Raw genomic sequence first — 72,089 nt, forward strand, 5'->3', positions numbered from 1 at the left:
TAAAGACAATCAAATTCTTGGGTTATATCATCTCCCCAACTGGCATAGAAATGGACCCTGACAAGGTAAAAGCTGTATTGGAATGGCCAACACCTACTAGTTTGAAATCTCTTCAAAGGTTCTTAGGCTTTTCCAACTTTTACAGAAGATTCATACAGGGATATTCTTCTACCGCTCAACCTCTAACTAAGTTAACAGGAAAAAACAGATTCAGCTGGACAAACGAAGCAAAAGAAGCTTTCAAAAAACTGAAAGAATGTTTCACATCAGCTCCAATCTTACAGCTTCCAGATCCAGATGCGGATTACACTTTAGAAGTTGATGCCTCAAATGTTGGAGTTGGGGCTATTCTATCTCAACAACGCGTTGGATCACAAGTTCGCCACCCAGTTGCCTTCTATTCGCGTCTCTTGACACCCGCAGAAAGAAATTACTCCGTAGGAGATCTTGAGCTTTTGGCAATAAAAGTCGCTTTGGAACACTGGAGACATATCTTGGAAGGTACACTCAAACCTTTCTTGGTCCTGACCGACCATAAAAATCTACAATACCTGAAGAAAAATAAGACGCTATCATCATGACAAGTCCGCTGGTCGCTCTTCCTGGATCGCTTCAATTTTCTCATACACTATAGACCAGGTTCCAAAAATACCCAAGCTGATTCTCTTTCCAGAACTTTCCAAAGTATCCCCGAAAAGGAAGGGGCACAAAACATCATTCCCTCTCACAAATTTCTAGCCTCTATTACATCATTCCATTCCGACCTACTAACTGCTCGGCGTATGGATTCCAACATCCCCCAGATGTGTACCAAAGAAACCAAGTCTGGTTTATTTCACTTTGACAATTTGATATATGTACCGCCATCCCTGAGAAAACAATTACTCCATCATTACCACGATAATCCTCTATCAGGACATCCAGGAATTACCAAAACCCTTGAATTGTTGAATAGAGAGTATTGGTGGCCAAGGATGAAACAAGACATATGTGACCATATCAACAATTGTCAAATCTATTCCTGAAACAAGCGAATACCACACAAACCCTTCGGATTGTTGTCTCCCTTACCCATTCCTGACACACCTTGGCATATGATATCAATGGACTTCATTGTAGATCTACCACCATCAAAGAATCACACTTGTATCTTAGTGGTTGTCGATCATCTCACCCGTATGGGACATTTCATCCCCTTAAAGAAGATCCCTACTGCTACAACCACAGCTAACTACTTCATCTCGCATATTGTAAAATTACACAGACTACCTCTTTCAATAGTAACAGATAGGGGAACACAGTTCACTTCTAGATTCTGGAGGGAATTGTGTCGTCTTATGAAGATTTCACCAAGGTTCACAACAGCTTTTCACCCACAGTCTAATGGTTTAACAGAACGTCTAAACCAAACTTTGGAACAGTACCTAAGGTGCTACATTTCACATATCCAAGATGACTGGTCTGACTGGCTCCCGATGGCAGAGTTCGCCTACAATAATTCAATCAACACTTCCACTAAAATGTCACCGTTTTACGCCTCCTATGGCTATCATCCGAGAACAATACCCACCACTACAACCACCTCTTCCTCACCATACGCCGTAGCATACTTTACTGAGTTACAAAATACTTTACCTTTATTGAAAAAACATTTGGAGAATGCAAAAAGCAAACAAAAACTTTACTTTGATAAAAAGCATTTACCTCCCCCTCCGTATGCACCTGGTGATCGAGTTTGGTTGTCTACAAAGAACCTGAAGCTAAAGGTCCCCTGCAAAAAATTGGCAAACCAATTTATTGGACCTTTCAGGATAAAGAAAATCCTCAACCCCAATGCAGTGGTGCTCCATTTACCCAGAAATTTAAGGATCCATCCATCTTTCCATGTGTCTCTCTTGAAACCTTACTCTGGACATTCCAATACACAGCCTGAGGATGTTGTCTCTGAGGATACTATATGTGAAGATCAGTCTGAGTTTGAGGTTGAGAAGATCCTCGATTCCCGCAATCGTTGGAGATGGGTGGAATATCTGGTTCGTTGGACTGGCTATGGTCCCGAGGAGGATTCTTGGATTCCCCTGCGAGACGTTCACGCTCCTGATCTACTGCGTGACTTCCATCTTCGTTGCCCAACCAAACCTGGCTCGGTGAACCCAGGAGGGTCACCTTGAGAGGGGGGATCTGTCATAATTCCACCTTAACTTCCATCTGTCCACCTTTATTGTTGCCCTATATAAGGCTATCAGCAACACCTGGTTGTTGCTTGATTATTGAAGTTGTGATCTGGTTTGTATCCTTGAACTCTCAGCTCATCCTATTTTCAAGCCTCTACCTACTCAGCCTTATATACCTTTTGTATATTTACCCTGCACAACTAATCTGAATTCTCAGCTTACTCTCACTCAGCATACTTATCAACTGTTCTGAGTTCTCTTTTGGCCGTAGCTGGAATCCTGACGTCATCCATCACCGCCTCACATCTGAGTCACAACCACCTAACAGACGCTGCTCAGAGCTTACGCGGCACACGCTTCCCTGCAAACATCCAGTAGCGTCTCTGTCATAGAGCCAGACGCCGCTTCGGTTAAACACCCCACGCTTCTCCACTGTTCAGTAACCGCAAGTATCTTTTTGTATGCACTCTCAAATTTAACTATTTCCTCAAGTAAATGCTATAAGTTACCTGTGCATATTGACTCCAAACCTGAATCACATTTGCCGTATTTAACAGAACTTCCTTGTTTCTCATTTGACCTCAGTCTTATCTATAATTATCTCTAGAGAGTTTATGTGTCTATATCACAAATCATTACCTTCATTAACCCTATAGTATCAAGTTATAACTTGTGGGGTAACCTTATTCTAATAGCTACTAATATAAATCTGCTAATACCTTATGCATCACTCATCTAAAGCTATATGAGCTGAATATAAGGAATCAGCTACAAGCCTAATATTTTAAACTGTCAGGAATTTAGTTCATGATAATATTATTAAACTTCCTGAATATTAATTATTAACATGGTACTAGAAATTAAAATCCTTTTAAGTCCCCTCATAGAAATATGACTTTAGAGTACATCTCTTGAAACATTATCAGTAGGAAATATATATATATATATATATATATATATATATATATATATATATATATATATATATACAGGTGGCCCTCGGTTTACAACGGTTCAATTTACACTGTTTCAGAATAAAAAACCTTTTTCTCCAGTCATATGACTGCTATTGAAAAGCATTGAGAAGCAGTGCATTGACTAAAATAGCCAGTAGGTGGAGCTGTCCGCTTGTATTGCAGCAAAGCCAAGCAAGCTGAAATTAATCAGTTTAACCAGACCTGAGCTATCGAGCAGATTTCAAAGGAACAAGATCTTCCTGTCTATAAATCAGTCCAGATTGGAATGCATAGAAAGAACTGTTTGCAGAAAAATGTGTTGTGTGATTATTTTATAAGGTTTATAATGCTGTTTAGCAAATTTTTTGTTCATTTAACTTAGTTTAATTATATATTCTGTGTTGTGTGATTATTTTATTAGGTTTATAATGCTGTTTAGCATTTAAAGTCTTCATTTCAAAGCTTTAAAAATAATGTATTAGGTGTTACTTATGACAATTTTGAGAGGGGCCTGGAACCTATCTCCCTCACTTCCCACTGACTTACATTATAAACTGGGTTTCAATTTACAATGGTTTCGATTTACAACCATTCCTTCTGGAACCTAACCCCGGCGTAAACTGAGGGCTACCTGTATATATATATATATATATATATATTATAGGATTTAATATTGTGCCCAGGTCTAATATTTAATGTGTAATAATGCATACTAAATCAATATACTCATGCTTAGTCTTAAAATATATGTGCTCAGTTAAGCCAAATAGTCACATATACATTGACCAAATAGTTTATTAAGGCTAGGAATTATGAGTGTATTAAATAGACATTTTATACAAATATATATATCCCGGGGCGGAGCCAACTACTGAAATGGCCAGACTTATTTCTATATAGCTCCTAGCCTCATTATCTAATTTTTGGGGATTAATCGACATACATCTGCTCAAAAACCTGATTAAAAGACCCAGGATATTTCACATTCTCACAAATCCTAGGGCAGATGGAGTGCCCATCTCGGAGACAAGCTAACAGCCTATATATTACCATGTGGTAAGGGCCATCATCACACTCCTTAGAGGCCTTCCTCTATCTAACTCATAACAGCTACAGGACTGCCGCTTATACTCCCCCGGGGATACCGGGTCAAGTGGACAACTTGCACTGATAAATAATCATACCACATTCTTCTTTTCATTTTATTTTATTTGTTCCTCCATATATACGATAGAAGGATGGATATGGTAGAGAGATGGGAGGAGTCTGTGCTCCAATCGCTCCACCGCCATTTCTCAGAACTTAGACACTGTCTCTCTATGGTCTTGTTGTATGCTCAGGGGAGTGACCGAACGGAACCATACACAGGGACATGGCATAGCGGAGGCAGTGATCGGAGCGCAAAGGAATGCCAACCTCACTTCCATACAGAGATTTCCTTATCTCCCTCATCCCACTTAAGTTTCGATGAAGAGCAACAATTATCGCCCAGCTGCTGCCAGCACCGGCATACTTAGTGATCAACTGCCATCGTCAGGTATAGCGACCATCCTAAATTAAGGGATCTACACCTAAGCTGAGGGCAAACTCAGCGATCCTGGCGGCAAAAGTAATCATACCAAAGCCATACAGATTGGGAGTTGTCCTGCTATCACCAAGAGTCTACTAGGCCGCTGTCACTTTTGCAGAGCTGAATTCCGGCTCCTTCCAACTACTATCAAGTTACTGTTATCAAAAGCCGGCAGATGACACTGCTCCACCATGGAAATCGGTGAGACACAATTTTACCATGGTTCTGACAGAGACCGACGAGGAAAGATTGTGCAGTCGGCAGAAGAGAGGTGCTGGCTAGATTCTCTAATCTCCTTTTCTATCGTTAAGATGGAAAAACGAGGACAGATTATAGCAATGATGTTCCCATGCTCTATATTAAATATCCCACATATTCCTATGATTTAACCTGTTTAATAACCTGTAATGTAGTGGCTATATGCTGAAGTTTAAGCTAACTAGCATAGATAACTCCCTAGGCTTTTGGGAACTCAAGTTTAATTGCTCTTAAAAGAACGATATGCCTCTTCAATATGCATAGGAAAACTGCACTGTATCTTGAATTGTTTTTTCTTTTTTTCATTTAAATTCCTATAGCACCAATGTCTCCTTAAAGTTTTATTTCAGCCTGATAGACCGGTCTCCTTCTATACAGGAGACTATCATCAGGTTCTAATTGTATTAAGTTCAGCCCGATTCTTATACCATGCAGGACAATCAGTGCTAATACTATAAGAATACTTATCTACTTTTAGCCTATAACGTGGCAGAACTGTTGTAACGTTACTAACTCCCCAACTATCTTCACACCTTATAAGTTTATATACTGTTCTCATAACTGGTGATACCTTTAGTCTTTTAGTTATTGTTGTGTCTCCCCACATGTATACTCTACATTTATTACTCCTCTTAGATAAGAGATGTGCATATACAGGTCTATGTTGTGATCCCTCATTCTGCTTAGTTATATGGATGTTTCCACTGCACCGACCACCTAAGTTGAGGTCACTAAATTGAAACTCAGTAAGATTATTACTCCTAGTGTTGGCTAGTGAGGAACTATTTTACAGGTCATTCTAGACTGCAGATCCTTCATTAGTATGTAACTGCTGTTAGTACTATCTATATTTATTTCCAGCCCTTCTTGCAATCTAATATTTATAATATAACCTATGGGCAATACATTGCAGCAACTTAGAGGCCTCAGATTAGCTTTTATTTAGTATATAATATGTATATTCAGTGACTTCTATTGGGGGGCTAGAATGCAGCCCAAGTTTCCTTTAAACTTCATCTAGCAACTACTTATTTATACCCTTGGGATACCCTTTACTCCTGCAAATAACATTCCCCTTCCTGTCCCTTATGTCTCACTTAGTGTACAGGGTATAAGTTTACTAATAAATGGAAACTAACATTTAGTATCCCACAGACTTACACCCTAATGAGACCTATATGGATTGATTATAGGACCCTCACTACTGTTTGTAATATATGTTTGTGATATGCTCATTGCTCTATACTGTTACCTAAGCCGAGATACTGGGGTATATGCTAACTTGTTTTAGACTACATCCCCTTATACATTAGAGTAGCAGGGTGCACATTGTCTGGGGCTATAAACATGCTCGCTTTGCACATTCTTTATTAGGCTCATACTTCCCTTAGAACGGCCATGTTCCACGTGTGATAGGGCCTAAACAATATTATTTATTAGGTGAATGTGTGCATCCCCAGACAGGGCTATTTTGCAGTTCTACATGCTCACACAAGGTATAAAATGTACTTAACCCTATTGGGCAACTAACATCCTTTACAGGTAACGCTTCCATTACACCTTAAGGGTTATCCTATTTCTATTCACTGTACCGTGTAGGCGTACTGTCTGCGGCCGAGACAGTTTGCTTCAACCATGTCAGTAATTATAACCAAGCAATATACTATAAAGGCACTTACCTGCAGTTAACATATTTACGCTAAAGATCCCAGCAAACAGATCCAAACTGTCGAGACCATTGTGGGAACCTCTACTATTGACCTGTACCAGGGCTTATGACCATTGTCTTTTTATATAAGTAACTGTATTACTGATGGTGTGTATAGTTATGATGCTACTTAGATAATCTCCTAAACAATTTTGGTCACTAATTTAAAACCTAAAATCCCATGACACTTTTGTCTTTTCTGTAGCTATCTTTAAAGGCTCCGCCCCTCCATTCTTCCCCTCTATACTGAGCGGATTTTGCCCGCTGCACTTCCCCTCCCCCATATACCTTGGCCCAAGAGTTGTCTAGATAAAAGCCAACTCCCCACATCACGCCATCACGAAATTAAAGAGCATCCCTTATGTTAATGTGGGGAACATTAGCCACATAATATAATAAAAACAGAAGTTCCATTCTAGTTAGTCCAAACCCACTTTTCACACCATACTAAGGCATAACATGTGTCTTCATCACTGCTTGTTTGTCTCATATTGTAAATGCCTATGATAGCACTGTTTTATTTTTGCTGATGCAATTATTCTTTACGGACAAAATTTGTATGTTTCATTTTCTCACAACTTTAATAAAAATTGTTAAAAATAAATAAATATATATATATCCCTTTAATTGAGAAACAGTCGGCTAGATTATGAGTTGTGCGTTAGGAGGGGTGCGTTAGTTACGTGTACTTTATTTCCTTTGCGCACTTTTCTTAACATCGGTATTACGAGTCTCACGAGTACCGCGTTTATTTAAGAAGCGTAATCACGGCAGTGTTAAACATTCTCCCATAGAGATCAATAATAAATGAAAGAAGCACGCATTTTTCAGCTAACACTCGATCTTGCGAGAAATACACACTGCTCTGTCATATTACGTATACCACATAATGCACAACAAAAAAACACATCAAATGTACAAACAACAATCACGCAACATAGCACATACGCATTACACATTCACAATTGGAAAAGAAAAAGAATAAACATGATTTACACTAAACGAGGAATACATAAATACCTTACGATCTTGCAACACGGAACAAAACAACATGAAAAAAGATTTGCACACTCATACACAAACAAAACATTAGCATTCAAGATTATGGAACATTAGTACAAAGAAACATTTACACCATTTCACAAATACGACACCATCACAAATATGTATTTACATTTACAGATAATATTTTTGGACAATGTTATGCAAAACGATCCCTATGACATCATCACATTACACACATTCCACAAATACTAACTCAATATGAGCATGTGCAAATTCACACAACTAATACACATTGCACACATACTAATTACTAACAAAGCACACCTGAACATACTTTGCAAAGCACACCTTGCAAACCGGTACATCATTAAACATTTACATAGGGTATATAAGCACGCTACAAGCATGGCTTCTTTGACTGTGTTGCTGGAGGATTTTGTGAGATTAGAGAGATGAGTTACTGGTATTGTGAGATTTAGTGTTAGTGAGTGAGTTAGTTAGTGGTAGTGTGAGATAGTGAGTTAGTTAGTGGTAGTGTGAGAGAGTGAATTAGTTAGTGGTAGTGTGAGAGAGTGAGTTAGTGGTAGTGTGAGATAGTGAGTTAGTTAGTGGTAGTGTGAGATAGTGAGTTAGTTAGTTAGTGGTAGTGTGAGATAGTGAGTTAGTGGTAGTGTGTAGGGTTGCCAGGTGTCAGCCACAAAAATACCGGACAGATAAACGTATATAAACATATTCTTTCTCTCTCTCTCTTTTTTTCTCTCTCTCTCTGTCTCTCTCTCTGTCTCTCTCTGTCTCTCTCTCTCTCTCTCTCTCTATATATATATATATATATATATATATATATATATATATATATATATATTTAGCACAATAAAAAATCATGTTAATCACTCTTTAATACACAGAGGGGTGCACATCTGCTATATACATCCACTGAACGTTACATTATCCATTCCTGACCTGCTGTTGAGCCTTTCAGACTAGCCGTTAAAATAAAAAAAATAAAAAAAACCCTTTCAAACTGTTGCCACTAGTTCTATTCCTGCTTATATCTCCCTGAAGCAGTTTAATTAAATTTAATCTGGTCATTTCACAACCTCCAGAGACCACAAACTTGAACTCCCTGCTGACTTGGTGAATCCTAGCAGTGAATTAATTAACTAATACCTACACCACCATTATTATACTGATGAAGTTTGCTGCTTGTTTCTGTTTGCACTTTTTACTAATAACAGAGGCTACATATTCTCCCAGATCAGAACCATATACTGTTGTAAGTTGTTAGAAGCTCTGTCCTGCTGTCCCTCCTGGCATGTCATCTACTTAATGTATGTCCCTGCTTTAAAAAAACTGAATCTGGTCAAAATCTAAACCCACCCAGAAACACAGCAGCACTACCCAGCCATTTCTATAGACTGCCACAACCCCAACACAAACTGCCTAGCCATGCAGGCAGAATATATAAATCTAACCCTGGGCTACCTAACACTGAATGCACCATCTCTGCCTACAATCCAACCAGTCATGCTATCACACTATACTATATTGTGTACTCCCAGAATTACTTTCCAGAATAGCCTCTCCATTCCCAGATAGTCTCCAATACTGAGTACAGAAAGTTGCAAGACTAGCAGTATACATACAGAGACAAACAAGCCTGACCCCATCATCAGCACAAGTAAAAACAAATTTATTGCTAGTAAGCAAATTAATACACACTGTAAAATTTCCAAAACGGCAAACAAGTTGTTTCTATTTGATAGCAATGAAACACTTACTGTCTGAGATACAGCTCTATGAAGCACTCTGTCAACACTCACTGCTATAAAACTACAACTCCCTTAATGCACTTCTTTCATCTCCCATTTCCTAGGAGTTTCTGTAGCTAAATCGAGGTAGCAGCGCCCCCGTAAGATGTGTGGTAGTGTTAAGTACTGCACCGCACTGTGATAAAAAAAAAACGGAAACAAACATTGAAATGCTGTCCGGGTTCCTTCTATAAACTTTACCGGACAGAATTCTAGAATACCGGACTGTCCGGTCTAATACCGGACACCTGGCAACCCTAGTAGTGTGAGATAGTGAGTTAGTGGTAGTGTGAGATAGTGAGAGAGCGGTAGTGAGCAAGAGTTTGTTTGGGTGAGTGTGCAAGTGTTTTTTCTGAATACTTAACACATTTACACGCAAACACATTCAATACATACATACACTTATCAATAACACTACATACACTCCATACCCCATCCCCTCTCATACTACACTCCATACCCCATTCCCTGTAATCCAATACCCCATTCCCTGTAAGCCCATACCCCATTCCCTGTAATCCCATACCCCATTCCCTTTCATCCCGTACCCCATTCCCTGTAAGCCCATACCCCATTCCCTTTAAGCCCATACCCCATTCCCTGTAAGCCCATACCCATCCCATAGTTAGATTTTGTTTACATATCCTCATTTTAGTCTTTTTCTACATTGTTGTCTGTTTAATACTTCTTACCCTCTTTTATTTATATCCCTTTCACACTTTGAGCACTTTTTTTTTCTTTTTTTCTTTTCATTTTTGTTATTTATTTTGACCCCCTTTCATTTGGGCACATTCACTTTTTGTTTGAGTATGTCGGAAGGGGGGGGGATAGGGGGCAGATTAGCCTGCAGCTATTAGAGCTCATCAGGCAGGAGTTTAGAGAGGAGCTTGTAGAGGAGGTTAGGCAGGAGGTTAGGCAGGAGAGGGGGAGGGGGAGAAGGAGAGGGATATGAAGAGGAACAGGACAGGAAGGGGGACAGGAAGGGGGAGAGGAAGAGGGGGGGAAGCGGTGGGTGGACCGCCACTTTGTTCAAGATGAAAAAGTGGCTGGGCCCAGTGGCGGGGAGCGTAGAGCTTCACAGTCCGGGAAACAGAGGCTCACATCACAGGGGAAAGCCAAGCTGACTAGGGAGGCGAGATATACTATGGATGAGAAGGAGAACCAATATCTAACGGGGACCAGTGGCGGTCCTGAAATGATCGTGGAATATTCCTGATGGGAGGAAATGTTGCGTCCCAGCATCTCCGAGGTGGCCATAGTCGGTATCGGAGGAGTCGATACCGGGAACCTTCCACTCTCATCTGCCGGTAAGCTCATTTAATAATCTCTTTACATCAAAAATAAAGAATGTATTTTAGGATATCATTAACGAAATTACGCTTTTTTAGACATTATTACATAAACGCATTAACAATTACCTTGGGAAAGTTGCATTTCACGATAAGACATCACATTGGTATCTAGGCTACAGGTTAGGTGTGCATTTAATCAGACTGAAAACAAACGCAAAAACACATTCAGATTGTCCATATAGATATCAGAAACACGGTTTGGAAAATGCGGAAATCGTATTGATTTTTGTATTTGAAAGTGGATTAATGTGGCGGCATTTGTAATTCTATTGTAAGCAAAAGCATTTACATCTTTATTTGGAACTGTGCTAATATCTCAATATCTTTCTTTTTACAATATACAGAGTCTGAGCCCGGGGAGGAGGCAGCACAGCACCCAGAGGCTCCTCCTTCACCCAGGTATGAGAGTGGTGGAGATGACTCACCACCTCAGGGAGACATGGAAGACATCCCTCTATCCTCATCCTCTGAAGAAGCCCCCACTGCACCAGCAGCCCCTCCTGCACCAGCAGCCCCTCTTGCACCAGCAGCCCCTCCTGCACCAGCAGCCCGCCGTGCACCAGCAGCTACTCAGGAGAAGATAGCAGAGCTGCAGATCTTAAGAGATTTTCTTGAAGAGATGCATGCCTCCCGGATGGAAAATGCGGAAAGCAGAATCCAGATGACGGAAGCAATTAATGAGATTCGACAAGACCAAAGACAGCTTATCCAAGACCAAAGACAGCTTATCCAAGACCAAAGAGAGATCTTGCATACTCTGAAAAATATATTGCAGGTCCTCCGGGAGGCGCATAACGCACCATCTGCTGCAGGGCCATCTGCTGCTGGGCCATCTGATCCTGGCCCTCCTCCATCTCATCCACAATCTCCTCCTCAGCCGGGTGATCCCAGTACTCCTCCTTCCCCTCTTCCACAAACATCTCCATTGAGAACTCGTCGGAGGGGGCAGTTGCCCCCCCCAGAGCCTCAGTCTCGTGGGAAGAGGGGAAAGAAGAGGAAGTAACTTTTCTTTATATATTTTTATTTATTTAATGTGTAATGGATAGGTATGTGATTATGTGGTCTTCTTACACTTGTGGAGCACACTCTGTATATAATCTGCTTCCATGGGACCGGGCCCATGGAGGCAGATTGTTTGCAGAGTGTGTTTTACAAGTGTGTGGAGACCACATCATCACATACCTATCCTTGTTCATTACATTGGTTGGTTGCTTTGATGTGATGTCCAAACTGTTTCCCTAATCTCCCACAAAATGTCCATTACAATTATACATGATGGCATATCACTGTTTTGATGCCAACAACACAGCTTAAAGGGACAGTCATAAAATTAATTATTGTTGGTTACAAAGAAAACACTTTATTACAAATGATCAAGTTTTGAAAAACCAGAGAGAAATACACGTTTTACTAATGTGATTAACCTTGTATCTATGCCTCTGAAAAATGACCACTTATTTCAGTTCTTTTGACAGACTGCCATTTCAGCAAATCACTGATCAATCCAGGGTAACTATACTGCATTAAATCAATGTTTTCTATATGAAACACAAAAATAATGTGTGGTAAAAATGCATTCAGATTAGATGCACTCTTCAAGGTCTAAGAAATGAGCAGATGAACCTCCTAGGTTTAACTATCAACTAAGAATACCAAGAGAAATAAGATAAATTGGTGATAAACGTTTGAGATATATTTTATAAAAATTGCATTTTTGGAGATTAAAATCATTACTGTTTTGCTTTAAACAAGAACATATGCTAACATATACTAATCCGTAGGGATTGTTGGTATATCTACATGTACTTGTTCAAAAAATATTTGAATAGGATACTAAGCCTATATGCCATATTTCTATCGACATGTTAAATAAAGTCTATGTTCTTAAAGATACATTATAGTGTTTGAATTATTTAAGAAATACATTTCATTTAGAAGGAATATGGTTTCATGTCCATTTAAGAGTTACATTAGAAATATATGCTCACAGTAATATATTTGGAGATTAACAATGTGGAACTCATACATGACACAATACTTAGCATTTACATTAAAGGTACAGTATACACTCATTTTCAGAGAACTGCATGTAATATACACTACTATAAAGAACAAGATGCCCAGATACTGATATAAAAATCCATGATAAAATGGTTTAAAGACTTACTTAGAAACTCTCAGTTTAGCTATGTTGAAAAGTTAGCTGGAAAGCCCATTGCAAGTGGGAAATAAGACAATCCCCCTTCTTTTGCATATGAAAAGACCCTTTACACAAACAGGAGCAAGCTGGAGAAGGTAGCTGATGGTACTCACATCAAACTTTGAGGCTTGGTTAGGAGTCAGAAAATCACAGCAATGGTATTTAAACATAAGCAAAACTATACATTTAAATAAAATTACGGACTATATAAATAGATCATCTACAAAACATATATGCTAAAAAAAAATGAGTGTATAATGTCCCTTTAAGAAAAAATAACACGACATAACATCTAGAAACATCTAGAATAAATAAGCATCTCATATATTTAGCATATGATAAAGGTCAAAGCATATTGATTACTTGATTCAAATACAATAGCGCATCTTTAGGAATTAGATATGTAGAACACAGTAATTATTTATAAACATGAAAATATTGTTGACAAACATATTAAACAAGATGGAGTATATTCATAGATTTGCACTTGCCTCAAAATATATTATGCATGAAAACATATTGCCTTCATTCGTTTCTTCAACGAGACAGCCATCAAAAGAGATTTTTGTGTTCTTTATCAGCTATGGTTCAACAATGTACATGATTGACACAATCCATACTCGCCATGGTTTTAAACTTGTCTTCTCATTCACAAACGTGGGTTATGTGCAAAATCAAATATTGCGGGACTACGTAAGCAAATCAGACGGATTTAACACCTTGGCATGTGACGTGTTAAGCAACATGGCGCATCCGATATCGTGTAAAAATGTCATACAATCAGAGGCGCATCCGAGATCGCGTAAAAACGACAGCCAATACAAGGAATTATTTTACAGCATGGCATGTGACGTCTTAAGCAACATGGCGCATCCAAGATTGCGTAACAACGTGAGCCAATCAAAGGCGCATCCGAGACCGTGTAAAAACGGCATCCAATCCAAGGACTAATTTTACAGCTTTGCATGTCAATAAGAAACGTATTTATATTTAAAAAACTAGTATGTGCTATATTGTTAGCTATGAATGTCACGCTAGATAACGTAATACTGTGATATATGAAATAGAATCCATTGTTGGTAAGGATATATTTCATTAAAATCGGAGGATTATTAACTATTTAGCAAACATTTTATGTTACACGATTATGTACGACATTGCAATTTGAACTTCATTTTCAAATTTAAGTTTAATCTTTTGATGACATTTGTTTAGAGGTAATCTCAAGAGCAGAAAAATACGATGTTCTAAATGCTGATTGTTGGCTACATATATATATATATATATATATATATATATACCGATTGTGATTGGTTCACCTATGTGTTTATTTTGAAAACAGTAGTGCCCTGCTGCTCCTTAAATGATACAAAGAGACTGAAGCACATTTGTGAATTTATGGAAAGAAAATTCTTAAAAAATAGTATGTTATACATAAATGAGAAAATATATTGTGTTTCATGTCCCTTTAAATCAGACATAATGCTACAAGATAGATTATGAACATAGGGATTGGTTAGACATTATATGTTACCTATAGCTAGGGTGTTCCATCTTTACGCTTTAAAAAGGGACACATGAGAAATACATATGTCAGGGATGTTTTCAGATATGTTTAAAGCTTTATTTGGAATAAGAATAATGACACATGTATTTATCAGATGTGTCACTTATTCAAGTTAAAATATGGTCAGCCTACCTATAGCAATATATTGTTGGATCATTAAACAGAAGCAATAATAAGAGAAAGATATTAATCAGCTAAAATATGCGTATTACACACAGTGATTGCTTTTGTTAGACTACTACAATAAGATATAAGTGAAATTGGAATACATGTGTTGGCAACATTAAAAAAAATAGTCTTTTGTAAAAATATTATATGTCTATGTTGATGTAAAAAGGACAAAAATACATTAGAAATGAATATACATTCCTTAAGAATTGTGGTCAGCATCACTTAAAGGGACATGAAATACAAACAATTAAGTTCAGGATTCACAGAGGGGATACTATTTACATCAAATTCGCAAATAGTTTATAAATGAACACATGGATGTGCCAAATATATATATATATATATATATATATATATATATATATATATATATATATATACAACCAACAATATACATCTAGAACCTCAGTTCTCTGCTAATCATGATCTTGCAAAGATAAACCTTTCTGAAAAGTATATCAAGAAAATTAAGCAAATTAAATATGAGATGTAAATATTAAATTTATTGACAATTGTATTATATATATGAATCATGAAAGACCATTTTTTGGTTTCATGTCCCTTTAAGGATTAACCACATAAAATATAGATTTTAATTAATGACATGAATAAAGAGGACAAATATATTAATGACATTTATTTTATTATTATGTCATAAAACATAAAGAAATAAGATAACGTTACAATAAGTCATATTGATAAATCAGCCCCATTGGAGCCATCTGACAAGGTGAAAGAGTGCATCACAGTCCTTGGAGGGAGTTGACAAGGGCCAACACAGCCTCATTTGAGCCATCTGACAAGGTGCCATAGTGTATCACAGTCCTTGGAGGGAGTTGACAAGGGCCAACACAGCCCCATTGGAGCCATCTAACAAGGTGAAAGAGTGCATTACAGTCCTTGGAGGGAGTTGACAAGGGCCAACACAGCCCCATTGGAGCCATCTGACAAGGTGAAAGAGTGTATCACAGTCCTTGGAGGGAGTTGACAAAGGCCAACACAGCCCCATTGGAGCCATCTGACAAGGTGAAAGAGTGCATCACAGTCCTTGGAGGGAGTAGACAAGGGCCAACATGGCCCCATTGGAGCCATCTGACAAGGTGCCATAGTGTATCACAGTCCTTGGAGGGAGTTGACAAGGGTCATAAAACTTAAAGAAATAAGATAACGTTACAATAAGTCATATAGGGAGTGCAGAATTATTAGGCAAGTTGTATTTTTGAGGATTAATTTTATTATTGAACAACCACCATGTTCTCAATGAACCCAAAAAACTCATTAATATCAAAGCTGAATAGTTTTGGAAGTAGTTTTTAGTTTGTTTTTAGTTATAGCTATTTTAGGGGGATATCTGTGTGTGCAGGTGACTATTACTGTGCATAATTATTAGGCAACTTAACAAAAAACAAATATATACCCATTTCAATTATTTATTTTTACCAGTGAAACCAATATAACATCTCAACATTCACAAATATACATTTCTGACATTCAAAAACAAAACAAAAACAAATCAGTGACCAATATAGCCACCTTTCTTTGCAAGGACACTCAAAAGCCTGCCATCCATGGATTCTGTCAGTGTTTTGATCTGTTCACCATCAACATTGCGTGCAGCAGCAACCACAGCCTCCCAGACACTGTTCAGAGAGGTGTACTGTTTTCCCTCCTTGTAAATCTCATATTTGATGATGGACCACAGGTTCTCAATGGGGTTCAGATCAGGTGAACAAGGAGGCCATGTCATTAGATTTTCTTCTTTTATACCCTTTCTTGCCAGCCCCGCTGTGGAGTACTTGGACGCGTGTGATGGAGCATTGTCCTGCATGAAAATCATGTTTTTCTTGAAGGATGCAGACTTCTTCCTGTACCACTGCTTGAAGAAGGTGTCTTCTAGAAACTGGCAGTAGGACTGGGAGTTGAGCTTGACTCCATCCTCAACCCAAAAAGGCCCCACAAGCTCATCTTTGATGATACCAGCCCAAACCAGTACTCCACCTCCACCTTGCTGGCGTCTGAGTCGGACTGGAGCTATCTGCCCTTTACCAATCCAGCCACGGGCCCATCCATCTGGCCCATCAAGACTCACTCTCATTTCATCAGTCCATAAAACCTTAGAAAAATCAGTCTTGAGATATTTCTTGGCCCAGTCTTGACGTTTCAGCTTGTGTGTCTTGTTCAGTGGTGGTCGTCTTTCAGCCTTTCTTACCTTGGCCATGTCTCTGAGTATTGCACACCTTGTGCTTTTGGGCACTCCAGTGATGTTGCAGCTCTGAAATATGGCCAAACTGGTGGCAAGTGGCATCTTGGCAGCTGCACGCTTGACTTTTCTCAGTTCATGGGCAGTTATTTTGCGCCTTGGTTTTTCCACACGCTTCTTGCGACCCTGTTGACTATTTTGAATGAAACGCTTGATTGTTCGATGATCACGCTTCAGAAGCTTTGCAATTTTAAGAGTGCTGCATCCCTCTGCAAGATATCTCACTATTTTTGACTTTTCTGAGCCTGTCAAGTCCTTCTTTTGACCCATTTTGCCAAAGGAAAGGAAGTTGCCTAATAATTATGTACACCTGATATAGGGTGTTGATGTCATCAGACCACACCCCTTCTCATTACAGAGATGCACATCACCTAATATGCTTAATTGGTAGTAGGCTTTCGAGCCTATACAGCTTGGAGTAAGACAACATGCATAAAGAGGATGATGTGGTCAAAATACTCATTTGCGTAATAATTCTGCACTCCCTGTATTGATAAATCAGCCCCATTGGAGCCATCTGACAAGGTGCCATAGTGTATCACAGTCCTTGGAGGGAGTTGACAAGGGCCAACACATCCCCATTGGAGCCATCTAACAAGGTGAAAGAGTGCATCACAGGCCTTGGAGGGAGTTGACAAGGGCCAACACAGCCCCATTGGAGCCATCTGACAAGGTGCCATAGTGTATCACAATCCTTGGAGGGAGTTGACAAGGGCCAACACAGCCCCATTGGAGCCATCTGGCAAGGTGCCATAGTGTATCACAGTCCTTGGAGGGAGTTGACAAGCGCCAACACAGCCCCATTGGAGCCATCTGACAAGGTGAAGGAGTGCATCACAGTCCTTGGAGGGAGTTGACAAGGGCCAACACAGCCCCATTGGAGCCATCTGACAAGGTGAAAGAGTGCATCACAGTCCTTGGAGGGAGTTGACAAGGGTCAATACAGCCCCATTGGAGCCATCTGACAAGGTGCCATAGTGTATCACCGTCCTTGGAGGGAGTTGACAAGGGCCAACACAGCCCCATTGGAGCCATCTGACAAGGTGAAAGAGTGCATCACAGTCCTTGGAGGGAGTAGACAAGGGCCAACATGGCCCCATTGGAGCCATCTGACAAGGTGCCATAGTGTATCACAGTCCTTGGAGGGAGTTGACAAGGGCCAACACAGCCCCATTGGAGCCATCTGACAAGGTGCCATAGTGTATCACAGTCCTTGGAGGGAGTTGACAAGGGCCAACACAGCCCCATTGGAGCCATCTGACAAGGTGCCGTAGTGTATCACAATCCTTGGAGGGAGTTGACAAGGGCCAACACAGCCCCATTGGAGCCATCTGAAAAGGTGAAAGAGTGTATCACAGTCCTTGGAGGGAGTTGATAAGGGCCAACACAGCCCCATTGGAGCCATCTGAAAAGGTGAAAGAGCGTATCACAGTCCTTGGAGGGAGTTGATAAGGGCCAACACAGCCCCATTGGAGCCATCTGACAAGGTGAAAGAGTGCATCACAGTCCTTGGAGGGAGTTGACAAGGGCCAACACAGCCCCATTGGAGCCATCTGACAAGGTGAAAGAGTGTATCACCGTCCTTGGAGGAAGTTGACAAGGGCCAACACAGCCCCATTGGAGCCATCTGACAAGGTGAAAGAGTGTATCACAGTCCTTGGAGGGAGTTGACAAAGGCCAACACAGCCCCATTGGAGCCATGTGACAAGGTGAAAGAGTGCATCACAGTCCTTGGAGGGAGTAGACAAGGGCCAACATGGCCCCATTGGAGCCATCTGACAAGGTGCCATAGTGTATCACAGTCCTTGGAGGGAGTTGACAAGGGTCATAAAACAAAAAGAAATAAGATAACGTTACAATAAGTCATACAGGGAGTGCAGAATTATTAGGCAAGTTGTATTTTTGAGGATTAATTTTATTATTGAACAACCACCATGTTCTCAATGAACCCAAAAAACTCATTAATATCAAAGCTGAATAGTTTTGGAAGTAGTTTTTAGTTTGTTTTTAGTTATAGCTATTTTAGGGGGATATCTGTGTGTGCAGGTGACTATTACTGTGCATAATTATTAGGCAACTTAACAAAAAACAAATATATACCCATTTCAATTATTTATTTTTACCAGTGAAACCAATATAACATCTCAACATTCACAAATATACATTTCTGACATTCAAAAACAAAACAAAAACAAATCAGTGACCAATATAGCCACCTTTCTTTGCAAGGACACTCAAAAGCCTGCCATCCATGGATTCTGTCAGTGTTTTGATCTGTTCACTATCAACATTGCGTGCAGCAGCAACCACAGCCTCCCAGACACTGTTCAGAGAGGTGTACTGTTTTCCCTCCTTGTAAATCTCACATTTGATGATGGACCACAGGTTCTAAATGGGGTTCAGATCAGGTGAACAAGGAGGCCATGTCATTAGATTTTCTTCTTTTATACCCTTTCTTGCCAGCCACGCTGTGGAGTACTTGGACGCGTGTGATGGAGCATTGTCCTGCATGAAAATCATGTTTTTCTTGAAGGATGCAGACTTCTTCCTGTACCACTGCTTGAAGAAGGTGTCTTCCAGAAACTGGCAGTAGGACTGGGAGTTGAGCTTGACTCCATCCTCAACCCGAAAAGGCCCCACAAGCTCATCTTTGATGATACCAGCCCAAACCAGTACTCCACCTCCACCTTGCTGGCGTCTGAGTCGGACTGGAGCTATCTGCCCTTTACCAATCCAGCCACGGGCCCATCCATCTGGCCCATCAAGACTCACTCTCATTTCATCAGTCCATAAAACCTTAGAAAAATCAGTCTTGAGATATTTCTTGGCCCAGTCTTGACGTTTCAGCTTGTGTGTCTTGTTCAGTGGTGGTCGTCTTTCAGCCTTTCTTACCTTGGCCATGTCTCTGAGTATTGCACACCTTGTGCTTTTGGGCACTCCAGTGATGTTGCAGCTCTGAAATATGGCCAAACTGGTGGCAAGTGGCATCTTGGCAGCTGCACGCTTGACTTTTCTCAGTTCATGGGCAGTTATTTTGCGCCTTGGTTTTTCCACACGCTTCTTGCGACCCTGTTGACTATTTTGAATGAAACGCTTGATTGTTCGATGATCACGCTTCAGAAGCTTTGCAATTTTAAGAGTGCTGCATCCCTCTGCAAGATATCTCACTATTTGTGACTTTTCTGAGCCTGTCAAGTCCTTCTTTTGACCCATTTTGCCAAAGGAAAGGAAGTTGCCTAATAATTATGTACACCTGATATAGGGTGTTGATGTCATCAGACCACACCCCATCTCATTACAGAGATGCACATCACCTAATATGCTTAATTGGTAGTAGGCTTTCGAGCCTATACAGCTTGGAGTAAGACAACATGCATAAAGAGGATGATGTGGTCAAAATACTCATTTGCGTAATAATTCTGCACTCCCTGTATTGATAAATCAGCCCCATTGGAGCCATCTGACAAGGTGCCATAGTGTATCACAGTCCTTGGAGGGAGTTGACAAGGGCCAACACATCCCCATTGGAGCCATCTAACAAGGTGAAAGAGTGCATCACAGGCCTTGGAGGGAGTTGACAAGGGCCAACACAGCCCCATTGGAGCCATCTGACAAGGTGCCATAGTGTATCACAATCCTTGGAGGGAGTTGACAAGGGCCAACACAGCCCCATTGGAGCCATCTGGCAAGGTGCCATAGTGTATCACAGTGCTTGGAGGGAGTTGACAAGCGCCAACACAGCCCCATTGGAGCCATCTGACAAGGTGAAGGAGTGCATCACAGTCCTTGGAGGGAGTTGACAAGGGCCAACACAGCCCCATTGGAGCCATCTGACAAGGTGAAAGAGTGCATCACAGTCCTTGGAGGGAGTTGACAAGGGTCAATACAGCCCCATTGGAGCCATCTGACAAGGTGCCATAGTGTATCACCGTCCTTGGAGGGAGTTGACAAGGGCCAACACAGCCCCATTGGAGCCATCTGACAAGGTGAAAGAGTGCATCACAGTCCTTGGAGGGAGTAGACAAGGGCCAACATGGCCCCATTGGAGCCATCTGACAAGGTGCCATAGTGTATCACAGTCCTTGGAGGGAGTTGACAAGGGCCAACACAGCCCCATTGGAGCCATCTGACAAGGTGCCATAGTGTATCACAGTCCTTGGAGGGAGTTGACAAGGGCCAACACAGCCCCATTGGAGCCATCTGACAAGGTGCCGTAGTGTATCACAATCCTTGGAGGGAGTTGACAAGGGCCAACACAGCCCCATTGGAGCCATCTGAAAAGGTGAAAGAGTGTATCACAGTCCTTGGAGGGAGTTGATAAGGGCCAACACAGCCCCATTGGAGCCATCTGAAAAGGTGAAAGAGTGTATCACAGTCCTTGGAGGGAGTTGATAAGGGCCAACACAGCCCCATTGGAGCCATCTGACAAGGTGAAAGAGTGCATCACAGTCCTTGGAGGGAGTTGACAAGGGCCAACACAGCCCCATTGGAGCCATCTGACAAGGTGAAAGAGTGTATCACCGTCCTTGGAGGAAGTTGACAAGGGCCAACACAGCCCCATTAGAGCCATCTGGCAAGGTGAAAGAGTGCATCACAGTCCTTGGAGGGAGTTGACAAGGGCCAACACAGCCCCATTGGAGCCATCTGACAAGGTGAAAGAGTGCAACAGGCACAACTAAAAAACAAACTAACATGTGGACGGAAGATTCGTATCTGCGCCCTCGGAGCATCTCCGCATCCTCCACTTATTGGGCATCAGCATCACCCTCATCGTCCTGTGCATTACCAGCTGCGGATTCATGCATTGACTCTAGACGCAGAACTCGCTCTAGAGTCAAGCGCTGCATCTGCAACTGGTTATGCATGGTGTTGTGCATCCTTCCCATCAACAGACTGTTCCTCAGCATGGTATGCTCTATACGTGCTAGAGCCTCTAGCGTTAACCATGCTGAGTCACAACCTAAACAAAAATAAATTATGAAAATTATTGTTCATTCAAGCACATAATAAAAAGAGACAATGTAATAATAAAAAGACAGATCATTATTATAATTATATATTCTATATAGAATATTTACACATGAAATATGTTCTTCATAGATAAACCATTAAAGGGACAGTTTACTCAAAAATGTTCTCCCTTTTAATTGGTTTACAATGATCCACTTTACCTGCTGGGGTGTATTAAATTGTTTATAAGTATTTCCATTGTCCTTATATTGGCATCTGAAATAGTTTATTTAGCCTGTGGTATCCACACCTATCCTTAAATATTTTGCCTCGAGGCCAAGCTGTGTAAACACAGCAAGTAGAAGAAATTATATTTCCAGTGGAATATAGAAGAGATAAGGTAAGAAAAAGTTAATTTACAATTGTTCTATCCAAGTATTGGTGATTGGTATATGGAGTGATATGATATAAAGAAGCATATATATTTTCTAAATGCGATAAATTAATGAGATCTGATAATACCTACAAGTTAAAACCATTTGATTAGGTTGTGGCTTCAAAAATCAAAATCAGCTAATTCATATACACAAAGAAGCCTTAACAAGCAAATTGCATACATTTTATACTCTGCAGCTGGTACAAAAAAATAATTGTAAACACATTAAGGGAAAAACTATTTTATAGTATAGTGTCCCTTTAAGATCTTAACACAAATCAAAACCCTCTCAATCTTGAACAAAATATTTCTTTGGTTTATGACACACTGTGAAAAGGACAGTGAAAACAAATACAAAATATTGTCATATATACAGAATACATATACAACATCTTGAACAAAATATTTCTTTGGTTTATGACACACTGTGAAAAGGACAGTGATAAAAAATACAAAATATTGTCATATATACAGAATACATATACAACATCTAAGCAATATCATTTCTATATTCGAAAATGTAGATGTTGATTTCTCAAAACTGAAGATCGGAAACATTTAGATTAATGAAATACAGAAAATATTTTTAAAAAATATTGATGTAAATTATCAATTTATATCTAATTATATCACTATAATGTCCCTTAAAGAAAGTATTTTATAATGTGGATTTGTAATGATACTTGCATCTGTGGCTGGGAAGGATAATCTGACACCCAGGACAATGAAGGTGGGGACTGGGGTAAAAGTCTGGAGCGGGAGGGGAGGGGGGAGGGATGGCATTGGGCTACCACTCTGGGACAGCCCGTACAGCTGGGGAGTCAGGGGCCTGGTGAGTTGGGGGCTGGGCAGGTGGGGGAGCTGTACAGGCGGCAATAGGGGGAGAGCATCGAGGGGGGGGCAAAGGAGTGTTTTTTGGGAGGGACAGGACAGGTGGAATGGGAAGGACCAGGAGTGGTTTGGGACTGGGTAGGGGCTTCTGACTGGGGAGGGGCTTCTGACTGGGGAGGGGCAGGAGGCTGAGGCCCAGAAGTGGAAGGTCCATCTGAAATATAGAAAAAATAGACAGATATGATATCAATAAATATTATTATCTTGAAAGAAATAAAGATTATACATTAGTTAAAGTCTGGATTATTGTTATCATAAAATATTGATACAAAGTCACAATAATGACTAGGTTTTAAGTTATTGATTGATTTGAATCAAATATAATTACTTAGAAGATTTAATAGATCATTTAAACTCAGAATGTTCACTGTTATTTTTCATGTAACATTTCAGGAATCGATTACAAATCATATTTATCAAAGGCAACATTATGTGGTAATATTTATGAATTGATAATATATTTATCTTTTGTATAATTTATCGGTATGCATGTATGCATTTGAGATTGAAATTTAATAGAGTTCTTTTAGACACATGCCCGTGGATTGATCTCAGAATATTCAAACATTGAATAATATGGGAGTGTGTAACATTATGAAATTGAAATGGCCACTCCACCTAGCATTTTAAACCATGTAAACACTGATTTACATATATATTTTGGTGATTGCCTTTGTAATCTTTAATTGTCTCATTTTAAGCTTGATGCTTCAATCAATTACTCTTCAGAATATATAGACAGTAGATACTACCATTCATATTATCGATTAATAATATAATCTTCTCTATCTGATTCAATTTTAAAATTAATGTTGTGAATCTCTCTTTTACATTAGGATTAAATGTATGTCATACCAATATTAATAGACACATTCATCAATGCATGCTTTAATTTTGAGGAATATTAATGTTTGTTGGATTGAAATGGACAGTCTAAACATAAATATAAGAACAAATTCCCAAATGCGCCAACAAAAAAGTCAGATAGACCCACTATTTAAAAATTCAGAGATAAAATAAACACTATAAAATCACAGGGTCTATTGCTCAATGATAAATAAATAATGCACATATACACTAATACTTAATCCTAAAAAAAGGAATAAATAAACTCTTACCAAATATGCATTCAACAAAGGCAGATCAAAAGTGAAAAATATATAATTGTAGTTCAAACAAATAAAGTGTTCACAATTTTCCTCCACACTGTCCTGCTGCTCCTTATATTCCACTGGTGTAGAATCCGTGGTAGCAAAACTGAAGAAAATCCCTGTCAAAAGACACAAGAAGACAGGAGCGCAACTCTGTGCACCAAACAGTACACGGATGACCTAAGTGTAGATTTAAAACGATTTTAATGGTAGCAATACATATAAAAACATCCAAACAAATGATTGCAAACTGACATAGTAGCCCTCAAACATATGAGGTATGTCAGCACATCATAGAATAAGAAGAGAGTGTGTCCCACTTCTCCTCTCTCTCTCCCAAGATATTCGATAGCCAGCGGGTAAATCCTCTCAGAAAAAACGGACCCTCTCTGCTCTCATGCGATAGACGCTGTACTGTAATTAGCCGGCTCCAGTCCAGGTACTAACACACTCGTCAGAGTACGTCCTACGTTGCGTAAAGTGGGCGTGGCCTAACGCGTTTCACGAGGCTCCTCCTCGCTTCGTCAGAGGCAATGCCCACATTGCTTGTCACAGCCTATTTATATCCCTCTATCATATGTGAGCGATATACATATGTTAATGTCCCAATCTATAGGCGGGCTGTTTCCATCTATCACATAGAAATTCCCAATACACTTCCCAACCTGTTAATAAGTGATTAGAACAATCCCTATGATTATACATAAGATTACTGATCTGATAACAGTTAAAATCTAAATTCATCAAATACATTACATACAAAATTAATAAAAAGTCACAAACTGCATTATGTGTTAGAGCTATTCTAAAACAACTCCAAATAAATACTTAAAAGCAAGCCCAAAACAAATATATAAATGTATAAGTGTATATGCACTTGCAAAAATTAGAAGATCATAGTATACATATATATATATATTTGCACCTGCTAAAAATATATATAGACATAGCTATATATACTACCTACTTAAAATCAATCAATAAATAGTCACTAAAATGAGTAGTACATATTTAAAAAAATAAATAATCAAGATACATAAGACAGTAGATAAAGCCTACACATAAATATATTTTAAATATATTTACATCTCATACATCATGAAATTAAAACAAGGATTTTAAACATGATTATGTTTTATGTATACTTAGAAGTGGTTTACAATTTATAAACAATGATGACATAATATGTCAGTATGGACTACTTATAAATAATGGGCATATGTAAATATGGCAGTACAACGTCAGTGGCAGAAGTCACAGTACAAGCTGCAGTTCCCTATAGGCTCTGGTGTTATCCTTATGGCTTTCCTGGCATCTCTTTAATACACTGCAGGCTATGTGGATGTTGGGGGCTTTTTCTGTTTACTAATGCTGATAATCTGGTAGAGTGCTGTGTTTTTATTGCTGTAAAACTGTTCAGGTGTAAATGATGTACACACAAGTTATTAATAAACCTATAAACCACAAAAAACAAACAAACAATGATGACATAAGGATATGGTCTGCATCTAGGTACTCAGATGAATAGCAATGACTGTCTGGACAATCAGAAGTGGATTATTGTGGTTTTGCATGGAATATGCATGTGACATCATGATGTCATTAATGACAAATCATACATAAATTTAATAAAAATACAAACATATGTTCATGCTGCATGATATAGAAAGGGGGGCAGTAGTGTATTTGAAAAATAATGGAATAATATATTTTAAAGGGACAAAGCTGTAGACTTTCTTTTTCTTCAAGAGAATGATTTATAAACAATAATATATGTTCGATACATGTTAGATATATTTGACATACCATCAGACTCCAAGGAAGCTACTTCCTCCTCCATCTCACATGTTAGATCAATCTCTGTAAAACATAACATGTTGTGTACATGTTAAAATCCGATATTCTAACATATGTTACTGTTGCTCAAGGACACACATCAATGTTGCATTAAAGAGATACTGATCAAAATTTAGGAATTACATCATTTTGATGGAGCATACAAATTAAATTAGATTTGTAATTATCGATGAGTAATAATTACATTTTAGTGTCTGTATTTTTAAAATATTATTAAAAGCTGAGTACATGGAACATTTAAGAGTTCTCATGTGTGTATCACTTGATGATTGTTGTCTAAATTTATACTAGCCATGTTCTGAAGCACAAAGGTGTAGACTAAGAAGCTTTGAGATCTTAATCTTAAAATATTTAAAAAATATATATAATCAGAGGAATAAATTATATGTTTGATTCAAATGGAATGCTTCATCAGAATCATGATCATAATATTTAGTAAAAATACACCTTCAATGACATATGAATGAGTCAATGGACTTACCAGAAGCCTGCAAAGGCAGGTCACCATTGCTGCTGGATCCCTCTATGCTCGCCGCAACAACATCTATTAATGATATTAAAATATATTAGTGAACACAGTTTGGACATCACTAAACCACATTGGTCGAGAATCTAACAAATAATATACTTAGAAATGTGAAGAATAGAGCACTAATGTGAACCAGAAATGTATGAGTTAATCAAGGTGATTGTAAAGAAAAGTATGTCTTTCACATATGTTTGATTTCTTACTATGTTAGACAGCCAATTCTTCACATATGATTCTATGGCATATATAAATATAAGTATTGATCCATGTTTTTAAAAAATAAACACACACACAACACTTGGAATAACTGGTGACAAATCGAACCTAAGCCATGTGGCACATCGATCCATTTGTGCAATGTACAGTAATATGTTTTAGGACACAACACATATTTATCACAATGCAAAACAGAAGATATTTGTAAAAATATGTCATCATGGTGCTGTTAGAGTATGCTTATATATATAAACGAAGTCCAAGAGAGAATATGTGATATAGATATCAATATTGGTTCATCCAAACAGTGTAAGGATTAATGAAGATATTTATTATTAAAGGGACACTGAACCCAAATCTTTAATTTTGTGATTCACATAGAGCATGCATTTTTAAGCATATTTCTAATCTACTCCTATTATCAATTTGTCCCCGTTCTCTTGCTTTCTTTCTTTGAAAAAGAAGGCAGCTAATCAATATCAGAACCATGAAAAGCACGTGTTTATTGGCAAATGAAAATAGGCAAGTTTGTGCATCAAACAATCAGCAGGTTACTCCCAGTAATGCATTGCTGATCATGAGCCTACATAGATATGATTTTCAACTAAGGATAACAATAGACTGAAGCAAGGTAGATAATAGAAAAAAATTATAATGTTTTTGAAAATCACATGTTGTGTCTAAATCATAAAAGTTAAATGTTGGTTTTCATGTCCCTTTAATGATAATAATAAATTATTAAAGCATACGAGAAGTACATTTCCAACTGACTTTGCAGTGTGAAGGGCAAGTCACAGCAGCCCTTGTCCCCGGAGGGACGGAGAAAGCGCAGACGGTAACACCCGGCGCCATTTTGGGTATCAGTGAGGGCCTGCTTCTGAACCTCACCGCACACTCATTGTCAACGAGTGCCCTGCGGGCTTGTGAGACACAGGAGTCAGCGCTCAGCCGAGCGGGGTGTTTGTGGAGGTGTCTCACCAGCGGAATTGGACATTCTTGCAGCCGCCATCGTAACGAACAGTAGGTGCAGTGACTGAGACTGTGCACAAAAGTGCTTGCCATACTCCCGGCCCCGTGTTCCCGGTTCCCCTGCCCCTCTCCCCTGCTATTCCAACCGCCACACTGTGTATTAAAATCCCTGCTCACAGCTCTTGAAAGGGACATTATTTGCTTAGAACCCTTGGGGTGAGAGGTGGAGGGGGAGAGATTGGAGCGCGGGAGCTGGGCCTTTAAACTTATTAACCCCTTGAGGGTGGAGACAGCTGGGACACTAAAAACTGGGTGACTGAGAGTCTCAAAATTACCCCAGTATAAGGAAACGTATGTAATAAGTGGATGCCTATTTAATGCATAGTGCTTTAATATTCACCTGCTCAGCCCACGTGTTGCACAACTGTAACTTTGCATGTTGAATCTGCCAGTCTGGAAACTATACATACTTGGCTTCTACCTGCTTCACTACACAGGAACTCTCCATATCACTTAGTGATTTAAGAAATAAAATCACTTGCAGGCATATCAAAAAGACACAAACCCTGAAGACCTTCACATTTTATCCACTCTATTAACCCACATGAAAGTGGACAAATACTTCAAAGTCTCTGCCACACAGGCTATACCTATCATGGCGGGCAAGCAAAAACAAGCAGAAAGAAAGCAGAAACAAGCCCCAGAACCACAGCTGGATACGCTTGTGCCGCCAGATAGAGACCCAACTCTAGACACCCCACAGTCCTTGATGCATGATTTAAAGGCTTTTTTTCTTCCTAAAATGGAGACCCTACAGGCGGGCATGGACACCCTCACCATGGAGATCAGGCAATATTCTACACGCCTGCAACATGCAGAACAGAGAATCTCCGATGTCGAAGACTCCCAGCACTCCTCTTCTGTTACTATCCTAAGACTGGAGCGTCAGAATTCTGCACTCCAAGAAAAGCTTGATGACCGGTCCCGTCGCAACAACCTACGGGTTGTGGGGGTGCCTGAGTCAATCAAAAATAAGGACCTTCTTGAATTTACAGCTCTAACATTACCTAAACTACTGCAATTGGATCCAGACACCCTTCCACTTGATGTGCAGAGGGCTCATAGAATAGGACCAGAGTCCTTGCCTGCTAGACCTTACCAACGCCCAAGACAAGTAATTTTAAAGTTGCTCTGCTACCAGGAAAAATTAGCTGTCCTCAAGGCCTACAGAGCCAAGTCAGAACTTTGCTAAGTTACTAATTTTCCAGGACTTTTCAGCTGAAGTAGCAAGGAAGAGGAAGGAATTTGCACCCCTGTGTTCTGAGATGCATTCGCAGGGAAGGCAGGCCTCACTTTTGTATCCAGCTAAGCTGCGGCTTATGACCCCAAGGGGTTCTAAACGCTTTACCACACCTCAACAGCTGCAAGAACATCTAGATGCCGAAAACAAAGATGGAGATACTTGAGCAGCGACGTTCAGACCTGTCTCAAAGGTGCTGTTTAAAGATGTTGCGCTTACAAGAGACTTTGACTTTTCATACCAAGTTTGCCTTACCTGACGACAACCAAGGGTTGATGCGGAGGGGCCCGGATGCTGGGCTCCTTCCTGAACTTTCCACACTAGGGCTATGCAACATTGCCCACTTCACCATCAGTTCATGCCTATATATTGCAATTTTTTTGTCTGGTTTGTATTATTGTCTACTCACTATCCGGCCCATGTTCCTTGCGTCCCCGATCCCTTTCTCATGTGTCACTAAGAACACCTTGTACAGTGTTGCATGCCACCTCTCTGAAGTTTTATTACAAATGCTTTTGGTATATGTTGGGAGGGTCAGGCTGTTAAAATATGAAGGGACCTTGTTTGCTAACTTTTTGAAACTTCTGGGGTCCTTGTCTTTAATTATGTCTTTAATTATGTTCTTTTTTTGGTTCTGTCCTCAGACCATTTCCGGAGCTCCTGTGGCTCTGCCCCCCATGGACACGGACTCGTGGAAAAATACCCCTGACTGTCCTCTGCTGGTGAGTTTACCTTTTGATTTTCAACTCCTCAAATCCTCACTCACACATCACATATGTGCTCTTTACCCTATTAGTAAGGGCCATACCCTAATACATCTTAGTATAGAAGATCAGATACGCAGGTCCACACAGCACAGTTCATTTCCCACCCTTATCCGCTTTTATCCTAATCCTAGAACAACCATATGGCCATAAACCTTAGGTTCACTTCCTGGAATGTTGGGGGCATCACAACCCCGGCAAAAAGGAGTATGATCCTACAGCAGCTAAAAAACCTACATACTGACATAGCACTGCTCCAGGAAACAAAATTAACTTCTGAGGAACACGAGAAACTGAAAACTCGTTGGGTAGGCCATATTCTATACTCCCCTACTGAGAGTAGAAAGAGGGGGGTGGCTATCTTGGTAAAAAAGGGCCTCTCTGTATCTTTCTCACAGGTAGATATAGATAGAGGTGGTAGATATATACTAGCGACCCTGAGGGTGGGAAAAATGGATTATACTTTATGTAACGTATACGGCCCTAATGAATTCTCCCCTTCCTTTTGGTCGTCTCTGCTGGCCAGGCTTGCCACCTATACTGCCCCTGTTATTTTGGGAGGGGATTTCAACTTGGCCCAGGCTCTCCCCCTGGATAGGTTCAAAGACCCTACATCAGTCAGCTCCTCAAAATAATCGCACACAAAATATAAAAGAGAGGTATCTTTGATAAATAACCTAAAAACTACATTGGGACTCGTGGATGTGTGGAGAGTTAGGAACCCATTGGAGAGGGACTATACCTGTCTGTCCAAGACGCACAGTACCCTTTCCAGAATAGATTATTTTCTTACCTCTTCTGAAATAATGTCTCAAATCCACCATCCAACCATTGAACACATAATAATATCAGACCACGCCCCAATTAATTTCATGCTCCAACCTACACCCACTAGACCCCCGAACAGAGCTTGGAGATTTCCCACTTACTTGTACAATGACATAAATTTCCGACAGCATCTCAAGACTGAGTAGGCACATTACGCATCAGATAATGAACAGCACAGAAGTAACCCAAATCTGTTTTGGCATGCCTCCAAGCCAGTTATGAGGGGAATTATTACTTCCTTTACAGCACACCACAATAAAAAATTCAAAAGAATTGATGAGGCATTCCTAGCAAACCTTACCGAGGCATATAATGGGTACCTTTCTAATCCTACCCCCACTTCTAAACAAAAATACTATGATCTCAAGCTAGCTAGGGACATACATTTAGCTCAACAAAACAACAACTTCGACTTACACAGACAGGGGCGATACTTTAGGCACGGTAACAAGTCAGGTAAGCTACTAGCAAATTTAGTCAAGCTTTCTACACCTAAATCACACATATTGGCTATAAAGTCCCAATCGCGTTTAACTTCGAATAATAAGGAAATCATGTTGGAGTTTGTTAAATATTATACCTCCTTATACACAGGCCAAGAGATTAGTTTGGAGGCTAAGTAGAGCTTTTGGAGCTCCACACATATTCCTTCTCTCTCAGATGAACAGAATTCACTGCTTAGTGCTAGTATTCTTCCTCAGGAAGTAATTAAAGCTGTAAACAGAGCTAAACTTGGAAAAGCAGCGGGCCCTGATGGGTTACCTATAGAGTATTATAGACTCCTGGTAAATGATGTTGCCCCTGCCCTGTCCTCTCTATTCACAGCATATTTAGAAGGCTCTTCTCAGATAGATACTAGATTTACGGAGGCAAATATCTGTCTCATCCCTAAGCCGGATAAGGATCCTACAGATAGCTCCTCCTATCGCCCAATTTCGTTGCTAAACGGAGATTATAAATTGCTAACCAAAATCTTAGCTGACAGATTGGCACAGGTCCTTCCCTCAATTATACACACAGATCAGACCGGGTTCATCAAAGGAAGATGATCTGTGATCAATATTAGAAAAACTCTAGCAATTACTTCCCATTACTGGTATAATTCCCATTCATCCAATCCTGTTGACTTACAGGATGCCTGTCTCTTGGCCCTCGATGCAGAAAAAGCGTTCAACAGGATTGAATGGGATCACCTACACACGTCGTTAGAAAAATTTGGCCTTTCAGGCAATTTTGCAACTTTTCTTCGCCGGTTATATACAGCCCCCAGGGCGTCTCTGATAGTTAATAGCGAACTCTCCCACCCATTTGTGTTGCAGAGGGGCACGAGGCAAGGGTGTCCTCTTTCCCCTCTGTTATTCGACCTAGCCATACGTCAATGATGTGCCGGATTAGACGACCTGGATCACAAGCAACATCTCTCACTGTATGCAGATGACTTGCTACTATTTATAGGCAACCCTGCTATTAATTTGAAACCTCTTTTGGATTTAATTGGAAATGTTGGTACTTTCACGGGTTATAAAATTAATATTAACAAATCGGAGGTTCTCTGGTTACAAAACAAGCAAAACACTCCCTTGACAAATACTACACTCAAAATAACAGACGGCTCCTTTAGATACCTAGGTATTCAACTACATGTGAACCCTAATAAATTATATCACCTGAATCTGACAAACACCCTACGCAATATAAAACTTCTCTCGGGATGGAATAGTCTACCTCTGTCACTCACAGGACGAATTCACCTTTTTAAAATGGTGGCGCTGCCCAAACTCTTGTACCCTCTGCAGATGCTACCACTACTTCTTACCCAACAAGACACCAAATCATTACAGTCTGCTCTTGGACAGTTTATCTGGAGGGGGAAGAAACATAGGATAGGGAAAGATTACCTGGCTATGTCCCTAGATAAGGGAGGACTTCGTCTTCCGAACATTGCATGGTACAACTGGGCCACCCTAACCAAACTAGTCTTGGATTGGCTGGTTGGTAACAACCGCTTTACTGTCCCCATCCTAGAAAGGAATTTTGTTAAACCAATGGACTTGGCCTTCCTGCCTCATGCGAGCTTCACTTCATTACCATTACAAATACAGTGCCATATATTGTATAGGGATCCGCTTAGGGCCTGGGCCAAGTTGTGCAGGTTAAGGGGGATAGACAAATCAGTGAGCAAATATCTACCAATTCAGGGTAACCTGAATTTCCTACCTGGTTACACTACCAAGGCATTTCAGGTATGGCAAGCCCAAAACCTTTCCACGATTAAACAACTTTTTAACCCTTTAACATTAGAGATTGTTCCTTTTCAAGATCTAAAGGACAGGTTTAATCTTCCAAACTCCCATAGTTTTGCATATTTTCAGTGCAGGCACTACATCTCTAAATTAAAAGCAGAAGGGCGTCTTCCCAAAGAACCCACTAATATTGACAATCTATGTGCGTTGGCGAGGCAGGGATCCTATAAAATCACACACACCTACAATTCCATTCTTAGACACTCTGAGGACAATGCTATGCGTAAACTCAAATTGAAATGGGATAGCTTTAATGGTTTGTTAGTAACTGAGGAGCTCATCAATGAGAGTTTACGAAAAATACAGACAGTCACTATCTCGGCAAATTTAAGGGAGACACACCTAAAATGTATACAACAGGCCTACATTACCCCGCACCTGCGTTCCAGATGGATTCCTGGAGCTAGGGATATCTGCCCTAAGTGTAGTTATGGCTCACCAGACTGGCTGCACCTAATATGGGATTGCCCCAAGCTAAGGAGCTTCTGGCTCAAAATATCATACTGGCTTACGAAAGTAACAAAAACTCAAATAGTACTCTCAGCCCAACATATAATCTTCCTAATCTCCAGTGATGTTACCCATCCTTTTAATAACTTAGTATCTATGGTAATAGTTTTGGCAAAACAAATTATATTGGCAGGGTGGGCAGGAGAAAAACCCCCTTCTCTCCAAAAGCTTCTTCAAAGTATACACACGCAAATGCTAATTGAACAGGCAGACGTGAAGGGGGATCCGGAGAAGCGGATAAAGCATTTCATATTTAAATGGGAAACTTACCTTCTACACCTACCTGAGTCAGTTAGGGAAAGAGTCATATACCCATTTAGGAATAGTCTATTTATATTAAACGAAAACCTCAAGGGGAACTGGTCTTTCCCAGCTGCCCAGAAGTAATTGCCCTAGGTACATATGCTCTTGGCTGCCCTGAGGCCTTTCTTGGTGAAGCCATCTCTCGCTGTCACTTTCTTTCCCCTTCTTTCTTTCTGGTTCGTGTCCAGGGGGGGCGAGCTTTGCCGGTGGGCTCTGGGTAAGTTATTATGTGTTATTTTCTGTTGGTATTTATGTCAAATTTTGTTTTATGTGTTATGTTATATTGTTAATCTGTTACACATAAGAAAATGTGAGTCCAGGTCTCTACATGGTGAATTTATATAGGTCATTGTTGATGCATCTAAACAAAGGATCTAACAATTTGTTATTACTTGTACCCTTTCAATGGCCTTTGCTTGAGTAATATCATGGAGATGAGTTAACTTACGCTTTCTGCCGTGTATGTACTGGATTCTAACTATAAATAAAGTTATTAAAAAAAAAATGAAGATATCAAGAATCGAAGGAATATCTTCAGATACTCATAAATTAAGATTTGGATTACAATGGAATCCCAACTCTGATTCGTGTTTCTTCTTTGAAAATAACAAGAAAAGAGAATTAGAGTATCCCTATGAATATAGATCAATGTGAATGGATTATGTAATGTTATGTCCAAGTTTGTAAGACAAAGGTAAATTAAACTGAGACATACCATGCTGTAACGAACACAGGCTCGAGGTTCCAGCAACAACATCCATATCTGTAAAATATTCAATCAGAATTGGATATCATTAATTCAAATCAGGCCATGAACACGAACAATCAGATTTTTATATTCAAATTGACAAACTAAAATGATTTTTGTATTCACGTGAGCTCATTGTTTACTAAATTAATGGATAAATAAAGAGATCATGTATTGTTATTTTCTCTCTTTTATGTTGTTGACTGTGGCTTTAAGTCATTTTTTGTCTTCTTGCATTGTCATCAATTGATCGCGATTCTTCAATTTTTTTCTTGATCTTGCTAGTATACCTTTTATAATTTACAATATTGTAAATAAGGATACTGTATTCTTCACATATATACTAATTAACGTATACATTTTAACAACAAGTCTAAAGTTATGCCACTGTTACAGCAAACACATGTTCACGTGTGTGCGCAATTCTATCTTTCGTGATCATTGTGCAATGATTCAAAGTGGAATTGCGCATCCGTGATTTGACCAACATGTCTCAAGCAATGCCACTGTTACAGCAAACACGTGTTCACGTGTGTGCGCAATTCTATCTTTCGCGATAATTGCGCAATGATTCAAAGCGGAATTGCGCATCCGTGATTTGACCAACATGTCTCAAGCAATGCCACTGTTACAGCAAACACATGTTTACGTGTGTGCGCAATTCTATCTTTCGTGATCATTGCGCAATGATTCAAAGCGGAATTGCGCATCCGTGATTTGACCAACATGTCTCAAGCAATGTCACTGTTACAGCAAACACATGTTCACGTGTGTGCGCAATTCTATCTTTCGTGATCATTGCGCAATGATTCAAAGCGGAATTGCGCATCCGTGATTCTGAATTGATTTGGATATAGTAGTGTGATGAGTATCATTTCTAAAGACTTAAATATATTTCCAATTGGGTGTATTACAAGATTCCATTTGTATATTTGTTAATATTGAATGATAACAATTAATATTTAGAACTGGGGTATGATTCGATAATCAATGTATGAAATGGTGGATGATAGGGATTTCACGGATGCGCAATTTCATTTTCGATCTGTGACGCATATTCTGGAGAGTGCAAGAAACAACATTCCTATTTCATGTGTGACGATTCTAAATTCAGATATCTAAACATATGTAGCGTGTGTTGTGAGATCTATATAGGTTGAATATATGACTATATACACATTGCTTAAATATTTACTCAAATATTAATATATAATATGAAGTCTGATATTTACCTGGTTCAGCCTCTCGACTTTCATCTCCCAGGCCACCGGATGGAGAAGCAGCTGCACTGGCCTCCGGGTCAGGACTTTCAGATCCAGCAGCTGGGAGGGAAGAAGAAGAAGCCGAGGAGCGAGAGGATCTAAATCTGCGGGGGACCCGGAGATTGAGGAGGTTGCATAAAGTCACCTCATAAGTTAGCAGGTACAGTTTCCGTGGGGGTGGAACTTTCTTTCCCTCCCTCTGACGGGCTTGTACCCACTCCCTTATGAGGTCAACTTTCTTACTTAGACGCAACCTCATATCCCCGAACCTCCGCATGATTTGATCTGGGTCCTTTGGATGCCACACTCCAAATTAACATCATTGGTGATAGACAACAAGAGGGCCTTCTTAATGCTCTGCTTCGTCGACTTCTTGTTCCCAAACAGCTGCGGATAGAAGTCCTCGACGGCGTTGACCAGTGCTGCACTCTCCGGCTTGGTGAACCTGGGAGACGTCATGCCTGCTAGTCCTTAGAATATATAATAATAATATATAATATATATTTATATATTTTTATATATATATATATATATATATATATATATATATATATATATATATTACTGCCAGCAGGCATTAGAGAACTGACAAAAATGGCAATGTGTAATGGACTTTTATATGGTGAAGTAAACATGAGATGCACCATGGGACATGGTATCTGTACATCTGATGTTATCATGTCTGTGGGACCATACTGACTCAAGTTATGTTTGTGTGATGAAATCTGATTGGCCGTTCCTTAATGTTTCATATCTTAGTAACTTCCATACACATACCTCCTGGGGGTGCTGTTACTACATTTTTCATGTAGACTTATTTGTAATTCATGGGACTGTTATGTGGATATGTGTGACGCAGATGTAATATACGTGATCCATTAAATATTAATATATTAGGTCTACATTTGTTTTTTTGTAAATATAATCCAGTTCGATGTTTAATATAATCCACATTTCGATGTTTAATATCGATCATGTTCTTTAATACCAATAATTTGTATTAAAAAAATAAATGTTGTGACTTATTGTGAAGTATTGACATTGCTCTATTAAATGTATTTATAATGCACATCGATTGTGTGCTATTGCGTGGCATTAGACTAGAATGTTTAAAGATGTGAATCTCGTGTTGCAAGATACGTTTCCTACGCTATATTTCAGAAATGCCTAATTTCTAGTTATAATGGCCATAACTTGGATAATCTGTTTATAAATTTTAAAATACATGTTTGTTCATTATTAGTAAATAAACCTCAAGCTTGTATTTGTCTAAACTGCTCACATATGTTATTGTGCAATGGCGTCTTTATTTTTAAAGGGACATTACACCCAAATATTTTCTTAAAATGATCCAGAGTTTAAAATGGAACTATCAATTTAGAATATTCTTTAGATATCCTTAACAGAAGAAATTGAAATGCACATGGTTGAGCCAATTACACAAGGCATCTCTGTGCATCCACCAATCCTCAGCTACTGAGCATATCTAGATATGGTTGTAATGGAAATAATATCAAAAGAATGAATTAAAATCGATGATAGAATTAAATTTTAATGTTTAAAATTATACCGTATTTTATTTAGGAATCCAGAAAGAAATGCATCTGTCTAAACATTGTAAATATGCATTGTTGGCCACCCACAAATAAGTAGATATTTCCCAGTAATGCTATGCTGATCATAAACCTATGCACCTCCCTAACTTAGTATAACATAATAAAGCATATTTGTATTACCTTCTGTATTGTTAGCCCCACTGTGAATGAAATATCTTCAAATGGCTGTATTTATACAGCTTTACCTTAAAGGGACATAAAGCTATATGTTCTTTACTGATTTTGATGGATAATACAATGTTAAAACAACGTTATATTTAGTTCGATTATCTCATTGGCTTTTTTCGCTTGATATTCTTGCCTGAAAATCATATCTAGATAGGCTCTGTTGCTGCTGATTGGTGGTTGCACATAGATGCCTTGTGTCATTGTTTAACCCATGTGCATTGCTATTTCTTTAACAAAGGATATCTAAAGACTGAATATAATTAGATAATATAAGTAAATTTAAATGTTGTTTTAAAAGATGATATGTATTATCTCTCTGAATCACTAAATTAAATTTTGTTGGAATGTCTCTTTAAGGACAAAACCATTAGGAATATGTGCAGTTAACATTGTAGAAATAAACTAAAGGGTAATGAAAATACATTTAGATATGTGATATCTATCCAACAGGTAAGGAGTATAATTGCTATAAATGATCTTTTGATATATCTATAGTTAACTGACCCTTCAAATTACTCTACTAGAGCTGAAAAGTAATCAATATGGCATACAATAACTAGCTTGGTATAAATGTGAAATTAACTTACTTTTTATTTACAGATAATTTAGAACATATTACCAAAAAAATAATTAAAGGGCCATAATACCCAAATGTTTAAACACTTGAAAGTGATGCAGTATAGCTGTAAAAAGCTGACTAAAAAATATCTCCTGAACATCTCTATGTAAAAAAGAAAGATATTTTACCTCAAAAGTTCCTCAGTAGCCACCTCCCATTGTAAAGGATTTCTAAGCAGCATTTTAGTGTGTCTGTCCTGGGACAGCTGAAAGGATGAGCCTCGTGAACTCTCATATTATTTCACCAATCAGGTAAAGGAAGTTTACTATGAAATCTCATGAGAGTTAAGTCAAAACTCATGAGATCACAGTAAGAGTTCATGACCTCAGCACTGCTGATGCTGATTGGCTGCTGTTCATTTCATTTTTTTTTCTTTACCTGCAGCTGGGAGCAGCTGAGTATAACTTTTTACACAGAACTTACTCTGCTGAGCTGAGGTAAAATATCTTCCTTTTTTACATAGAGATGCTCAGGTGATATTTTCCTGTCAGCTTTTTACAGTTATACTGCATCAGTTTCAAGTGATTTAGCATATGAGTATTATGTCCCTTTAAAGCCGAATAACCTATATTTAGTGTAAGAATGTTTTTGGATACCTACGGAAAATTACAGAGATTAGAATGTAAATCTACATTCAACTACACTGTCACTTTAATGTAAGTTAAACACTTTCATTTCTTAAAAGTGAAATGAACTAAGTTGTTCTGTATAATTTATACTACATATCCTCGTCATAAATATTTTATGATTTTAACATCTATGAATCACACAATAAAAGCATAGATAGATGTATTTAACTCCAAATTAAATTTTGTAAGATACTTGACTTTAACATTATCTGAATAAGCTGTGTTGATAATTTACATTCAATATATTAACCAAAATTAGTATATTTGATATCAGGCATGTGCTTGTCAAATAGATGACTTTAACAGTCATGGGACTAATATTTTGTTTACATGTCAGAATATTAGATGGATATATTTCTTCTTATCTTACTGTGATAGAGATATGTTTCAAAGAATATATATTTTAAAAAAATAAATAGAAAAATATATAGTACGAAAATAAATTTATTGACAAAAAAAAGAAAAAGGAAATTCATCACAGATGAAACTCTGAAAAAGAAAGAAAATAAATATTAAAAACATTAGTCATTTAGTTTATTAAATGAACACATGTCTTAAAATATTCCTTAAATCTAATAATTGTTAAATCATCTTGTGTCTATGCTCTAACATGTATTTTTTGTCTTGATATTAAAAACAGGTTCATATTTGAAATCTATATCTATCCATAATTTTAAATTAATACCATTATATTGTCTAATCAATATTAGAATTAAACATTAGCATTTAAAATTAGACAAAATAATGCATATCACATTTTAAAATTATTTTTATATTGGATTGTATGAGGAACATAATTGAATGTAATATTTCATGTCCCTTCAAATAATATACCTCTATATCAACTAAAGCACAAAGTAGGGGTAATGTATCTAACATAAACATATTCTAATATAGGACATGTATATATTCCTAATTCTTTTAACATTCTTCCTCCTGTGATTCTTAAATAGCATGCATTGTGCAAACTAACCTAGATGTATGGTCTTTGAAAGGCAATTATCTTCAAAATAACAGTTTATATTCAGTAGGTGTCTTATTCATCATTTTCAAGATAAAGGATTGTGAAATACTATCTGAAAAATAAAATAAATCTAAGTGTCTCCAATAGGATGCATCCACAGTCTTGTTCCATAAAATTGTTGCCACTTACCATGTGAACGTGTCTTTGTATGGTTTTCAAGGTCAGCACATTTGAAAGACAATGCCAGACATGATCACATTGGTATTCATCACTTTCAGTCTGGGATTCTTCACTTTGAGTCTGGGATTCTTCATTTTCAGTCTTGAATTCTTCACTTTCAGTTTAGATGAAGTCAACTCCCTAATGGCAGAAAAAGTGTAAATCAAATAATTAATAGAAGTGTGTGACTTAGTTCTGCACCCCCCCCCCCCCATTTCTGAAACTATTTATATCACTAGCTTACTAAGCGTGTGTAGCATCTTGTGTTATGTTCTATCAATCAAGTGTGAAGATGAGTCATACATTGTGCAGACCTAACCTCTGATGTATGACTTTTAATATGACTTGGAAGCATATAGTCTTGCTAGAGGATCCCTTTCTGAGTATCCAAAAATCTAGTAATGTGTAAACTAAATACTACTTTTTAAAATGAATGCCATATGATGGCTGAAAATTCCCGCCAGCCACAGTCCATACATTGTTTATACTTACCAGCTGATGTTGTCTTTGAAAACCAAGGGACAAAGTCATTACAGGATCCAATGCCAGAATCATCTGATGTATGAATTACCTATAATAATAAAAAAAAAAAATTATAATCATTTGATGAACAATCCTAACATGTTTGCACAATTCTCTACTTCTCATTTCCCTAAAATTCACACATATTCACAATGCTCCTATATAACTTCTAGTATTTACCGTCTGAAGTGGCGGTTGATGATGTTTGCTCTGACATTGAGCCCCTCGTCCCGGAATGGCCCCTCTAGAACAGGCTCGTCCTCCTCATCTTGGAGTAGGTCTCGGGGTGCCTGGACGGCCTGCAGCATCCCAGCCTGCTGTGCAATGTTATGCAGGACGCTGCAGGCTATAACGATCTTCGCCACCTTACTAGGGCTGTATGGGAGGGCTCCTCCAGACCTGTCCAAGCCTCTTAGTCTCATTTTGAGGAGCCCAAACATCCTCTCCACTACAGCCCTAGTCCGCTTGTGCGCCCGATTGTAGCGCTCCTGGGCCTCGTCCGTGGGATTACGTATAGGCGTAATGAGCCAAAGCCGGCTCATGTAACCCGAATCACCTATAAATAATTAACATAACAACATGACAATTAAACATTTTGTTAAAATTATTATATTAATATACGATTCATTTGTGTACACGAAAATCCCCTAAAATAAACATTTTCCTAAAAAAAATGATATGTTTAAATCGCATTCTCTATCTGCCCATTTAAGCTAGGGCATGCTACATATGCGTATTTCGCATAAACCAGACATTTGCTAAAATAGAAAGAAATGGTTAAATTGCATTCTATATCTGCCCATTTAAGCTAGGACATGCTACATATGCGTTTTTCACATAAACCAGACATTTGCTAAAAGAGAAAGAAATGGTTAAATTGCATCCTAGAGCTGCCCATTTACACTAAGACATGCTACATATCTGTTTGGAGCTAAAACTAGACATTTGTGGAAAAAGACAATGACATGGTTAAAGCGCATTCTCTATCTGCCCATTTAAGCTAGGACATGCTACATATGCGTATTTTGCATAAACGAGACATTTGCTAAATGAGAAAGAAATGGTTAAATTGCATTCTATATGTGCCTTTTTATGCTAGGACATGCTACATATGCGTTTTTCGCATAAACCAGACATTTGCTAAAAGAGAAAGAAATGGTTAAATTGCATCCTAGAGCTGCCCATTTAAGCTAACACATGCTACATATCTGTTTGGAGATAAAATTAGACATTTGCGGAAAGAGACAATGACATGGTTAAAGCACATTCTTTATCTGCCCATTTAAGCTAGGACATGCTACATATGCGTATTTCGCATAAACCAGATATTTGCTAAAAGAGAAAGAAATGGTTAAATTGCATCCTAGAGCTGCACATGTTGAACATTACACAAACACAACTGTTTTTTAAGACTACAGTGGCAATTGTCTAACTAATTAACCATGTTGTGCACAAGTACTCACCAACGAGCCATGATATAATCAGCCAATCGGAATTAAGGTTGAAAAAATCTTATTGGCTGATGCAATCAGCCAATAGGATTGAACTTCAATCCTATTGGCTGATCCAATCAGCCAATAGGATTGAGCTCGCATTCTATTGGCTTTTCCAATCAGCCAATAGAATGCAAGCTCAATCCTATTGGCTGATTGGATCAGCCAATATGATTTTTTGGATCAGCCAATAGGATTTTTTCAACCTTAATTCCGATTGGCTGATAGAATTCTATCAGCCAATCGGAATCTAAGGGACGCCATCTTGGATGACGTCACTTAAAGGTACCTTCATTCAGCAAGAAGCTGTCGGAAGAAGAGGATGCTCCGCGCCGGATGTCTTGAAGATGGAGCCGATCCACGTCGGAAGGATGAAGATAGAAGATGCCGTCTGGGTGAAGGCTTCTGCCCGTCTGGAAGACCACTTCTGCCGGCTTTGTTGAGGACATCTTGCAGCTTGGATGAAGACTTCTCCCGGTAAGTGAATCTTCGGGGGTTAGTGTTAGGATTTTTTAAGGGAGTATTGGGTGGGTTTTATTTTTAGGTTAGGGCTTTGGGCAGCAATAGAGCTAAATGCCCTATTAAGGGCAATGCCCATCCAAATGCCCTTTTCAGGGAAATGGGGAGCTTAGTTTTTTTAGTTAGGGTTTTATTTGGGGGGTTGGTTGTGTGGGTGGTGGGTTTTACTGTTGGGGGGTTGTTTGTATTTCTTTTTCAGGTAAAAGAGCTGATTTCTTTGGGGCAATGCCCTGCAAAAGGCCCTTTTAAGGGCTAGTGATAGTTTAGTTTAGGCTAGGGTTTTTTTTTTATTTTGGGGGGGCTTTTTTATTTTGATAGGGCTCTTAGATTAGGTGTAATTAGTTTAACTATCTTGTAATTTGTTTTTTATTTTCTGTAATTTAGTGTTTTTTTGTAATGTAGCTAATTGTATTTAATTTATTTAATTGTATTTAATTTATGTAAGTTATTTAATTGTAGTGTAGTGTTAGGTGTTAGTGTAACTTAGGTTAGGTTTTATTTTACAGGTAAATTTGTATTTATTTTACCTAGGTAGTTAGTAAATAGTTAATAACTATTTAGTAACTATTCTACCTAGTTAAAATAAATACAAACTTGCCTGTAAAATAAAAATAAACCCTAAGCTAGATACAATGTAACTATTAGTTATATTGTAGCTAGCTTAGGGTTTATTTTATAGGTAAGTATTTAGTTTTAAATAGGAATAATTTAGGTAATGATAGGAATTTTATTTAGATTTATTTTAATTATATTTATGTTAGGAGGTGACGTTGGGGACGGCAGATTAGGGGTTAATAAGTATAATGTAGGTGGCGGCAATGTTAGGGATGGCAGATTAGGGGTTATTAATATTTAACTAGTGTTTGCGAGGCCGGAGTGCGGCGGTTTAGGGGTTAATATGTTTATTCTAGTGGCGGAGCGGCAGATTAGGGGTTAAAAATTTAATTTTAGTGTTTGCGACGATGGAGGGCTCGGTTTAGGGGTTAATAGGTAGTTTATGGGTGTTAGTGCACTTTAGTAGCACTTTAGTTATGAGTTTTATGCTACAGCTTTGTAGCGTAAAACTCATAACTACTGACTTTAAAATGCGTTAGGAATCTTGGCGGTAGAGGGTGTACCGCTCACTTTTTGGCCTCCCAGGACAAACTTGTAATACCGGCGCTATGGAAGTCCCATAGAAAAAAGCCTTTACGAAATTTACGTAAGTTGGTTTGCGGTAAGGCCAAAAAAGTGTGCGGTACACCTATACCTGCAAGACTCGTAATAGCAACGGGCGTAAAAAAGCTGCATTAGGACCTGTTAATGCTGCTTTTTCACCTTCCCGCAAAACTCGTAATTTAGCCGAAATAGTTTTTGTAAAGTTTAATGGTAATATTTGGTGTTTAATTCATTTTGAGTTAAGGTAAATTCATAGATAATATTGTTTCCATATACAGATGTATAGGCGATTTAATTGAACAGTAAATAATCTAAATATCCATATAGCCTGTTTTTTAACTTTAATATTGTATTAACCAATTGAGATATATATATATATATATATATATATATATATATATATATATATATATATATATATGGTCATAAGTGATATTCAGTTACACTTACTACATAAATATAATGAATGTGTTTATAGAGATTAACTGGTCAGAATTTAGGAATATTTTATATTGAGATTAAATATTATTTTTTAATAATAATATTGTTGTCAAATTTATAGATATCACAATAGTGTTACTTTGGGGTACACTACAGAGATGTAATGTCTTACTGGAGTGTATTGACAAAAGTCTGCTATATTAATTGGAGATATCGCTGACATTAATTTTATACTGCTATTAATTATTAATATTCATAATTACAATACGTAACACGTTGGTGGCAATTGCTGCTGATATATACACCATATCAGCAAGGTACTGTATGTGTATCTCATTGGTTAAAAAACTTTCGCCTAGATTCCGAGTCTTGCGTTAGCCTTAAAAAGCAGCGTTGAGAGGTCCCAACGCTGCTTTTTAATGCCCGCTGGTATTACGAGTCTGGCAGGTACAGGTGTACCGCTCACTTTTTTTCCGCGATTTTACCATACCGCAAATCCCCTTATGTCAATTGTGTATCCTATCTTTTTCATGGGATTTGCCTAAAGCCGGTATTACGAGTCTTGGAGAAAGTGAGCAGTACGGCCTCTCCTGTCCATACTCCTGCCGCATTTAAAAGTCAATAGTTAAGAGTTTTATGGGCTAACGCCGTAACATAAAACTCTTAACTAAAGTGCTAAAAAGTACACTAACACCCATAAACTACCTATTAACCCCTAAACCGAGCCCCCCCCCCCACATCACAAACACTTAAATAAAGTTTTTAACCCCTAATCTGCCAAACGGACATCGCCGCCACTTAAATAAATGTATTAACCCCTAAACCGCCGCACTCCCGCCTCGCAAACACTAGTTAAATATTATTAACCCCTAATCTGCCGCCCCTAACATCGCTGACACCTACCTACATTTATTAACCCCTAATATGCCGCCCCCAACGTCGCCGCCACAATACTAAATTTATTAACCCCTAAACCTAAGTCTAACCCTAACACTAACACCCCCTAACTTAAATATAATTTAAATAAAACAAAATAAAATTACTATTATTACCTAAATTATTCCTATTTAAAACTAAATACTTACCTATAAAATAAACCCTAAACTAGCTACAATATAACTAATAGTTACATTGTAGCTAGCTTAGGGTTTATTTTTTATTTTACAGGCAACTTTGTATTTAATTTAACTAGGTACAATAGTTATTAAATAGTTATTAACTATTTAATAGCTACCTAGTTAAAATAAAGACAAATTTACCTGTAAAATAAACCCTAACATAAGTTACAATTACACCTAACACTACACTATAATTAAATTAATTACCTAAACTAACTACAATTAATTACAATTAAATTAAATAAACTAAAGTACGAAACCCCCCCCACTAAATTACAGAAAATAAAAAAATAATTACAAATTTTTAAACTAATTACACCTAATCTAATCCCCCTAATAAAATAAAAAAGCCCCCCAAAATAAAAAAATTCCCTACCCTATACTAAATTACAAATATCCCTTAAAAAAAAAATACAATACCCCCCAACATTAAAACCCACCACCCACACACCCAACCCTACTCTAAAACCCACCCTATACCCCCTTAATAAAACCTAACACTAACCCCTTGAAGATCACCCTACCTTGAGATGTCTTCGCCCAGCCGGGCACAAGTGGTCCTCCAGAGGGGCAGAAGTCTTCATCCGATCCGGGCAGAAGAGGACCTCCAGACGGCCAGAAGTCTTCATCCATGCAGCATCTTCTATCTTCATCCATCCGGAGCGGAGCGGGTCCATCTTGAAGCCAGCCGATGCGGAGCATCCATCCAGACCAACGACTACCTGATGAATGACGGTTCCTTTAAATGACATCATCCAAGATGGCGTACCTTGAATTCCGATTGGCTGATAGGATTCGATCAGCCAATAGGAATTAAGGTAGGAAAAAACCTATTGGCTGATGCAATCATCCAATAGAATTGAAGTTCAATCCTATTGACTGATCCAATCAGCCAATAGGATTGAGCTTGCATTCTATTGGCTGTTCCAATCAGCCAATAGAATACGAGCTCAATTCTATTGGCTGATTGCATCAGCCAATAGGATTTTTCCTACCTTAATTCCGATTGGCTGATAGAATTCTATCAGCCAATCTGAATTCAAGGGACGCCATCTTGGATGACGTCATTTAAAGGAACCGTCATTCGTCGAGTAGTCGTTGGTCTGGATGGATGCTCCGCATGGGCTGGCTTCAAGATGGACCCGCTCTGCTCCGGATGGATGAAGACAGAAGATGCTGCATGGATGAAGACTTTTGACCATCTGGATGTCCTCTTCTGCCAGGATCGGATGAAGACTTCGGCCCCTCTGGAGGACCACTTGTGCCCGGCTGGGTGAAGACGTCTCAAGGTAGGGTAATCTTCAAGGGGTTAGTGTTAGGTTTTATTAAGGGCGTATTGGGTGGGTTTTAGAGTCGGGTTGGGTGTCAAAGGACGCCCGATAGTGTCTGGCATAGGCTCCTTGTTTGAGAACCTGTCAAATTGGATTGAGACGCTGCTCCAACCCATTGTCTGGAAGTTACCTTCCTTTCTTCAAGATACCAAACATCTGCTAAACATGATTGATGGTTTAACCTAGGAGAAAAACTTCAGTTGGCTTACCATAGATGTGGTGGGACTCTATTCAGCCATACCGAATAGAGAAGGGCTGGAGGCAGTTAAGTTTATGTTGGATGGTTTTAGTGACTATGATTCCAATCTAAAGACCTATATATTGCAGGTGTTACTCTTCTTACTGACGCATAATTACTTTGAGTTTAATGGAGTGTTTTATCTGCAGAGATGTGGGACAGCTATGGGGGCAAAACTTGCCCCGGCATTTGGCAACATTTACATGGGTTGGTGGGAGCTGTCCCACGTCTATGTAGATACTAACCCATATACAGGGAGTGCAGAATTATTAGGCAAATGAGTATTTTGACCACATCATCCTCTTTATGCATGTTGTCTTACTCCAAGCTGTATAGGCTCGAAAGCCTACTACCAATTAAGCATATTAGGTGATGTGCATCTCTGTAATGAGAAGGGGTGTGTTCTAATGACATCAACACCCTATATCAGGTGTGCATAATTATTAGGCAACTTCCTTTCCTTTGGCAAAATGGGTCAAAAGAAGGACTTGACAGGCTCAGAAAAGTCAAAAATAGTGAGATATCTTGCAGAGGGATGCAGCACTCTTAAAATTGCAAAGCTTCTGAAGCGTGATCATCGAACAATCAAGCGTTTCATTCAAAATAGTCAACAGGGTCGCAAGAAGCGTGTGGAAAAACCAAGGCGCAAAATAACTGCCCATGAACTGAGAAAAGTCAAGCGTGCAGCTGCCAAGATGCCACTTGCCACCAGTTTGGCCATATTTCAGAGCTGCAACATCACTGGAGTGCCCAAAAGCACAAGGTGTGCAATACTCAGAGACATGGCCAAGGTAAGAAAGGCTGAAAGACGACCACCACTGAACAAGACACACAAGCTGAAACTTCAAGACTGGGCCAAGAAATATCTCAAGACTGATTTTTCTAAGGTTTTATGGACTGATGAAATGAGAGTGAGTCTTGATGGGCCAGATGGATGGGCCCGTGGCTGGATTGGTAAAGGGCAGAGAGCTCCAGTCCGACTCAGACGCCAGCAAGGTGGAGGTGGAGTACTGGTTTGGGCTGGTATCATCAAAGATGAGCTTGTGGGGCCTTTTCGGGTTGAGGATGGAGTCAAGCTCAACTCCCAGTCCTACTGCCAGTTTCTGGAAGACACCTTCTTCAAGCAGTGGTACAGGAAGAAGTCTGCATCCTTCAAGAAAAACATGATTTTCATGCAGGACAATGCTCCATCACACGCGTCCAAGTACTCCACAGCGTGGCTGGCAAGAAAGGGTATAAAAGAAGAAAATCTAATGACATGGCCTCCTTGTTCACCTGATCTGAACCCCATTGAGAACCTGTGGTCCATCATCAAATGTGAGATTTACAAGGAGGGAAAACAGTACACCTCACTGAACAGTGTCTGGGAGGCTGTGGTTGCTGCTGCACGCAATGTTGATGGTGAACAGATCAAAACACTGACAGAATCCATGGATGGCAGGCTTTTGAGTGTCCTTGCAAAGAAAGCTGGCTATATTGGTCACTGATTTGTTTTTGTTTTGTTTTTGAATGTCAGAAATGTATATTTGCGAATGTTGAGATGTTATATTGGTTTCACTGGTAAAAATAAATAATTGAAATGGGTATATATTTGTTTTTTGTTAAGTTGCCTAATAATTATGCACAGTAATAGTCACCTGCACACACAGATATCCCCCTAAAATAGCTATAACTAAAAACAAACTAAAAACTACTTCCAAAACTATTCAGCTTTGATATTAATGAGTTTTTTGGGTTCATTGAGAACATGGTTGTTGTTCAATAATAAAATTAATCCTCAAAAATACAACTTGCCTAATAATTCTGCACTCCCTGTAGAGACTCAGTTGTAGCATACAAGCGCTACATTGACGATCTGTTATTGGTCTGGTCAGGTTCCGAAGAAGAGGGTCAACAATTTGTTGAATATTTCAATAACAACAGGGCAGGTCTTCAGTTTACACACATTTTCAACAGGAATAAAGTGTCCTATTTGGATGTGGAACTAGAAGGAGATAGAGAGGACAAATTGGTTAATTCGACACTGTATGTGAAGCCTATTTCCACGAATGCTCTGCTCCACGCTAGGAGCTGTCATCCATGCCATATGAATTATGGCGTGGCAAAGGGCCAGTTCATTCGGATAAAGCGTAACTGCTCTAGAGAAGAAGATTTCCAAACGGAGAGCAGGGCATTGTGGAAAAGGCTGAAGGCAAGGGGTTATCCAGATGGGCCTATTAAAAAAGGTTCAGAGCATCCCCAGAGCAGATTTACTCATGCCAAAAAATCCACTAAGACTAGAGGGAATGGTGAAATATCTTTTGTCACCACTTACTCTAATCAATACAGGGAAGTTTGTGAGATTATTAGGAGGAATCTGCCAATTTTGAAGGCTGATGATGCACTAAAAAATGTGGTAGATAAAGGTTGCCAATTTGTTTCCAAGAGAAATGTGACCATTGGAAACCTTGTATCACCCAGTGCTCTAAGAAAACCCCTAAAGAAGAGTAGTTGGTTGAGTTGTAAGGGCCTTTACAAGTAATGTTTGCATAGTTGTATAGCTTGCAGTCACACTACAGGCAGTAAGGTGTTCCAGTCTAACTACACACAACGAGTCTTCCATTGCAATTAATGTACTAACTGTCGATCAGAGTTTGCAGTCTATGTTATAACATGTACCACTTGCGAAAAGCAATACATAGGGTGTACGACACGTGAGGCTCGAGAGCGTATACGTGAACACCTCAATGACATTGAGAGAGGGAGGACAGCGACAGGTGCGTCTAAGCACTTCATATATGAGCATGACGGAAACTTCAAGACATTCACTTGGATGATCATAGATTTAATTAAGAATAAACCTAGGGGAGGAAGTAGGATTATGGAGTTATATAAAAAAGAGGCCTTTTGGATTTTCAAATTATATACACGCAGTCCGAATAGCATGAACATTGAGGGAGATTTGATTAACTATTGGCATTAATTTGTCCCCCTATCAGTAGAAATAACTCAATATATCCACTCTCCCTGACTTTTCACAGTATTAATCAAATTAGATCTAATATCATAATTCAATGAGCACAATTAACTGTTCAGATTTGGTTAAGATGATATTAATGAATTTCACTTAGGAAGTTTCAATTGAGATTGTGTTTTTTTAAGGTTGTAATGATGATGCTATGGTATCAATGTGTTCACATACACACATGTACATATATATGAAAGTAATCTCTAGTTAGTCTAAAATTACAACATGAGACCAGATATGTGTCAATACAGAATGGAAACATACATATAGATACGTTTGCACTATGTATAACAGCAATACCAAATATCTATTAACTATGTACCCTAACTTCAATTTCAGTGATATAGGTATTATTGTCCCTAGTTCTATTTTGTGTACACATTAACTCTGTGCAGTAGTTAGTGACAATTAGACACAAGTAAGAATCAATCAAGTGTATTTTGGTTACAGAGTTGATTGTAGTCATTATCATTCATAACTTAATAGGGTTAAATGAGCACATTTTAATTAACTAACATTTTGTAACTATTCTGCTTTATCTAGCACTCAGGGTAGCTGATCAATCAATTATTACTAAAGCGCAGACAGCCAATCAAGTTTAAGGGAGTGGTATAAAGCCACCTAGTTCACTTTGACTAATAGTGTCTATGATTAAGGCCAGTCAAGGCCGAAACATGTCAGACTAAGTCTACCCTTGTCTGTGCTTTGTTTTTAAGCCTGTTGCCATGTTTTAATATGAAGAATAAAGTTCCAGTTTTTTACCTTATCCGTTTTTTTCTTTGGTCCTGATTGCTATTTACGGCATAGGAGAGTGCCGTCCGGATTGGAGGTAGTAAAACTTGTCCACAACCTTGTTCACAATACCCTTGGTGTTTCCAGGGCAATCCCACAGAAGCAGCACAAACAGACCGCTAAGACCGGTGACACCGGAACCAACAGTGTATTGATACATCAAAGGAGAGCGAGGTGAGCAGTAACACAGATCCCGCATACTACAGGCGGATAGGTAGTCACATGACCGGAGAACTGGGTGACGTCAGACGGCGAGAATCAGATGTGAGGATTGCAAGCAGAGGGGCGGATAACAAGGTGTTTGTTCCGATAAGCCCAAAGAGGTGAGCCGCAGCAGAGCTTTGTTGTTATTAACATGTGAACTCGCTTGATGTGATTTACTATAGGAGACGGTACAAGCCTGAGCAGTTTGCAGATGGACAGTACCAAGACAGAGGACAAAGGGTGTCACAGAGAGCGGTAAGGCTAAGGGTCAATACTCAAGCATTGTTCATCTATGGTTGATTTCTACTCTCTTGTTTTGCTGATTGAGAACTCTTGACATTATATATAGCGAGGTCCATTACTACTGGATACAAGTTTGCAATACTGTGGGAATAACAATAGAAACGTATACTTGGAAATTTCAGTTAAATCCAAGGTTAATTCTTCATATCCCTTTATTCTGTTGACTGAGTATAAAGAGTATAAAGGCTTTACATAGGCAACATGGCTACTAGTAATTTTTATTCACTGCTATCCCTAGAGGATTTGGAGAAAAGCAGACCCACATTAAAGGATATTTTTAATCCAGACAAAGAAGTAAAATACATTTCAGAGGTTTTTTTACAGATGGAAAAGGCATTGCTAAAAGAATACCAAACATGGTGGGACAAAAAGTACCTTGAGAAATATGTTGATTTAAATATGATACCACAAGGCCTTAGGCTTAAGAAAAGGCCGACATTTCTCATGGTAGATTATGCCTTTTTAAGAGAATGGAACGATATCCTTACAGAGTGCTCAATTAGGCTCATGCACCTGATCATAAGACATAAAGAACAGAAGCTAATTGAGGCCAGACAACAAATACAGCACATACAAAAAGACCTTAACCAGTATGTGGACCATAGTCACTATGAAAAACTTGACAACTTGCTAAGACAGACTGTAGATAATATGAAGGAGGACATAGATAAACTCAAGTTTTGCAAATTCACTAGAGACTCAGAGGATTATACCCTTAATAGGGTTTATCAAAATAATTCACAATCAAGTAAAAGGAATAGACGACAACCTAGACAGAGGAAAGGGGGTGACCCAGAATTTAAAGATACAAACAGCCAACAACAACTGTCAACAAAAAAACAATTGACTTTCTCTGACACTGACCCTGAGTCTAATGATGAAGTGGAGGTACAAGACTTTGTGGATTTCATGACCAGTGGACCCTCTTCTGATGAGGGAGATCAGATTAATGACTCTGATACAGGGGCTTTGTTAGCCTCACACCCCGACACATTACCCTTTCCCTTACCTGTCAATACTAATGGTGGTATACTTAAATCAAAAAATAGAACAACACATAGAAATAGATATGTGAGAGCGCTAGAAAGTGAGAAACAGCCTAAACAAGGCGTACACATAGAACAGTCACAGGTTTTTCATGAGGTAGGGGCAGGACAGGGAGGAGGGGGAAGGGGGAGAGGCGGGTTGCCCAGATCACAAATAGCTCAGGGGGAACCGCAGTCCCTAGAACAGAGAGAAATATATACTCTCAGAAGAGGCAGACAGAACAGATACAAAGTCTAAAAATAATCAATTTATCCGCAATAACACTGAATGATTCAGAACTGGATGTTCTAAAGCTTGGGTTAAATTTTGTCCCCTCTACAGATTTTGACGTGTTTGAAACACTTCTTGATGTCAATAAGCTTATTCGTAACTTAATACTAAAAAAGTTTTTCACCACAGAGAATATACAGCAGGATGACACACGAACACATGATTATGCAGATAGAACGGTAATAAATGATCATTTTCAGGTTAATGATGCAGTTGATTTCTTATCACTATACCAATTAGAATGAGACAGTAACCAACCTGGGAATGTTAAGAGTTCACACATAGGCTTTAGGCCTAAGTCAGTATTCTACCCCACACAGAGTAGAGGTAAAATTCTTGAACAATTTCATAGAAGGGTAGAGGAGGATTTAGTGAAACTAAAAACACAATGTAAAAATTCTATGGAAAATCTTACGGTTAAACAAAAAAATGGTCTCAAACAGTTGAAAGAAAGAGAGGATATAGTGATTAAAAACTCGGATAACGGTGGTTCCATAGTAGGTGGTTCCATAGTAGTAATGGACAGATCATCCTATATCCGAGAAGCACTTAGACAGCTTGAGGATCAGGAAGTTTATACTGTCCTACCGAGAAATCCTGTATTCATTTACCAGAAGGAATTAAGGGATCTTCTAGACGATTGGTTGGAGCTGGGAGTAATAGATTCTGTTACCTTCGAGTATTTAATGGTGGAGGAACCGGTCACTCCGATCTTCTACCATCTACCGAAGGTGCACAAATCTATAGAGGATGTCAAAGGACGCCCGATAGTGTCAGGCATAGGCTCCTTGTTTGAGAACCTGTCAAATTGGATTGAGACGCTGCTCCAACCCAGTGTCTGGAAGTTACCTTCCTTTCTTCAAGATACCAAACACCTGCTAAACCTGATTGATGGTTTAACCTGGGAGAAAAACTTCAGTTGGTTTACCATAGATGTGGTGGGCCTCTATTCGGCCATATCGCATAGAGAAGGGCTGGAGGCAGTTAAGTTTATGTTGGATGGTTTTAGTGACTATGATTCCAATCTAAAGACCTATATATTGCAGGTGTTACTCTTCTTACTGACGCATAATTACTTTGAGTTTAATGGAGTGTTTTATCTGCAGAGACGTGGGACAGCTATGGGGGCAAAATTTGCCCCGGCATTTGCCAACATTTACATGGGTTGGTGGGAGCTGTCCCACGTCTATGCAGATACTAACCCATATAGAGAATCAGTTGTAGCATACAAGCGCTACATTGACGATCTGTTATTGGTCTGGTCAGGTTCCGAAGAAGAGGGTCAACAATTTGTTGAATATCTCAATAACAACAGGGCAGGTCTTCAGTTTACACACATTTTCAACAGGAATAAAGTGTCCTATTTGGATGTGGAACTAGAAGGAGATAGAGAGGACAAATTGGTTAATTTGACACTGTATGTGAAGCCTATTTCCGAGAATGCTCTGCTCCACGCTAGGAGCTGTCATCCACGCCATATGAATTACGGCGTGGCAAAGGGCCAGTTCATTCGGATAAAGCGTAACTGCTCTAGAGAAGAAGATTTCCAGACGGAGAGCAGGGCATTGTGGAAAAGGCTGAAGGCAAGGGGTTATCCAGATGGGCCTATTCGAAAAGCTTTTTTTGAGGTTCAGAGCATCCCCAGAGCAGATTTACTCATGCCAAAAAAATCCACTAAGACTAGAGGGAATGGTGAAATATCTTTTGTCACCACTTACTCTAATCAATACAGGGAAGTTTGTGAGATTATTAGGAGGAATCTGCCAATTTTGAAGGCTGATGAAGCACTCAAAAATGTGGTAGATAAAGGTTGCCAATTTGTTTCCAAGAGAAATGTGACCATTGGAAACCTCGTATCACCCAGTGCTCTAAGAAAACCCCTAAAGAAGAGTAGTTGGTTGAGTTGTAAGGGCCATTACAAGTGTGGTTTGCATAGTTGTATAGCTTGCAGTCACACTACAAGCAGTAAGGTGTTCCAGTCTAACTACACACAACGAGTCTTCGATTGCAATTATTGTACTAACTGTCGATCAGAGTTTGCAGTCTATGTTATAACATGTACCACTTGCGAAAAGCAATACGTAGGGTGTACGACATGTGAGGCTCGAGAGCGTATACGTGAACACCTCAATGACATTGAGAGAGGGAGGACAGCGACAGGTGCGTCTAAGCACTTCATATATGAGCATGACGTAAACGTCAAGACATTCACTTGGATGATCATAGATTTGATTAAGAATAATGTAAAAGTGTATTTTCTTGATTAAGAATAAACCTAGGGGAGGAAGTAGGATTATGGAGTTATATAAAAAAGAGGCCTTTTGGATTTTCAAATTATATACACGCAGTCCAAATGGCATGAACATTGAGGGAGATTTGATTAACTATTGGCATTAATTTGTCCCCCTATCAGTAGAAATAACTCAATATATCCACTCTCCCTGACTTTTCACAGTATTAATCAAATTAGATCTAATATCATAATTCAATGAGCACAATTAACTGTTCAGATTTGGTTAAGATGATATTAATGAATTTCACTTAGGAAGTTTCAATTGAGATTGTGTTCTTTTAAGGTTGTAATGATGATGCTATGGTATCAATGTGTTCACATACACACATGTACATATATATGAAAGTAGTCTCTAGTTAGTCTAAAATTACAACATGAGATCAGATATGTGTCAATACAGAATGGAAACATACATATAGATATGTTTGCACTATGTATAACAGCAATACCAAATATCTATTAACTATGTACCCTAACTTCAATTTCAGTGATATAGGTATTAATATCCCTAGTTCTATTGTTTGTACACATTACCTCTGTGCAGTAGTTAGTGACAATTAGACACAAGTAAGAATCAATCAAGTGTATTTTGGCTACAGAGTTGATTGTAGTCATTATCATTCATAACTTAATAGGGTTAAATGAGCACATTTTAATTAACTAACATTTTGTAACTATTCTGCTTTATCTAGCACTCAGGTTAGCTTATCAATCAATTATTACTAAAGCGCAGACAGCCAATCAAGTTTAAGGGAGTGGTATAAAGCCACCTAGTTCACTTTGACTAATAGTGTCTATGATTAAGGCCAGTCAAGGCCGAAACATGTCAGACTAAGTTTACCCTTGTCTGTGCTTTGTTTTTAAGCCTGTTGCCATGTTTTAATATGAAGAATAAAGTTCCAGTTTTTTACCTTATCCGGTTTTTTCTTTGGTCCTGATAGGGGTTAATAATATAATGCAGGTGGCTACGATGTCGGGGGCGGCAGATTAGGGATTAATAAGTGTACGATTAGGGGTGTTTAGACTCGTGGTTCATGTTAGAGTGTTAGGTGTAGACATAAAATGTATTTCCCCATAGGAAACAATGGGGCTGCATTAGGAGCTGAATGCTGCTTTTTTGCAGGTGTTAGGTTTTTTTTCAGCCGGCTCAGCCCCATTGTTTCCTATGGGGAAATCGTGCACAAGCACGTTTAGCCAGCTTACTGCTACCGTAAGCAGCGCTGGTATTGAGGTGAGATGTGGAGCTAAATTTTGCTCTCCGCTCACTTTTTAGAGGCTAACGCTGGGTTGAAAAAAAACTGTAATACCAGCGTTGTCTTAAGTGAGCGGTGAGAAAAAAAGGCTTGTTAGCACCGCAAGCCTTACCGGCAGAAACTCGTAATCTAGCCATTTGTATGTACTTTATTTAAAACACTTTTCAATGCTTTTAAGTGCTGCCTGTTCAGTAAAAGAAAAGTATTTTCAAAATATTTGTCTCTTTAATAAAATCTAGATTATTTTGTCACTATGTTAGGATAATCGTAATTTTGAAAAATACAACTTGGCTGTGGTTGCTAAATTTGTTTTTGATTGGTTTCTAGATTTAGGCCATTATACTCTGCTAGATTTTGAACAATTGGTGGTGGCTCCATATTCTCTAAAAGCAATTTCACATATGGCATTAAAAACTCAAAATTGATCAAGCAAAACCTGCTCTTTAGGGAGTCATTCACAGCCTGGCATTGGGAATTAATCCTTCTGTATATTTTTTGACAATTAAGGGAAACACAAATTTTATTGACTGATTTTTCTCTCATAGGTGAGACAGTTAGGAACAGCAAGGTGTTAAGTTTATTGTAAAATTAATTGATTTTGAAAACTGTTTAGTCAAAACTTTTGATACGTGTAAAAGAAAATACAATGTATTAAATAACCAGTTTTTCTTTTATCTGCAGATCAGGCACATTACAAATTACTTAAACTGGAGATGACATATTGGAAGGGTGAGACTTTTAATATACAGTAGTATACTTTCTATTTATGCAGGGTAATCTATCAATCTCAAGCATATATAACTCACTCTTGAAACCTCAAGAAGAAAGTAATTTGAATTACATTAGACTTAAATGGACAATTTCTGACTTTAATAATGAAGATTGGAAGGTCTTAAACGGCTCTCTGTCTAAAACAGCTAAAACTTTGATCTTTAAATCATACAGAGAACAACATTTGAAAATGTCATATCAAGCTTATGTCACACCTTTACTTTTTTTCTCATCTGGGTACTGGCTCCTGTTAAAGCTTCTTGGCCAAAATGTTTTTTTTTTAAAAGCTGATGTTTATTATTGTTTCTGGTCTTACCCGGTTGTGCAAAGGTTTTAGGCAAAAATCAGCTTTTGGGCGTGTAGGCTGAAAAAAACTTATGTTTGATTTACATTCTCACATGTACTTTTCTAGACCTCATTTCAAGAATTTAAAAATGAGAAAATGTTATTTACTATGGTCATTCTTCTCAGAAGGAAGCTTATATTAAAATATTTGAATTAAAAAAAAGAGCCATAATCCTTAGAATTTAAGAAGAATATGCGGCTAGATTCCGAGTTTTGCGGGAAGGTGAAAAAGCAGCATTACCAGGTCCCAACGCTGCTTTTTTATGCCCGCTGCTATTACGAGTCTTGCAGGTATAGGTGTACCGCACACTTTTTAGGCTTTACCGCAAACCAACTTATGTATATTTCGTAAAGGCTTTTTGCTATGGGACTTTCATAGCGCCGGTATTATGAGTTTGTCCTGGGAGGCCAAAAAGTGAGCAGTACACCCTCTACCGCTAAGATTCCTAACACATTTTAAAGTCAGTAGTTATGAGCTGTAGCGTAAAACTCATAACTAAAGTGCTAAAAAGTATACTAACTCCCATAAACTACCTATTAACCCCTAAACCGAGGCCCTCCCGCATCGCAAACACTAAAATTAAATTATTGACCCCTAATCAGCCGCCCCTAGAATCGCCGTCCCCAACGTCTCTGCAACTATTCTAAATTTATTAACCCTTTAAACCTATATCTAACCCTAACTCTAACACCCCCTAACTTAAATATAATTAAAATAAATCTAAATAAAATTCCTATCATTACCTATATTATTCCTATTTAAAACTAAATACTTACCTATAAAATAAACCCTAAGCTAGCTACAATATAACAAATAGTTACATTGTAGCTATCTCAGGATTTATTTTAATTTTACAGGCAACTTTGTATTTATTTAAACTAGGTACAATAGTTATTAAATATTTATTAACTATTTACTAACTACCTAGCTAAAATAAATACAAATTTACCTGTAAAATAAAACCTAACCTAAGTTACACTAACACCTAACCCTACAATTAAATAACTTACCTAAATTAAATACAATTAAATAAATTAAATACAATTAGCTAAATTACAAAAAAAACAAAACACTAAATTACAGAAAATAAAAAACAAATTACAAGATATTTAAACTAATTACACCTAATCTAAGAGCCCTATCAAAATAAAAAAGCCCCCCCAAAAAATAAAAGAAAACCCTAGCCTAAACTAAACTATCAATAGCCCTTAAAAGGGCCTTTTGTGGGGCATTGCCCCAAAGAAATCAGCTCTTTTACCTGAAAAAGAAATACAAACAACCCCCCCAACAGTAAAACCCACCACCCACACAACCAAACCCCCCAAATAAAACCCTAACTAAAAAAACCTAAGCTCCCCATTGCCCTGAAAAGGGCATTTGGATGGGCATTGCCCTTAATAGGGCATTTAGCTCTATTGCTGCCCAAAGCCCTAACCTAAAAATAAAACCCACCCAATACACCCTTGAAAAATCCTAACACTAACCCCCGAAGATTCACTTACCAAAAGAAGTCTTCATCCAAGCGGCAAGATGTCCTTAACGAAGCCGGCAGAAGTGGTCCTCCAGACGGGCAGAAGTGGTCCTCCAGACGGGCAGAAGACTTCACCCAGACGGCATCTTCTATCTTCATTCTTCCGACACGGAGCAGCTCCATCTTCAAGACATCCGGCGCGGTGAATCCTCTTCTTCCGACGTCTTCTTGCTGAATGAAGGTACCTTTAAGATCAGCCAATAGGATTGAGCTTGCATTCTATTGGCTGTTCCAATCAGCCAACAGAATGCAAGCTCAATCCTATTGGCTGATTGGATCAGCCAATAGGATTGCAGTTCAATCCTATTGGATGATTGCATCAGCCAATAGGATTTTTTCAACCTTAATTCCGATTGGCTGATAGAATTCTATCAGCCAATTGGAATCTAAGGGACACTATCTTGGATGACGCCACTTAAAGGTACCTTCATTCACATTCAGCAAGAAGATGGAAGAAGAGGATGCTCCGCGCCGGATGTCTTGAAGATGGAGCCGCTCTGCGTCGGAAGGATGACGATAGAAGATGCCGTCTGGGTGAAGACTTCTGCCCATCTGGAGGACCACTTCTGCCCGTCTGGAGGACCACTTCTTTCCCGGCTTCGTTGAGGACATCTTGCCGCTTGGATGAAGACTTCTCCCGGTAAGTGAATCTTTGGGGGTTAGTGTTAGGATTTTTTAAGGGTGTATTCGGTGGGTTTTATTTTTAGGTTAGGGCTTTGGGCAGCAATAGAGCTATATGCCCTTTTAAGGGCAATGTCAATCCAAATACCCTTTTCAGGGCAATGGGGAGCTTAGGTTTTTTTAGTTAGGGTTTTATTTGGGGGGTTTGGTTGTGTGGGTGGTGGGTTTTACTGTTTGGGGGGTTGTTTGTATTTCTTTTTCAGGTAAAAGAGCTGATTTCTTTGGGGCAATGCCGCGCAAAAGGCCCTTTTGAGGGCAATTGATAGTTTAGTTTAGGCTAGGGTTTTTTTTATTTTGGGGGGTCTTTTTTTATTTCGATAGGGCTCTTAGATTAGGTGTAATTAGTTTAAATATCTTGTAATTTGTTTTTTACTTTCTGTAATTTTGTGTTTTTTTTGTAATTTAGCTAATTGTATTTAATTTATTTAATTGTATTTAATTTATTTAATTGTATTTAATTTAGGTAAGTTATTTAATTGTAGGGTTAGGTTAGGTGTTAGTGTAACTTAGGTTAGGTTTTATTTTACAGGTAAATTTGTATTTATTTCAGCTAGGTAGTTAGTAAATAGTTAATAACTATTTAGTAACTATTCTACCTAGTTAAAATAAATACAAACTTGCCTGTAAAATAAAAATAAACCCTAAGCTAGATACAATGTAACTATTAGTTATATTGTAGCTAGCTTAGGGTTTATTTTACAGGTAAGTATTTAGTTTTAAATAGGAATAATTTAGGTAATGATAGGAATTTTATTTAGATTTATTTTAATTATATTTAAGTTGGGGGGTTTAAGGGTTAGACTTAGGTTTAGGGGTTAATAAATTTAGAATAGTGGCGGCGATGTTGGGGACGGCAAATTATGGGTTAATAAATATAATGTAGGTGTCGGTGATGTTGGGGCAGCAGATTAGGGGTTAATAAGTATAATGTAGGTGGCAGCGATGTTGGGGGCAGCAGATTAGGGGTTAATAAGTATAATGTATATGGCGGCGATGTCCGGAGAGGAAGATTAGGGGTTAATAAGTATAATGTAGGTGTCGGAGATATCGGGGCGGTAGATTGGGGTAAATAAGTGTAAGATTAGGGGTGTTGAGACTCGGGGTTCATGTTAGGGTGTTAGGTGTAAACATAAAATGTGTTTCCCCATAGGAATCAATGGGGCTGGGTTACTGAGTTTTACGCTGCTTTTTTGCAGGTGTTAGACTTTTTCTCAGCCGGCTCTCCCCATTGATGTCTTTGGGGAAATCGTGCACGAGCATATACAACCAGCTCACCGCTCACTTAAGCAGCGCTGGTATTGGAGTGCAGTGTGGAGCTCAATTTTGCTCTACGCTCACTTCTTGCCTGTTAATGCCCGGTTTGTAAAAACCCGTAATACCAGCGCTGCAGGGAAGTGAGCGGTGAGAATAAACTGCAAGTTAGCACCGGACCCCTGTTACCACAAAACTCGTAATCTAGGCGATAGTTAATCAGTTATTGTAGCAAAGCAAACTGATTTATTCTCAAATTTTGATCTTAAAGTTAAGAGTTATATCAATAAATGGGAGCTGTTATAAAATCCCTGGATGCTCATTTACAAACACATATTATGTATACACTTAGGAATTAGTGGCTTTGTATCGAGACTGGGCATCAGAGCTAATTGGGAGTGGGTGGAGAGAGGAGAGAAATAGTAGGCATTTTTTATTCTCCCCATTATTGCTGTGAAATGAATGTTTTCACTGTTTATTTTACATGATAAAATGAAGAGGTGTGAGGAGGTGGAGAAAGAAGAGGGTGTAAAAGGAAAGGGGGGGAAGTATCTCATGACAGTATCTAAATTCAAAATGTTATGGTTTGATTAATGAGAATCTGCAATAGAATGGTATATACTTTTATTTTGATCAAACTGTTCTATAAATATTATTTTGTTACTGTCATGTAGACATTATTTTTCTCTTTTTTTTGTGATGTATTTTTTTCTTTTTATTATTGATGCTGTACCCATAATGTATGTTTATTGTCTGTCATTTGGAAAAATACAAATAAAAAAATTATGGGATGCTGGGCAAATCAGAAGACATTTCATGGCTCCCTACCTGATGGATGACTGTGGGGTCACGTTGCCTGAATGGACATGACCCATTACTGCTTGCCTGCATCAAAAGCCTTACAGTGTGTGGGCCAAATAGAAACTTCTTTCCCATAGTGTTGGAACTATGTTCTCAACATTTCCACTCAACTTCACCCCTGGTACTGTGTGTCTGCTAATGCTGGGGTTGGCCCCAGGTGCTTCTCTCCTTCTCTGTTGCAGTACTCACTGGCACCACTGTTCCAGTAAATTTGACTGCCAGGCTAATAAGCGCAAATAATTGCTTAAAGGGACAGTCAAGTTCAAAATAAACTTTCATGATTCAAATAGGGCATGTAATTTTAAACAACTTTCCAATTTACTTTTATCACCAATTTTGCTTTGTTCTTTTGGTATTCTTAGTTGAAAGCTAAACCTAGGTAGGCTCATATGCTAATTTCTTAGACCTTGAAGGCCACCTCTAATCTGAATGCATTTTGGCAGTTTTTCACCACTAGAGGGTGTTAGTTCATGTGTGTCATATAGATAGCATTGAGCTCATGCACGTGAAGTTACCAAGGAGTCAGCACTGATTGGCTAAAATGCAAGTCTGTCAAAAGAACTGAAATAAGGGGGCAGTTTACAGAGGCTTTGATACAAGGTAATTACAGAGGTAAAACGTGTATTATTATAACTGTGTTGGTTATGCAAAACTGGGGAATGGGTAATAAAGGGATTATCTATCTTTTTAAACAACAAAAATTCTGGTGTTGACTGTCCCTTTAGCATAGGACAGCATAGCAAAGTAGGTAAAGGGGCATGCATCAGTTTTGAAGTCTGATATGGACATACAGTTGGCAGAAAGGGGATGCAGGTTGTAGGCATCTGGGCAGTTACATGGCATAAACATTTACTAGGGGTACAGATCGGCATTTTGGGCATGAAATATTCATAAAAGTGTTTCTAGAGATATGCATATGGTCTGAGATATGGGCATATAGCTAGAATAACAGGGTTGTACAGGGTAAAATAAAAGGGTTGCTGGTTGTATGCATCTGATCTGAGGTGTTGGAATGGGAATGTACTTGTCATACAGTGGTTGCTGTGTCGTAGTGATGCCGCGAATAGTTCCCGGCGAACATAGCTTGTTCGCGTTCGCCGCGGCGGGCGAACATATGCGATGTTCGATCCGCCCCCTATTCGTCATCATTGAGTAAACTTTGACCCTGTATCTCACAGTCTGCAGACACATTTCAGCCAATCAGCAGCAGACACTCCCTCCCAGCTCCTGGACAGCAGCCATTTTAGATTCATTTTGATCCTGCATTCTTAGTGAGAGGAGGGATAGTGTAGCTGCTGCTGATTTTATAGGGAAATTGATAGCTAGGCTAGTGTATTCAGTGTCCACTACAGTCCTGAAGGACTCATCTGATCTCTGCTGTAAGGACAGCACCCCAAAAAGCCCTTTTTAGGGCTAGAACATCTTTTTTTTTTTGCCTGTGTAATTTTGACTATGAAACATCAGTCTGCTAGTGTAATCTAATTGCAGTTGCCTGCCTGCAGTGCCACCACTCATATCTGTTGTAACAGTAGTGTAAATTTAAAAAAAAAAAACATTTTTGACTGTGAAACATCAGTCTGCGAGTGTAATCTAATTGCAATTGCCTGCCTGCCAGCGTGTGTGCCAGGCCCACTTGCCAACTAGTGCCACCACTCATATCTGTTGTAACAGTAGTGTAAATTTAAAAAAAAAAAACTTTTTTGACTGTGAAACTTCAGTCTGCTAGTGTAATCGAATTGCAGTTGCCTGCCAGCGTGTGTGCCAGTCCCACTTGCCAACTAGTGCCACCACTCATATCTGTTGTAACAGTAGTGTAAATTTTTTTTGTGTCAGGCTTACAGCGAATAATGTGCCCACTCACAGTAGCTTGCACACATAGTAGCACTAATCGAAAAAAAAAATGACAGGCAGAGGCAGGCCAACCCGCAGGTGCCATCGTGGTCGTGGTGCTGTGATTCCCTTTGGCCATAGAATAATGCCCAGTGTTAGGCCACGTACCATGAACGCGAAAAGTTCTGATGAAATAGTTGACTATAACACGGGACACCCAATCTTCTACAGCTTCCGCTCGTAACCTTGACGCAAAATCCTCCTCCTCTAGCTTAGCTTCGGGCACCTCTCAACTTACCACTCGCCCGCCTGCCGCCACCACCGACACTAGCACCACAGCCGCCTCACTTGATCTGTCAGAGGAGTTATGTACACCTCAGTGTGAAGAAATGAGTGATGCGCAACCATCATTGACAGAGGATGTAGAGATAACTGTGATATGTCTCAGTCAGGCAGCATTACAGACATGGACGACGCACGGTGTGATGATGATGATGATGATATGGAACCCGCCGTTGCTTCCGTTGTTGAGTTGTCAGATACAAGTGAAGGGGTTGATGATGACGATGCGTCCGTGGATGTCACGTGGGTGCCCGGTAGAAGAGAAGAAGAACAGGGGGAAAGTTCAGATGGGGAGACAGAGAGGAGCAGGAGACGAGTTGGAAGCAGGGGGATGTCGTCGCAAGGAGCTAGTGGCACAGTCAGACAGCATGCATAGGCACCCCGGGTCAGCCAGACAGCATGCCAATTAACGCATGCTGTTGCCACCACCAGAATGCCGTCATCGCAGAGCTCAGCAGTGTGGCATTTTTTTTATGTGTCTGCCTCTGACAACAGCAATGCCATTTGCAACCTGTGCCAAAAGAAACTGAGTCGTGGGAAGTCCAACACCCACCTAGGTACAACTGCTTTGCGAAGGCACATGATCTCACATCACAAACGCCTATGGGATGAACACATGAGGACAAGCAGCACACAAACTCAAAGCCGCCATCCTCCTCCTGGTCCAGCATCTTCAGCCACGTCAACCACTGCTGTGCTCCTTGCCCCCTCTCAACCATCCGCCAATCCGTCTCTCTTCAGGAGCAGTTCCTGCTCATCTGCCCACAGTCAGGTGTCTGTCAATGACATGTTTGAGCGTAAGAAGCCAATGTCACCAAGTCACCCCCTTGCCCGGCGTCTGACAGCTGGCTTGTCTGAACTCTTAGCCTGCCAGCTTTTACCATACAAGCTGGTGGAGTCTGAGGCATTCAAATAATTTGTAGCTATTGGGACACCGCAGTGGAAGGTACCCGGCCAAAATTTCTTTGCACAAAAGGCATTCCCCAACCTGTACTCGATTGTGTGAAAGGAAGCAATGGCATGTCTGGCACACAGTGTTGGGGCAAGGGTCCATCTGACCACTGATAGCTGGTCTGCAAAGCATGGTCAGGGCAGGTATATCACAGACACTGCGCATTGGGTAAATCTGCTGACGGCTGCCAAGCATGGAATGGGTGGCTCTGCAGAGGAGTTGGTGACACCGCCACGACTTGCAGGCAGGCCTGCTGCCACCTCCTCTACTCCATCCTCTTCCATAACCTCCTCGGCTGAGTCCTCTTCTGCTGCTGGGTCTTGCTCCACATCAACGGCAGCCCCCCAGCTCCCCAGGTACTATTCCACATCCCGGATACGGCAGTGTCACGCCGTCTTGGGGTTGACTTGCCTGAAAGCAGAGAGTCACACCGCATCAGCATTCATGTACGCCCTGAACGCACAGGTGGATCAGTGGCTGACTCCGCACCAACTGGAGATCGGCAAAGTGGTTTCTGATAACGGTAGTAATTTGGTGGCGGCATTGAAATTGGGCAAGTTGACACATGTGCTGTGCATGGCACATGTGTGTAATCCGATTGTACAACGCTTTGTGCATAAGTACCCAGGCTTACAGGACGTCCTGAAGCAGGCCAGGAAGGTGTGTGGCCATTTCAGGCGTTCCTACACAGCCATGCCGCACTTGTCAGATATCCAGTGGCGAAACAACCTGCCAGTGAGGCGCTTGATTTGCGACAGCCCAACACGTTGGAATTCAACACTCCTAATGTTCGCCTGCCTGCTCCAACAAGAAAAAGCCGTTAACGAGTATTTGTATGACTGGGGTGCTAGGACAGCCTCTGGGGAGCTGGAAATTTTTTTGCCACGTTACTGGACGCTCATGCGCAATGCCTGTAGGCTCATGCGTCCTTTTGAGGAGGTGACAAACCTAGTCAGTCGCACCGAAGGCACCATCAGCGACATCATACCATTTGTTTTCTTCCTGGAGCGTGCCCTGTGAAGAGTGCTGGATCAGGCCGTAGATGAGCGTGAAGAGGAAGAGTTGTGGTCACCATCACCACCAGAAACAGCCTTATCAGCATCGCTTGCTGGACCAGCGGCAACGCAGGAAGAGGATTGTGAGGAAGAGGAGTCAGAGGAGGAATGTGGCTTTGAGGAGGAGGAGGAAGACCAAGCACAACAGGCATCCCAGGGTGCTCGTTGTCACCTATCTGGTACCCATGGTGTTGTACGTGGCTGGGGGGAAGATACCTTCAGTGAGATCAGTGAGGACGAGGAATGGGACATGAGTAGCTCGGCATCCAACCTTGTGCAAATGGGGTCTTTCATGCTGTCGGGCCTGTTGAGGGACACTCGTATAAAAAAGCTGAAGGAGAACGAACTGTACTGGGTGTCCACGCTACTAGACCCCCGGTATAAGCATAAAGTGCTTGAAATGTTACCGAATTCCCGCAAGTCGGAAAGGATGGAGCAGTTCAAAAATAAATTAAAAAGTATGCTTTACACAGCGTATAAGGGTGATGTCACAGCACAACGGGAATCTAACAGGGGAAGAGGTGAAAGTAATACTCCTCCTCCCACGACCACGCCGGCAAGGACAGGACGCTTTACAGACGTGTTGTTGATGGAGGACATGCAGACCTTTTTAACTCCTATGCATCGCCACAGCCCTTCGGGGTCCAGCCTCAGAGAACGACTCAACCGACAGGTAGCAGACTACCTCGCCTTAACTGCAGATCTCGACACTCTGAGGAGCGATGAACCCCTTGACTACTGGGTGTGCAGAGCTATCCCAATTTGCCATAGAACTTCTGGCCTGCCCGGCTTCAAGTGTCCTGTCGGAAAGGACCTTCAGTGCAGCAGGAGGTATTGTCACTGAGAAGCGAAGTCGTCTAGGTCAAAAAAGTCTCGATTACCTCACCTTTATTAAGATGAATGAGGGATGGATCCCGAAGGGACTGACATTTGGCGATACATTCGACTAAAAAAGGCCTGATGAGATGAGCTGCCTTGGGCTTAAAATGGTCCACACTCTGCTGTATTTTATCTCCGAATGCAGGATGACTTGCGTGACTTATCCGTCACCAACTAGGGTTCAAGCCGCCATGTTTTAGGGCACTTTCTGCCAGGGAAACAAAGATCAATTTTTCTGGCCGCTGCTACAGCAGCGTCTGCAACAATACCTAATTTTTCAGGCATGTGTACATGCCAAATTTTTCTGGCCTCTGGTGCTGCACTGTGGCTTCAAAAATCAAACAAAAAAAAAAAGGCACATAACAGGGATTAAACTGATAGGAATAGTACTACTTAACACACCACTCCTATCTGGTGGCACATTAGATTGCACGCGGAGTGCCCCAAATTTGAAGTAGGAGGACCGACAAAGCATCTTTTTCCATCTCCCGGTTCCTAAAATCCATGCCATATACACGTCCCCTGATAGGGGATGTAACAGGGATTAAATTGACAAGAATAGTACTACTTAACACAACACTCATATCTGTTGTCACAGTAGCTTGCACGCATAGTACCACTAATTAAAAAAAAAAATGACAGGCAGAGACAGGCCACCCCGCAGGGGCCGTCGTGGTCGTGGTGCTGTGATTCCCTTTGTCCCTAGAATAACTCCCAGTGTTCAGAGGCTACGTACCCTGAACTCGAAAACTTCGGAGCACATAGTTGACTGGCTAACACAGGACACCCAATCTTCTACAGCTTCTGCTCTGAACCTTGACGCGGTGTCTGTCAAGGTGTCTGTCAAGGACATGTTTGAGCGTAAGAAGCCAATGTCTCAAACTTACCCCCTTGCCCGGCGTCTGACAGCTGACTTGTCTGAACTCTTAGCCCGCCAGCTTTTACCATACAAGCTGGTGGAGTCTGAGGCGTTCCAAAAATTTGTAGCTATTGGGACACCGCAGTGGAAGGTACACGGCCAAAAGTTCATAAATCAATGCCATATACACGTCCCCTGATGGGGTACGTAACAGGGATTAAACTGATAAGAATAGTACTACTTAACACACCACTCATATCTGGTGGCACAGTAGATTGCACGTGTAGTGCCCCAAATTCAGAGCCTTGGGCCCCGCAACTGCCTCTGGGAACCTTACCATGGCTCCCAGGCCGCCGGTCTTGTAATTCTCTGTCTGGGAAATTATCTATCTATCAAATCTATCTATTTATCTATCAAATCTGTCTATCTATCTATCTATCTATCTATCTATCTATCGTATCTATCATCAAATCTATCTATTGCATCTATTGATCTATCTATCTAATCTATGTATCTATCTTGTGGCCGGACCGTCCAAGCATCTTTTTCCATCTCCCGGTTCCTAAAATCATCTCCGGGTTCCTAAAATCGATGCCATACCTGTACTCGATTGTGCAAAAGGAAGTAATGGCATATGGGGTCTTTCATGCTGTCGTGCCTGTTGAGGGACCCTCGTATAAAATGGCTGAAGGAGAACGACCTGTACTGGGTGTCCAAGCATCTTTTTCCATCTCCCGGTTCCTAAAATCATCTCCGGGTTCCTAAAATCGATGCCATATACACGTCCCCTGATAGGGGACGTAACAGGGATTAAACTGATAAGAATAGTACTAGTTAACACACCACTCCTATCTGGTGGCACAGTAGATTGCACGCGGTGCTCTGACAAAATGCAGAAGGACATTTGGCAGATGGACATTTGGCAGACGGACATTTGGCCGACAGGCAGAAAGCTAAAGAATGTTCCGATTTCGGCCGACGGCAGATACACAGAGTGCGCTGTTCTAATCAGAGCCTCGGGCGCCGCAACTGCCTCTGGGAACCTTACCATGGGTCTCAGACCGCCCGTCTTGTAATTCTCTGTCTGGGAAATGATCTATCTATCAAATCTATCTATTTATCTATCAAATCTATCTATCAATCTATCGTATCTATCATCAAATGTATCTATTGCATCTATTGATCTATCTATCTAATCTATGTATCTATCTATCTCGTGGCCGGACCGACCAAGCATCTTTTTCCATCTCCCGGTTCCTAAAATCATCTCCGGGTTCCTAAAATCAATGCCATACCTGTACTCGATTGTGCAAAAGGAAGTAATGGCATATGGGGTCTTTCATGCTGTTGTGCCTGTTGAGGGACCCTCGTATAAAATGGCTGAAGGAGAACGACCTGTACTGGGTGTCCAAGCATCTTTTTCCATCTCCCGGTTCCTAAAATCATCTCCGGGTTCCTAAAATCGATGCCATATACACGTCCCCTGATAGGGGACGTAACAGGGATTAAACTGATAAGAATAGTACTAGTTAACACACCACTCCTATCTGGTGGCACAGTAGATTGCACGCGGTGCTCTGACAAAATGCAGAAGGACATTTGGCAGATGGACATTTGGCAGACGGACATTTGGCCGACAGGCAGAAAGCTAAAGAATGTTCCGATTTCGGCCGACGGCAGATACACAGAGTGCGCTGTTCTAATCAGAGCCTCGGGCGCCGCAACTGCCTCTGGGAACCTTACCATGGGTCTCAGACCGCCCGTCTTGTAATTCTCTGTCTGGGAAATGATCTATCTATCAAATCTATCTATTTATCTATCAAATCTATCTATCAATCTATTGTATCTATCATCAAATGTATCTATTGCATCTATTGATCTATCTATCTAATCTATGTATCTATCTATCTCGTGGCCGGACCGACCAAGCATCTTTTTCCATCTCCCGGTTCCTAAAATCATCTCCGGGTTCCTAAAATCAATGCCATACCTGTACTCGATTGTGCAAAAGGAAGTAATGGCATATGGGGTCTTTCATGCTGTTGTGCCTGTTGAGGGACCCTCGTATAAAATGGCTGAAGGAGAACGACCTGTACTGGGTGTCCAAGCATCTTTTTCCATCTCCCGGTTCCTAAAATCATCTCCGGGTTCCTAAAATTGATGTCATATACACGTCCCCTGATAGGGGACCTAACAGGGATTAAACTGATAAGAATAGTACTAGTTAACACACCACTCCTATCTGGTGGCACAGTAGATTGCACGCGGTGCTCTGACAAAATGCAGAAGGACATTTGGCAGACGGACATTTGGCCGACAGGCAGAAAGCTAAAGAATGTTCCGATTTCGGCCGAGGGCAGATACACAGAGTGCTCTGTTCTAATCAGAGCCTCTGGCACTGCAATTGCCTCTGGGAACCTTACCATGGGTCCCAGACCGCCCATCTTGTAATTCTCTGTCTGGGAAATTATCTATCTATCAAATCTATCTATTTATCTATCAAATCCATCTATCGTATCTATCATCAAATGTATCTATTGCTTCTATTGATCTATCTATCTAATCTATGTATCTATCTATCTCGTGGCCGGACCGACCAAGCATCTTTTTCCATCTCCCGGTTCCTAAAATCATCTCCGGGTTCCTAAAATCGATGCCATATACACGTCCCCTGATAGGGGACGTAACAGGGATTAAACTGATAAGAATAGTACTAGTTAACACACCACTCCTATCTGGTGGCATATTAGATTGCACGCGCAGTGCCCCAAATTGGAAGTAGGAGGACCGACCAAGCATCTCATCTCTGTGTGATTCCTGTACTTGTAGGACAGTTAATGGGTCAGTCATGTTGCACAGCTCCTCAATGTGACAAATCTTTCTGGTTAGCTTGTCGTTCTCTTTTTCCCAGCTGCTGGATCTGATCAGAGATTGTGAGTAAAACCTGCTCCTGCTGCCGGGTGATCTCACTCAGGACTCGCTTCTCTAGGTCTTCCAGCTGTTTCCTGATGTCACTAATCAAGGCAGTCAGTCTCTCTGTTACACCAGCTGCTTTCTCTTGCACCCCTCTCCTGTGCTTCTGCAGACTCTGGACTCTTTTCTCAGTCTCCTCTCTCTTTGTGGTCAGTTTCTGCAGAACATTTCTCAGTTTCTTTTTCTTTTTCTCAGAAGCCTCATTCAGCAGCTCAACCTGGTGTCCCCTGTGCTCTCCGGCCAGGGAGCAGGACACACAGATAAAGGCAGCATCCTCAGTGCAGTAATATAATAGGAGCATCTTGTGGGTGGAGCATTTTCTGTTACCCCAGGAAGTGATTGCACGCGCAGTGACATCAGTGAGGATAAGGAACGGGACAGGGCTAGCTTGGTATCCAACCTTGTGCAAATGGGGAGTTTGCGGTTGTGCAAATGGACAGTTTGCGGTTGTTTGCGGTGCGTTAAACGGGGAGTTTGGTCTGTCACTGTGAAGCGGGCATAACCCTTATACTACCTGAACGATACAACATCATACCTGATGTTTTAAAGCACGATATTCCAAACAATTTAGGAATTTTAGGTGATTTATGCCCTTTATGGATTAAAAACAGACTCTGCATCAACTATGTAATTTTTCATGGGAGTTTTGCCATGGATCCCCCTCCGGTATGCCACAGTCCAGGTGTTAGTCCCCTTGAAACAACTTTTTACATCACTTTTGTGGCCAGGGTTTTAAAATTCACCTGCCTATTGAAGTAAATGGCGGTTCGCCCGTTCGCGAACTTTTGCGAACGCAAAATTTTAGGTTTGCGACATCACTATGTGTCTGTGGTTTGGGCATGTGAATGGCATAAAAGGGGTTGTGAGGGCATGCATTTATATGGGGTTTAGGCAACTCGGTTGCATTAATGGGTTGCTGAGGTATGTGTCTGGTTTATGGATTGGCAAAACAATCGCCTAGATTACTTGCGTTATGAGCTGTGCGGTGCTAACGTTCAGTTTTTTCTCACCGCTCACTTACCTACAGCGCTGGTATTACAGGTTTTTATAAACCCGGCATTAAAAGGCAAGAAGTGAGCGTAGAGCAAAATTGCGCCCCACACTGCACTCCAATACCAGCGCTGCTTAAGTCAGCGGTGAGCTGGTCGTACGTGCTCGTGCACGATTTCCCCATAGACATCAATGGGGAGAGCCGGCTGAGAAAAAGTCTAACACCTGCAATAAAACAGCGTAAAACTCAGTAACGCAGCCCCATTGATTCCTATGGGGAAATACATTTAACACATGAACCCCGAGTCTAAACACCCCTAATCTCTTTTTTCTACCTTAATTCCGATTAGCTGATAGAATTCTATCAGCCAATCGGAATCTAAGGGACGCCATCTTGGATGATGTTACTTAAAGAGATATTCATTCCAAAGAAGACGTCGTTTGAAGAGGATGCTCCGCGCCGGATGTCTTGAAGATGAAGCCGCTCCACGTCAGAAGGATGAAGATAGAAGATGCCG

At 39.8% G+C, this 72,089-nt stretch overlaps 1 long non-coding RNA gene across 1 annotated transcript; it reads right to left on the reverse strand.

The window, feature by feature from the left end:
* Positions 1–26,263: 26,263 nt before the first annotated feature.
* LOC128651570 (uncharacterized) lies at positions 26,264–34,777 on the reverse strand. Its single transcript, XR_008401124.1, has 3 exons — positions 34,752–34,777; positions 26,796–26,858; positions 26,264–26,317 (listed from the first exon to the last, which is right to left on the reverse strand). It is a non-coding gene; the product is annotated as an uncharacterized LOC128651570 (long non-coding RNA).
* Positions 34,778–72,089: the final 37,312 nt, after the last annotated feature.

The sequence above is a fragment of the Bombina bombina genome, chromosome 3 (genome assembly GCF_027579735.1).
Source record: "Bombina bombina isolate aBomBom1 chromosome 3, aBomBom1.pri, whole genome shotgun sequence".
In the NCBI taxonomy this organism is placed as follows: Eukaryota; Metazoa; Chordata; class Amphibia; order Anura; family Bombinatoridae; genus Bombina; species Bombina bombina.